Below are 58,460 nucleotides of genomic sequence, written 5' to 3'. Positions count from 1 at the left end.
GTACATCTGGTCATTCAAGGATATAAAAAGGAGTATGTGAATGGAGTTATGACAACATCGAGGAAATTGAGACCCTAGGCTTTCTCATCATCGGTTTTCTTTAGCCGAATTAAATAATATCGTGTTAGTTTATTCGTTGTCGTTAATTTTACATCTCATATGATCAATTGACTTGACTATTATTGAGATGTGATAATTTTGGTGCCTAGCAATAATATTAGATCAATTCCTCGTGAGAATGATACTTTACTCGTTATTCTATTACTTACACGACCCGTATACTTGTGGGTATAACAACTTGCCTCCCGAGCTCCCACGACTTAAAACTTGCGTTCAGATAGTACTTTAAGATGCCATTCATGCCCTCGCATCTCCGCGTAGTTCGGACCTTGCCCCAAAAATGCCCTCGAAGATTTGCTTCAGCCCACAATTGTCGTTTATTGCATGTCATTTCGATCCACTCATTACGAGCCAGCCCGTGTCAATCAACCATTTGGTGCCATAACATCTCGAACTTGTTCCCTCCTATCTCGCTAAACATGCATTCCCTAAAATCAGACAAAATGGCAGAGCTAGAGATTTTACTCATTGCAATTCTCTTCAAATGCCACAGACATAATCGATGCTTTGTCCCAGTTAATATGATACTGATGGCACCCTTCATAGCTTTATCTTCGTCCGCGACAATGGATATGGGATGCTTGTGATTCACCGCAACTAAGAAAGTCTCCAATAACCACGTATAAGCATTGAGAGTTTCTTCCTCTAGTAACGCAAAACCGAATGTGGTGTTATGGTTATGGTTGTTCACACTTACAATGACAAACAATGGCATGTTGTAAGCATTCACCTTATACGTCAAGTCCATCGTCCATCGCGATGACAACGTCGAAACAAGCATGGTCCACTTGACTGTCGGAGTACTCCCAAAATAGTCGAGCCAGCAGATGAACCATAATTTTTGTTTTGAAAAACAAACCGGAGCCATCATCCGTCTGAAGCAAAGCATACTCTATAAGTTTCACTTTTAACTTTTCACTTTTTATGTGGACTTAAAATCGTCAAATGCATCCTAGATGACTGCTAATTATCATTGTGGCAATTTTTCATTGATTGAAAATTAAAACATTATAAAATTTTCAAAAAGAAATTTTCAATTTTCAAATAATAAATCTACATTGCTATTTTCTAGTTGAAGTTAAAAAGTCCAAAATTATGGGACTCCTGCTACACTTATCCCCAACTTAAAATAAAATATGCAAATAATTCGCCAAACGCATGGTTACATGGCTCGTTAATATTTAAATTAAAATTTTTTTTGGGGCTTTGATTATTATGGGAAAATTGGTATAATTATATCATTTTAACTATACTATTAATAAAATATGAGTTCCTAATCGGGGCTCGGGCAATTGCTTGGGTGCCTACCTTCGGACTGCCCTAGTTTTATAGTGTGAAAGATTTAATCGTAAAGTAATAACTACAATTAAGAATTTAAAAGATTAGTGAGGCTCGGTCTATCTATCTAAATTATCTAGATTACTTTTTATGTTATATATATTTATATCGTAAGATTATATCACAAGATATATAAAATATATTATTTTAGTCAATAATGAATTTTTTTTATTTTTTACATACTAATCAAAATGACAAAATTTTATTGACTTATGATATTGTCACGTAATATACTCGTTACGTACAAGACTTTCTCTTTCTATATTATGAGGAGGTAGCTTCTCAGGTAATTTACAATCAAATTAATTTGAGAAAGTCATTATGGACCTATCGTTCATATATTTTATCATTACTATATATATATATATATTTACGCTATTATAAGGGGAGAAGAAACTTATCAAAACATAAAAGAGGAGTAAGGAAGTAATTGATGTAAATTTTTCCTTCGTCCTAACATGCCGATTCGCAAATGAATACAAAAGATTAACAATCACTGGATCATATCGGAATTAGGGATAACTTATAAATAATTAAATTAAATCTTAAGAAAAATTAGTAATTTAAATATTCTAGTAAACTACCAACTCTAACTCCTCGGGTAATTTTCTCCCTCTCTTTCTCTTCTCTTCCACTCTCTTCTCTCTATATCCAAACCTCAGGTATGTTATTCTCAATTGATTTTCATTTTTGGTCATTTTCTTCCTAACACATGATAATTTCGAAAGATTACATCATTTTTGACACATACGGCAAAATATATGAAACTTAAATTTGATCTTAAATAAATACAATGGCATCGTCCGCAGGGAAGTGCGGACTTATTTCCAGCATTTTTCAGAAAAAAAATTGCAATTGCACGCTAGAGCCCACAAAGTCCGGATGTATTGATTAGTATTTTTTTAAATTTTAATACTAATTCGGAGTGTCCAGATTTCGTCTTACTAATTTTTAGGGCTCCGTGAACTTTCGAAGAATCATATAGTGGGTAATCACGTCAAAAACACTCTGATAGCTCTAAAGGATTTCGAACCCGAAATCGAATGATCCGTAAACTCCTCTTAATTATTAAGTCAAATCTGTTGTAGTTGTATTGACTGGTACACATTGATTGGTACGCATTAGTCTCCACATGTGATTCACACTTTAATCACCGATTATCAATTTCTTCGAGGTCCCCATTTTCGTGGCTCTCATAAAAAGAAACTTTTTCAATATGAATTCAATATAAATAAATAAATAAATAAATAAATAATTATATCGATCCCGCTTTCTAATTCTTCCTTTCGTCATCTTCTGGTCGCTTTTCAACTGGTCTGGGCACGAGAGAGAGAGCAGTGAGCTGAGCTCAAGAAAAAATGGCGTATTTCACAGTGCCGTTCCCCAGCCGCCTGAGAAGCTTCTCCGTATCCGCCTCTTCCAACGGTAGTCTTCTCTGACTCTCTGTCTCTCTCTACGGTCTCATGTCAGGACATAATTTTTCTCCAGAATTAGAGCAGAATCAGAGCAATTTTTCTCTTTCTCTGATCTTTTTGATGTGGTTTGTGGGAAGGGTCGCCACCTCCGGTCGGCACGAGCCAGAGCCAAACACCGGGGCCCGTGATCTTGGAACTTCCGTTGGATAAGATACGGAGACCATTGATGCGCACCAGAGCCAACGATCCCAATAAAGTCAAGGAGCTCATGGACAGCATCGAAGAGATTGGCTTACAAGTCCCTGTAAGCTCCCATTCATTGCTTGTATGGTAGGTATTAGTGTACTCACAAAGAATCAGAGTGGGCTGAATTAATGGTTGTGATTGTTCGGGTTTGATGCCTGGTCCGAGGAAGAATCTTTCCCTTACTTTGATTATATTCATATCAGAATGAATATAAAGATTGTGGTACGATATTAACAAAAAGCCAATTTGACCAGGGAAATTATTGATTTGTCAGTTATAAATGTTGATTCCAAAGTTGCAGTATTTTCAGTTAGTAGATGGCATATTGTCTGCTGAAAATTAAGTGGCCGGATCGATCATGAACGAGTTTAGGATCCTCTGACTTTATATCAACCGTGATTGAGTAACTGATGGTTCCTTCTTCTTGGATAGTATAGGATAGGATATAAGTATTTGCTGACTAAAATCCCAACTGATTTGTGGTTACGTGCTGTTTAGATATTTCATCAGCAGTCAATTTTTACTTTTTACTTACTTCTGTGAAAAGTTTTAGGCATATATTTGTGTAGACTTAATTTGCATTTCATGTGTGTCCGTAGTCAATTGTCATGCTTTTCTCGGGACGGGCCATTGGAAAATTTAAGAAAGAAGGTGAAGAGTAATCTTTTGCCAATGTATCCATCTTTCTGTAGCTCCAGAATTTAGGGAATTCTAGTGTTCAACTCCACCTCATTCTTTCTTTTGTTTTCCTATTGATCAGAACATCCCCTTCTCGTGGTCTCATTTTTTAGTTAGAAAACTCTACAATCCATTCATCTTATTTGTTCGGTTTTTATGCTTCTGAAGAACCATTGACTCCAGTAGATCTGATCGTTTTGTCTCTATGAGATGAAGTTTCTAGTTGGATCATGCAACTTTAGTGGGCATCATGCCAAGAGCCATTTAATTGAGGTCAACTGAGAATTTGAAAACAGGATTCCTGATCAAAAGACAACTTTGGTTTTGCTATTTTAACAAGCTACATTTGACCGTGTAACCGTTTCCATTATTCACCTCTGGAGCTGCGGTTGGGATTGACATTATGGGATTGAGACGATTTTTTTTTATTTGCATTAGTTATCCATGTCCTTTTGTTCATCGCATTATTTCTGAGTTAGATTCATGTCCTTATTTCAAAAGTCGAACAGTGCATTTTATTTGAGAAGAGTGCTGAATTGTTCTTGGTAAATCTTTTATGCTTTCTTACGGGTGGGACATTTTGAGAATAAGGACTGCTTATTGGTCCAAATTTGCCCAATCCAATGAAATGGTTCATTGAAAGTGCATGCCTGTTATATTCGCTCTTCCATTACCATTTGTGTCTTTGATTGCAAATGGAAAGTCGCTGTAGGAGGTCCTTTTTGGCTTTGTTAGATGATATTAAAATGACTGATGAGATCCCTATTTGTAGTGTCATTAGATCCAAGGGGAAGATTTGTCATGAAGGTATACATGTATTTGTGCTACAAGGGTCTGCTTGTTGTGAAGTGAATAATCTATGGCTAGCGTGGCAATGTAATTAGTATTTAGAACTCCATCTCGTAGGGAGGCGCACAACCAAATTGAATAAATGGGAAGCATGTATGGCAGGGCTTGCATCCTTGATCCCATGTTTCGATACCATGTAAGACCTGAATACACATCTCTGCTAATGGATGTGGAATTTAAAATTGCAGATGCAAGTGTTGTAGTGTATGTAAAATTTTAACTGATTTATTTGTTGGATGTTGCAACTAGCTTGCCTTTGTCGAAGTTAATTATTGTCTGGTACAATTTGGGATTCAAGGATTCCTGCGTTAACATTCGCTTTGTGATGATCATGGCAGATTGATGTGCTTGAGGTAGATGGAGCTTATTACGGTGCGTGCCTACCTCAGCTTCTTTCTCACATTTTATCTCAGTTTGCTGTCAATGTATAAAAGATATCTTTAGAATACCTTTAAAGGAAAGAATAAATATATATTATCACACATCTTGTGTCTTTACAGGTTTTTCAGGTTGCCATCGGTACGAAGCTCATCGGCGACTCGGTCTCCCAACCATACGCTGTAAAGTTCGTCGTGGAACGAAGGAAACACTCAGGTTTTGTTTTGTTTTGCTTCTTCTGATATAAATCTTAAGTTTCTCGTGGAGGATGCTGAATGTTCTTGATGAATATATCATTTTCTTTCCTCTTACTTAACAGGCACCATCTCCGTTGAGCTTAAGGGGACACGAGATCGGCTGATTTATCCACTTTGATGAACCGGATAATCTTGTACCTGTATTATAATGATCCTCATACAGGACTTGAACTGCATATGTATATGTGTCTGTACGCCATTTGTATTAGCTGCTATGTCTATAGATATGGGAGACGCGGGTCTTGTTGGTCATATTGTGAGGCTGTCTGATCAGGAGAAAGATTTGATCAGGATAAAGATGGGGGCAAATAATACAGAGAAGAGAATAGTTCGGATTCATGAGGTCCCTAAGAAAGGAAGACGTGCGAGTCATCCGTGAGAACAGAGCAGACTGAGCTCAGCGAAGCCTTTCCAGTCACGGCTTGCGGTCAGCCTCGATCTCGACCATGAAAGGCTATGAGAGGCAATGCTGACTGGCTGAGGCGGAGGATCTGTTAGTGATGGCTAGCACTCTGAAAGGAATAAACGAATTCCAAAGATCTTGGCAGATCCAAAGGTGGTTTTTCTGTATGTTCGTGACGACGTTTCTACATACGATTCGCCCAACGACAAATAGCTGCTAAGAAGTCTAAACCAAAAGCACGATATGTGCACTGGCAATACCTTCGTAATTTCCAAATGCCTGGATTCCTGAACGGGCATGAAGAAATTGACGAACCCTCGGGCTTGTAAAAAGTCATCCTTTCGTCTATTATTACAAAAAATAGACCCCGTAACGGAGGGTCGTTCCTCTCCCTGAGTCGATAGGGAAAGCGGAATGGGCTGTGACTATTGCAACTCGAGTCGTCGGGTCGATTCCTTATGGGATAAATGTTTTCCTAATAATATATTTTCCCAGTCCACAATCACAATACTCGAATGCTTGGGTCATGGAAAGGAGCAACTGGGACCACGTGGGACGGGCCTGGATGTAGGTCTCGGGTTTTACCCGAGAGAGAAAAATATCCCCTTCGTTCCTCTTCTTCTTACACCTCCTGGGGCCTGAACGCTAGGTTTCCGACGGCCTCGCCATTGAGGAGAGCTGTCGGTGATCATTTTGAGAGGAAGAAGAGGAAGCCGTGATTGTGCAACCACCTATTCATCTGAGTCGCCGATTTGGCCTTGCCCATTTGAGCGAACCAGTCGGCAAGGCGCGTCGCATAGTGGTTGACTCAGAGAGGTCCCCTTCCTCATGTCGCACCACAGTAAAATCCTTCCGTGCGACGTTCCGTGACTCAGAGAGGGTTGTGAGCGTCTTCCCAGCTTCGGCAGACGTTGTGGCACTGACTACTGGGTTGCGGCCAATCTTTGGGAGTAGGAACATCAGGCCGGTAAGAGCAAATTTATGTCGTGTTGCGCATTTGCTATAGGCCGGATTAGGGTGGGGTTTGCCGAGCGGATTGATTTCTCTGGGGTAGGATATTGGGCCTCGACATTGTCATTAATTTATAGAAATGTACAATTATCTATATTTATGGTTGCAAATTGTATAATATGAATGCACAATTTCGATCGTCTATGTATGAAAAGTTATGATCTTGTGCTATTATCTCGGAGAATGAATACGAGGAGGAAAGCTATAAAAATGGGGAAAAAGAAATTGCAACAAAAGCAAATGTCCGTCTTCCCAAGACTTAGAAATGTATAGAGAATGGTTTTAATTCTGAGTTGTATTTGGTGGGTGCAGCGTTTGAAATGGCGAAGGGTCTCATATGGGCCACGGTGGAGGATATGGCAAGGAACAGGGGACGGGTTCTGTCCCTTTATCGGCAGATTCTTCGGAGCCTGAACTCGCCAGACTTGCCCCTCAGTTTTGCTGCAAGGCTATCGAAGAAGAGCGCGGTTAAAGCAATGTTCATGCTTGGTGCGGAAGAGAGATCTCGCCATAACATTGAGGACCTTATTGATGCTGGTGAGTACTCCCTCTCTCTATTGAGAAAAGGAGAAATCCCCAAGTATATTCAATAGGTACGCAGAAAGTAGTCAGTTCTATCTCTGTTTGCCCTGTAATTCAGTGCTTCACCTATAAGCTGCATCTCTGTATATGGTGTCGAGCTGGCGTTAAGCCTGACAGACTTGCTCGAGTGAATTTCCTTTGTAAAAGGGCAAAGAAGAGTCCGATTAGTAATGAGGAGTATCTTTGAAAATATTGTCCCAAATGAGGAATGCCCGTCGCATGAATTTATTTAACTACTTTCTTATTTGAGTTCTGGAATTCGTAGGTTATAGAATTATTTTCATTGAACGTTATGCTGATGCGTACCCATGCTACTTCTCTTATCTGTTGTGGGATTTGGCTCTTAAGTTTTTTCCCCTACTTACACTGGATATCCTCAGAAAACTTCAGCAGTTTTGCTGTTAATTAGGTCCAAATTGCAGCTTAACGTACCTTAAAATGCCATTGTTCAATAAAACTTTTTGACATAGGAGTTTACATGAGTTGTTTGGTTTGAAAACTCGCATGCTATTGAGTCAGTAATGATCCCTTGTTCTATATCTTCTAATTTACCCGGGAGTTTTCCATCTCTTATATATATTAATACAATTTTTTTATGAGTTATATAAATACAACTATTAAAAATTATGCAAAGATGATGACCTCTGTAAGCAATTTCGACAGATATCTCTGTTCTATTTGGTTTGGAATTGTCTGATGGCTCCAAAGTTTGATGAAGTAACGATGCAAAAGAAAAACTTGATGTTCATAAAAATTGATTTAATTATGTCTGTGAACATAAGTTAACTGAATAAAGAGAATGAACATGGTGTAGGCACGTTGTGCGTCTAGTGGCTTCCAATAAAATTGTCCAAGTTAATGTAGAATTTTCCATAAACTTTAGAATACTCTTGATAAAATAATTGCTAGATTATCACTTTACTGGAAGAAATTTAGATGATAACGATCATCATCATCATTTTTGCAGCTTTGAGGTAAAAAAATTATCAAAATTGCAAAAGGTGTCATAGATGGAAGAGAACTTGGGAAGGCATTCCTGCTTAAAAAACCAAACATGGAATGATACTACTGTTATTCGCACCATGTCATAAACATACTTTTTAACTTAGGCTGTGTCTTAGTGATTTAATCAGAAATCTGCCAAAGAAAGAGGTCAATGGGAGGTGAGAATTGGGGCCTGGAGGAAGACTGAAAGCATCTATGAAGTCAAAAATATACTTTTTCACTGAGTTGATTGGAACCGACTTAGTGGATTTAAGCGATTATTGACTTAATTATAGTACTGAAAAACTCTTAATGTGCTGCCTCGCACTCTTCTTTTCTTCCTCTATTCTTCTTCCTTATCTCAATGATTCCTAACCATCTCTTGAACATTTTAAAGCGTTTCAAGGTTCATCAAGCTGATGTCCTTGTTTGTAAAGATAATCAGAGAATCTTGACCACTGAAGACCATGTTGCTAAAAAGAAAGTTTAAAAGGGACAAGAAAGTAGATCATAATGTTTAATTTCGCTGCCCAATTTCCCTAGATTTCAGACTGTGGAAGTTGGTTGGAGAGCACAGTACGATGAAAGTTGTAAGCTGTGTTTGGGGGAGAGTTGTTGTCTATCATTGGCCTCCATGGTAGAATCAGCCAGGGGTCCAGAGAGGCAATGGTTTACCCCGTGGCGGATGTCAGCGGTTGGAGTCCACTTATCAGGGGTAAAAGGCTATAATATAAGATATTGCATAAGCTCTTTCCAGCCTTCTTGAAATCGATTCAATTATTGTCATGGATTCTTTATCATCTTGCTCTAGGCTTCCGTGCAGCTGTTGTTTATTTTGGCAGTTCAGGGCGCCATATCTTTTCTTTCTTCTTGCACTTCTTTTCCTCTGCACGAACGACTTGAGCTTGTTGACAGTTCTTAGGAGCTCCTTGATGTACTCAATAGTATCTTCCACGAAGTAAGCCTGTTAGGCTTCACATACAAACTCAGAATCACTGATTTATTTTTGCAGATTCTGAGAACAAAACATTATGAGCAAAAGAGTACACACATAAAACTTATATTAGTCGATCTGAAGGAAAAAGTTGTCAAAGAGGAGGTACTGAACGTCATAGTATACCTCTCTAATGTTTGGAATGATACTCGGCCAAGTCTTGAACATTTTTTCCATACGGCTCCTCATTACATCCATGGAAGCAGTTGCTTCTATACTAAACGTATAGACCCTTCAATACTTTAATAGCCGCGAAAGGGAGGGGGTTGAGAGAGAGAGAGATGAAAGAGAATGAAAGGAAGAGAGATTGGTTTCACCATATATACGTGGTTGCAGTTGCTTGAATATGATGAGGGGGACTATAAAGTAGTTAGAGAGAGAGAGAGAGAGAGCGAGAGAGAGAGAGAGAGAGAGAGAGAGAGAGAGAGAGAGAGAGAGGGAGAGAGAATATGAGGGTTTGAGCGCTAAAGCACTGAATTGGGTTGGTGCAGCCGGGGTTTCCCGGGTTTCCATCAGCCTAATCCTTCCTTAGGCCCGTCCAAGAAGGTCATCAATGCGACCTAATGCATCATGGGAAGTACTTCCCAGCCCCACCCCGACCCACCCCCCAAGTTTAACGGAAGGAATTGTTAAGTTAGCTGAAAATCTTAGGTGCGAAGGGGGAAAGAATCAAGGCAAGTGAGGGGCGAAACAGTGGCAAGACAAATAACAAAGAGAGGTTTGAGCACCAGTTAGGCGAAATCAGATTGATTCATTAATTATGTTATTGGTCACTTGTTACCATTTTCAGCACTTGATTTGCTAGTTTACTGGACGCACTTGGGTAGCTCCGGTTAATAGTTAATTCCTCTGGATGTAGCAATATGTGTTGGGTAGTGACACAATGATGTGGGCCTCGGTACGTTATGAGTTCCATCTTTACTAGATTGATAAGCTGGTCCGCTCAATGGATATGTATGGTAGGGATTTAAGTTGATGGATAGGGCTTGGCGTGGATTTTAGTAACATTGCTAAACATATGGGAAGGCCGCGGAGTACTGCAAGTAGGTTCCCGAACTGTGAATTTGTTCTCTCTCTGGACCTTTCTACTGAACCTGCTTGTCCAGCCAGTTCAAGAACGGCCTAATGTCCTGCAAATGTACTAGTCTCAGGATAGATTACAGAAGTGAGAAAAAGTCGAATTCCATAATACAATGCTGTAGGTGAAATAGTAGGACAGCCCTTGTATTATGAGAAATTTTTGAAGCCCATGCATCTGATGGCTCTATCAGATACCGAGATTGAGGAACAACGACTGAAGAGTAAAGAGCCGTCTTTTGTTGCAACTAAGAGGAAAAGTCGGAAAATTCGCTCTCTTTTCACAGGAGAGGCTATCTGGCTTAGAGATTGTGACTCCAACCTGTGATAATTGAGGTGTGACTCCGACCCGTGACTGTTGGGTTGGAGGAAAAATAGAAATCAAGCGTTCCGTGATGTAAGAAAGAACGGCCTGATCAAAATGAGTAGTTCTAATTCAGAATCATTCAGGTCAATAAAATTAGGTCTCATTAACTTCATAACATTTGGCTCTCCTTCAGCCTTATTCAAGTTTCTATACTAAGAGTATATGGATTATAAATCTTCTTTCCTAAAGAAACAGTAACCATTTTCTTCCCCTCTCCCTCGGGGCTCGAACTCTTTAATAACTGCCAGTGGGGCAGGACATCGCATATTGGCCATCCACAGCCTCGATGAGCTTGCTTGCTATTGCGCTCGCGAAAACCGGAGATCCTTCGTAGATCTGCAGAAACAATAAAATCCATTTCATGGGTAGTTTACGGGTCCACACAAAGTCGGTAACAAGCAGAAGGAAAGGACTCAAAACCTTGGAGTTGAACAGGAAACTATAGTGCTCTCCAATGTGTCCGCCAGCAACATGTTGGAGGTCCAGGTGAAGCTCGTCAAGCACCCTCGAGACATAAAGCAAGCAGTTGATCTTCTTCCTCTGCACGAGCTTGATGGTGACCTCATCGTCAATTATTCGGACATCAACCTCAGTCACCTTGGACTTCCTTTGGAGCCACGAGCTCCTCAGGGCACTACTGTAGGATTGGTCGGGCTCACTGATAGGCTTATCGGTGATGCAGCTCTCCATGTCGCCGTCCTCCATTCTGTGCCTCTTTCTCCTGCTTCCCATCCCACATCTCTTCTTCTCGACGAGTAGCTTGAGCTCATCGACAGTCCTTAAGAGCTCCTTGATGTACTCTATGGCTTCGCCAACTACTGATGCCCTATCAGTCTTTGTCCCGCAACATTGGGAAATCACAAAACAGAAAAAAATTAGTTCATTCTTTACATATTATTTCCGATATTCGATTCAATTTCCATTATCTTGTATCAGAAGTTTTCATAACCTTGGCAGGACCATGTCTTAATACGCCATTATGCATATATCTTAACAAAGTGCATGGAATTTTTTAAATTTAGTGCTTTGAATGAAGTTCATACCTTGATAGGATTAGGAATCAAACTCATCAAGATGGCGAACTTGTCGTTCATCTGGGACCTTTTCTCCTTGTCAGTGGTGAAGTGCTTTGTGGCTTTCCTCTCCCTCCCATTCCCCAGACAAACGTTGATATCCTGACTGAACTTCAGCATCCCGTTCTCCGTCTCCTGATGATGATTTTGATGGTACAGGAGCCCTCCGTCATCATCGCCTCCATCCCCGAACAATGAGCTCGTGCCCCGGTAGCACCCGTGAGGCAGGGAGTGGAACAGGTCTCGCATCAGAGGTGGCGGTGGATGTGGGGCCAAGTGCAGCAGCGGATCATACACCCCCATTGGAATAGGTTCAATCAGGGATGGGATCGGCTGGTTCTGAAGCAGAGCGGCAGATGATCGGGGCGGCAGGTTGTGGAATAGGTCCAGGAGGTCCAGGGTTGGAGCGATCATCGGGATTTGCCCATCAGGTAACATGATAGGAGGGCCGTTATCGAAGTTCTGAGCCGCGTAGCTCCAGTTGTTGTCGATCGGAGCCTGATGATTGCCAAGAGCCAGGGCCTGATTGTCGAGGTGGTTGGTAGCAGCACCATCATGGATCATGCCCTGCATCAAGTGGGTGTCATTCTCATTGTTTTCATAGCAGTTCTCCATGTTCGAATGAACATCTTCATGGAGGCCCATCGTCTGCTCAAAGGTGGAGCTTTCATGGGGGTCCTGCAGGGCCTGGGGAAAGCCAAGGCAGTCCGCAACTTCTCCAATGGAGTAGGGATCATTTGGATCAAAGCAATCAGGATCAGTCTCTACATACATTTTCCTTCCCCGTCCGGTCCTTTTCTACCTGAGATATGAATTTACCGAACAAGTCACTACCACCAAAAAGAACCAATGAATCTTCATGTCAGCTGTGAAAAGGACATCGTTCGGGTTACTCGAAATGGAAAAAGCAGAAGACAAAACCGATCAGGTAAAGGGTCCACATAAAACCGATCGGATTTGAATGGTTCAATATTAAAAGAGATGATTACCTTTGCAAGAGGTTTGAGGAACAGCACAAGTTGGAGAATACCAGAGAGTGGTTATGGCCTATGGGGGGTATGGAGTTGGAGAGATGAAGGGGAAAAGGGGTAATATTTCCCTGCAAGGAAGAAGAGAAGGGAAAGTTTGGGGGGATTTTGGTTATGCTTTATACTCTTTTTTGTCTATTGAATTTCCTTGGAAATTCTATCGTCTATTACACGGACAGTTCATGAGAGTTCTATGTCCGCTGGATCAATTTGGGGTCCACTCCAAGTTGTTGATCCGGCGATAATCGACGCCTCATGAACCGTTCATGGCATGGACAGAGGGAATTGATAATTTCTTTTGGGCAAACGGCAGCAAAAAGTGCTGGGTGAGTTTGTTACTCTTCGGACCCACCGCACAGTCACAATCCCCTTGTGCTGCCTGGAGGAGATTAGCCAGCTTCAGCATACTGGCTTCGCATGACTCCCGAAATGGATTGCTCGTATCGTACATCGGTGATTTGGTAAGTGGAGAACCGGTTAAACCTGGAACTACTCATATATAATTCTAAATATAGTCTTCGCTTTTCATTCAACATGTAATTTCGTATCTGATCAGAGTTTAGATCATCGAGTCGTGCTGGACTATGTTACTGCTGCCCCTGTCACTCTTTGTTTCCTCCATCACCACGATTTCTCATGTATGGTGACAGGCTTAATTGAGGGGATCGAGCAAACACCGTTGTATACTTGAAAGGCACATTCGTATCGTGCCATTAGATGACTCATCAGATTTTAGATCGAGTCCCATGGAATGCCCATCTTCACATGCTCTCATTAATTTCCCTTGGAGAAGTGGACTTTTAATCTGGAATTAGGCTCTCCATAAGTGAGTCTCAAAAAATATTGCGGAATTAATCATTGAACAATAGATAAACTTTATAAGTAGATAATTGGAATGAGAGCGACATCATGATATATATAAGATTGTAAAAAAGAGGGAACTTGAGATGAGTTAAGACGGATGTAGTTGAACAAACCATCTTTTGAGCAGGTCTTTATATGCAGGTTTTCGATCAGTTTATACACAAGCAGAGCAGATTGATCAGATTAAGCAAATACATTCAAACAATTTTCAAGTGATATATTTGTAATATCAGTCGCAACAGGATCAAAAAAATGAATTTTTGCCCCTTCATTTATCGTATCCATCAAGCATCCAATCGAGATATACCGAAAGAAGGACACGAACTGTACCTGCTCATATCGTATTTTGGCAGGAGGGCAAAGGGGTAATTAGGAGGAGGACTCCGAAGGGGTCACGCAGTATGAGTTATCCTCCAAAGAATGGTAGTTTAGGTCGAAAACTTAGGTTGTGTTTGGTATTAGAGTTGAGATGAGTTGAATTTTGGTTTGAATTGGTTTATAATGATTGTGTTATTGAATTATAAGAAAAAATGTAAAAAAGTAATGAATAGTTGAGAGAAAGTAATAATTGTGTTATTGAATTGTGGAAAAAGTAACGAATAGTTAAGAGAATTTAGTATTAAAAATTGAATTTAACGGTTAAAAAAAAAGAAATAATTGTATTATTAAATTGAAAATAAGTGTGAATTTAGTTAAAAAAAATTAATAAAACCAAACCGGGCTTACCTTTTAAACCCCTTAAGGTAGTTACGCTCAAACTCGATGTGGGGCCCACACTGGCAGTGTTCTTTTCCATGCAAACTGTCAGCCCGAACTAACTGGAGCAACCGTTTGGCTCTTCACCAACTAATTAAATCACCCCCTAATCATCACATTCGATTGATGTTATCCCCCGCCCGGCACATATGCAGTCGTCTTCAATATCGTCCCGAGTCCCGCACGAAAAAGAGCCTCCTTTATTCACCGCTGTGAAAGTCCTGTTTATTGCAATGTCTAGGTTGGTGCGTGAATTGCGATCATTACAAATACTACGACGTACTGGATCAGGAAACGAAATCAACGATGTGGAATACATCCGTTGTCGTGACGATGCTTCTCATATAATTAAGACGAAGCAAATTGCTCGTGGAGAGTACCTAAACCCTTTCTTAAGCTCCAAGAAAGTCCCATAAGATCCCCTGGATGGTGATTGCTCCCAAAGGATGGGTCTACCGAGTTATCGTGCAGAACCCCATGGTCATTTATCTTCATGTGCTCTCGGTTAATTCAAGATATTATCAGTAGATTCATAGTTGTTGTTAGATATGGTATATCCGACGTACTCATGTTTATTACGATGCGTGATCAGCGAGTAATAAAAGCTTCTGTTGGGCAAAAAGCTCTCTGCTTTTCACGGAAGAAGCTGGTGGTAAAATAGGAAACTTGTCACTACTTTTATATGGGCAACTTTTGCAGCCACGAAAATGACTGCAACTTACGCCGGCCCGATTATGAATTATAAAAGATCCCCATTTTCATACAGTTTGCAAGGCCTAAAATTCTCATTGTGGCGGTATCGGATGGTTTAGACCGACATTGCTGCTGGATCTAGCAATAGTTTGCAACTTTTACTGGGCTAATAGTGTAAGAACTGCATAAGGCTGCAGAAGTTTCGTACATGAATATACAGTAAGAGCCATCAACCAAAACAACGGAAATTGTTCGACCAAAGATTAGTCAGCTCGTAGTATGATGTTGGCAAAGGTTCCTAAAACAGCAATCAGAAAACATTGAATTGAATACTTGTTCTTCAACCGGTGACCACCGATGATAAGCAAGAATTCTTCATTCCTTCTACTAGTCTGTAGCTTTCTAACCCAAATGAGACCTGTGCCACCCCTATGTTTGAGTCCAATCCAAGCTGCTATTGGTCGGGTGGAGCCACAGCATAGTGTCCATCCACGGCATCGATGAGCTTGCCGGCAATAGTGCTCGCGAAAACAGACCCTTCACAGATCTGCAAAACCACAAACGAAGGCTCAGACTTTGCTCTCGATAATTCCCATACTAGCGCATTCATAAGTAACTTCACAAAATCAGCAGGAAAAAAAAAAAAAAAAAAGCATGTCTGCAGACCTTAGAGTTGAACAAGAAGCTGTAGTGGTCACCGATTTGGCCACCGGCGACGTGCTGGAGGTCCAACTGAAGCTCATCAAGTACCCTCGAGACATGAAGCAAGCAGTTGATCTTCCTCCGCAGCACGAGTTTGACCGTGACTTCGTCATCGACAATTCGAACATCGACCTCTGTGGCTTTTGATTTCCTCCGGAGCATAGAGCTCCTCAGGCCAGTGCTATAGGACATGTTGGGGTCACCCGGAAGCTTGTTGGTGATACAGCTGTTCACATCCCCCTGGTCCTGATCCATTCTTTGTCTCTTGCCGTCCTTCCTCTCCCTTCCGCATCTCCTCCTGTCCAAAAGTAGTTTGAGCTCATCGACGGTCCTCTTGAGCTCCTTGATGTACTCAATGCTATCTCCCACCACTGATGCTCTGTCAGTCTACATGAAAAACACCCAACCAGAAATAGCGAAGCAATTTTTGTCAACAAAAGTGTTGCTGCCAATCAACCATTTCTAGTCCGTTCCGCCTCTTTCGAAAATTCAGTTGCTTAAGCTATCTTGAAGCTGATTCTGAAATGACATTCTCTCATCACTCGACCCGAGTTTGATTTTGTCCTTCAGATTCAAAAATTTGGTTCCCGTTTCCCTCATGCCCAGCAACTAATCAATCAATACAGCTCCGAGAAATATCAGCACCTAATTACGAAAACGAGGAACGGCTACTGAATTCGGTGAATAAGTGTGGAGATTTATACCTTGGTGGAGTTGGGAATCATCATCCTCAGATCATTGAACCTCTCTTTCATATGGCTCCGCCTCTCCCTCTCATTGGCGGGCTGTTGCTTCGTTCCATTCCTTCCCCCTCTGAGCTCTGAAGCTCCCCCGTTCTGTACCTGAACCAACCCTTCTTCTCTCCCTTCACCGGCGATATCGTGTTCTCCTCCATCACCAAACAACACTTCACCACTCAACGGCAGGGACTGGAACAACTCCCTCACCAGTGCAAGAGGAGGAGCACAATGCAGGCCCAACGGCGAATTCAAATCGAACGTCGGGTCATGAACCGTTCGCGTGCTGGGAAACAGGAGAGGGGCTGACTGGGGCTGCAGGGTGAAGTGGTTGAAGATGGCCGGAGTGGGAGGGAACGAGGTGTTGGGCAGAGCCCCGAAGCCTTGGACCTCATTGTCAATAGTATCGAAGACCCGAGGCATCTTGTAGGCAGCAGCAGCAGTGATAGAGCCCCAATTCAAAGACGAGAGGTGGTCGCAGGGGTTGTTAGTCATTTCCTGCAACAAATGGGTGCCGATATTAGGGAGATGCTCGTCTTCGTCTTCGTCTTCTTGTTGGGTTTCAACGGGGAGTCTCAAGACGGGTTCCCTCTGCTTTTCTTCAGAGCTGCTTCCATGGGCAAAGTCGATAGCAGAGTCCACCATGGGCGAGGGATGATTGCTGTCAGGACCAAAGCACGGAGTCTCCTCGTACATCTTCATATCCCCTTCTCCCCTGTCTCCTGTAATTACTGAGTCAAAACCAAAACCGGGCAGCTTAAAGCATCTCTTAAGAGAAGAAACAAGCGAGTTGACTCAGGTGAGAAATTTTACCAACGAAGACAAAAAAAAAAAAAAAAAAAAAAACAGAGAGAAGATTAAAGCAGAAAATGAGATTTCCCCCCCGAAAGCATCCATGAATGTCTCCGACAGAGTGATACAGAAAAACTGAGAGGGGAAGAAGGATTTACATACATACAGAGGTTGATGCCCAGAAATGTACTCTAGGAAGGAATCGTGAAGATCAGAAATGGAGCTTGAAAATGGCGAGAGAGAGATATATAATTCGGAGTGGAGGAAACGAAAAAGCTGGGGAGATTTCTTCTTCTTGTTCTTCTTCCTGTGTCCGTACTCAGTGTCTGTCTGCCCAAGAAAAGAAGAACGAAGGAAGAAGATGGGAGAGGAGGGAGTGAGCGTCTGGGGAGGCGCCCTTTAGCTTTGGAAAATGGGGAGTTTGTTACTAAGATTCCTCTGTCCGGGCCCACTCGGTAATCTCCTTTTTTGCTTGAAAGGGTAATTTCTTTCTATCACGAGGAGGAACACGGTTTATTGATGGGATCGAATTCGAGATTTTATTTTTTTATTTTTGCTTTCGAACTAGAGTGGCTTGAAAGAGTTCGACAAGCCTAAGCCTAAATTTTAATACAAGACTTTCATGTTTTTGAGAGAATAAGACTTTAAAGTTGAAAATTTTGAGTATATGAAAAATTTACTCATAAAATGCTGTCCGAGTTTATATATAACTCTTCAAGAAAAACATTAACATAATACATATACTTTTTTACTCCACCTGAAAAAAGAATTCAAATTAAGACAATAAAAGGTGGAACCACAAAATACGAGTGTAGTTCAATGTAATTTTATTAATGGAATGTTTTGGAACAGTAAAAAGAGTATAATGATGTACATTCTTTGTTGCCGACAGTAATCGTGAAGCAAGAGTTGAAACAATAAAAAAGACTTGTTTTTGTTTTAAATATAAATCAATGTCATGAGCAAAATAGAATTAAAAATCAATTATTGACACGAGAAAAAATTGACTGATATGAAGAAAATTGGGAAAAAAATTGTAGGCAAAGGAAAATTCGGAAGTCAGGGTTGCTAGATTACTGATCGATAAATCGAAATTGTTGACGAAGAAAACATGAAGATTATGAGCAAGTGAGTATATATATCATAATTAATAAAACGAGGAATAATGAAATTATTTCGATTAAATTAGGGAATGTTTGAGGCCTTCATTTGACTTATTAGTGAGTACAATGTATGGTAACAAACATGGGATCTAATGCACATCCCTCAATGGCCTTGCCCTTGAATCGACACTTATTTCGAGTCAGCGACTCATACTACTCCACTAGTGCCCTTCCTTATTTTGGGAGTACTAATTTCCCCTAACACCTTTCTGCCTAAATAATAAAGCTGCCAAAATATGTCTACAACTAAGGGGAAGAAAGTCTGATGATCACGTTCTGGTTCTTTATGTTGGAATTTCTTTTATTTATTTATTTATTTGCTCTCTTTTTTTTTTTATCCTCTTTAGATTTATGTAACATTTTTGTGGCAGGGGAGCTAGACAAACAAAAAGAAAAATAAAACTGTCTATAAGTATACGAAAGAGGACCATCGTTATGAGAATAATCAAGGGGCATTTCTTCTAATAAGAAAAGGGGAATTTTTTTTTTAACAGAAAAATGCCTCTTTTTGATTAAAAAAATGGGGCGTTTTGTCTCATGAGAGGCACCGTAGAGCATTTATCTGAGGTAAATGCTTAGTGCATTGTTTGGACACATGTTATATTGGTAAATATGACATTAGAATATTATGGTGTTTGACATGTTTAATCAATATTTGATGGTATTATGAATTTATAAATTTTGACTTCACAAAAAATACTAACACTACCACAAGTCTCCATTATCTCACATTCCGTCGCTCTAGCGTATATTGTTTGCACTGCAACTAGGTTGTTTATGAGTTGGGATAATTTGGTGAATCCACTTGGTAGAGTCGAGGATTTTAGGATCATTTCGGAGAACCAACTCAGTCAGGTTTTTTGGCCAGTCGGTTCTTGGGTAATTTGAATTAAATTCCAAACCAAGACCAAACATGCTAGGCAAAAATACAGAGCTATATTGTATGACCTCGACCAATTAAGGCAGAGATGGGCAAAATCAAGGACAGATGTAACCAGTGTTATCAGAACCGGACCGGATGATGAACCGGAAGGGGTACGGGGTTATGGGTTTATGGGTCCAACCGGGGGTTCGATGGGTCGGACCGCTCGTTTATTTAAAATAAAATAAATATTCATATTATTAAAAAAATTGTGATAATTAAAATAAAAGTATGATGATTTTAAAGAAATATAACAATAGTATAAGAAAGTATCTATATTTAATATTTCTTACTTCAAAATAAATATTTTATTTTAATAAGTACTTAAAAGTAGAGTTAAAAGAACAAAAAAGTGGTGGTGGCTTGGTTGGTAGTATGCTAATATGAAAAGCAAGAGGTCATGAGTTCAAATCCTTACACAACCAACCAATTTTTACATTAAATAGAAAACCCATAAAAACCCATAGAACCGGCCGGTTTAATGAAATTTTGCTTAAAACCGGCCGGTTCAATGGGTCCGGCGGTTCAAAGCTGCCATTTCGGTTTTTAGGCGAACCGGACCGGAATGGATGTAACAATGAAAAAAAGAAAAATAGAATTGGACAATGGAAGGGTAAGAAAGATGACGGAAAAGAATAAGACACTAGAAGGTTGAACAACAAAACATGAGTGTGAAAATTCTTGATCGCAGAAGAGTTCATTTTATTGGAATATTTCTAGGTAATATTATTGATTGGACTGTTTTGTGGAAAAAAAAGAATATAATGATTTGTTTTCTTTGTAACCTACGGTACTCGAAAAACAAAAATTAAAACAATTAAAATTAAAAACGCTCGTTTTCTTTTAAAAAATCAATGTCATGAGCAAAATGAGAATAAAAAAGATTTTTGAATTGATATGAAGAAAATTGGGAAAAATTGAAAGCTAAGGAAAATTCAGAACTCGGGGCTGCGAGATTACTTACAGTTACCAATTAATTGAAATTGTTGGCGAAGAAAACATAGATATTATGATCAAGTGAGTAGGCAGGATATGTAGTAACTAGTTATTTGCCCGTGCTATTGACGGATTGTTTGCTAGAGTAGTTATTTTTAGAGGAATTTATAAAAATTTGACATCGTGCATTCTTAAATTGAAACAATTAAAATATTAGTGCCTACAATACCAAATTGAGGAAAATTCAAAGTGAACTAAAATACCAAATATGGATGATCAAATCATCTATTATCATATATTCTTTTTGCAAATTCGTAATTTTTTTAAAATTAAATATATTTATCTTTTACTATTTTAAAAGTAGTCAATATTTGAATATACTTATTGCATATCAATAGATTTTTCTTTTAGTTATTAATTACATAGAAAAGTTTTTCTATACATATGTAATTTTTAGAAATTGATTTTTTTAAAATCAATTCTTTAAAAATTATTTTTTTCTCAAATGAATAATGTGATTGCATATTAAAATTATTAAGCATTTAATAATTTACATACATTTACTAATTTAATCCTAATAGTACACGCATCTACATTTGTGCCACCATTTGTTATATTGTATTCAATTATATATATATTAATAAAAATATTTAATTTTCTTTTTTAAAAATATGAATTGCTAATACAAATTTTAATACGAATCCATATATAAAACAATAAAAAAATCAATACGGATTTGTAGACTTATTAATATGTTCTCGGGAATATTATGGCATATAGCACAGGTTTCAAAACTTTTACATGCTGCAGCACAAATGGAATTAATTTCATAAGATAGCACAAAAATTTAAATATTTTACGCTACCTAAGACGCTGTTACATATCCGTAAATAATGAAACGTTATGCTGATATGGCGTTTTTTTTGCAAGAAGCATGAACGCGTGGAGGCCATGTGGACAGGTGTGGCTCCCACTGTCTCCTTCCCCCTTCCCCCTCCTTCCCTGTCGTCCCCTCTCCCTCAGTGTGACGGACTTCTTTCATTTCTTACTTTTCCCCATCTCTCTCTGTTATTTGAAAGCAGGAACCATGTCTAGAGGGAAACCCTATCAATGATCAAGGACAAATATTGCCTAACTTTCCATTTGGAGAAAGCTTTGGCGTGCTGAAGGGACTCGTTTGCTTGCGAAAAAAGGCAACAATTGATTGCCCTTACTGCGGAACTGTGCGATCATTCATTGGTAGCCTGGAGTTCCTTTTGCATGTTCGTGGTCTCGATTCCTTTTTCATGTTCTTTTATTGCATTGGAGTTGAGGAATGGCATAAAAAAAACTTTTTTTAGTTGCAGTTGGGACATACTTGGAGATAGGCATTTGATCGCGAAAGGGTTTGGTTTCTTCTCGCGAAAAACAGTGGTATGTTTTGGTCTGAATATGCTTTTGCATGTTTATTTACTGATCGGATATGGCTTATGGCTTAAAAGTGATTGCTTTGACTGCAGGAGGTGGTCCTTAGTATGTCGTTCCCTTCATTCTCAACAAGTGACAACGCAATAGAATAGAATATAAGATTACAAATCATATCTTTGTCAATTACCTTGGCTTAAAATGGGAAAAGAAGAAGAAGAAGAAGATAACTTTCCGCTCTTGTTACCTTTGATGAGGCAAAAAATCATAACTCTTTCCATTATTTTGACTTGAAAAATATGTCTTTGGCTCTTATCCAACCTTATCCTTTGATGAACTAAAAAATCATTACTTTCTCCGCTAATATGGACCCAAGATGTGTTTAGGATCTTATTCCAACTATGTCCTTTGATGAGTAGTTTATTACCTTATCTTTTGTTTCCAATTAGTTACATTTATTAACTAAGGGAAATGCCTTGTTTTTTTGTACTTGTAGGATGGGAAGTGAGTTTCGTCTGGTGCTACACCATGAAGGCTACATGGAGTTCAAACCTCAAGCTAGGCACATTAGTGGCATATAAAAGAATGAAAGGTGTACTTAAGGATTTTGGTTGCAAACAACCAAAACGAATGTGGATCATGTGATGGTCTAACTGACTTGAATACTAATATTGAAGTGATGAAAATGGTCGAATTTGGTTTGAAGTTTGAAATGATTAATATGTGTGTGTGTGTGTTGAAGCTGAGTATGAACTGATGATGAGGGAGCAAGGAATGATTTTCAGGGACTAGGAGATGATATTGGTGATGAGATTGAGGGATCAGAGGATGATATTGGTGATGAGATTGATAGACGAGAAGATGATATTGATGATGACAAAAAGGGTGAAACTTCTGTATGTAGTGATTCTTATATAGATGATTGTGAGGGTTTTGTTAGTGAAGAAGATGACTTGCTGCAAGGAGGAAGAAGTGACATTGAGGAACCAAGTTGCCCATAGAAGACCCAATGTGCAAGCTTATGCTGAAACTAGCAGGCAGTATAATGATTTAGCGAGTGGTCTTGATACTCCTAACAACTCTGAATATTAGAGAAAGGCATAGAGGAGAAGAAAGCGAGAGCATAAGAAGTACAAACCATTCAATGTCAATTGTGATATTGCTAATATTGTACTTGATGGAGATATGATATTTGAAAGTCCAAAGCAGTTCAAGGAGGTTATGGGGAGTTATTTCATTTCCCTTGGCTTTCAAATACCATGGAAGAAGACTGGTGACAAAAAGGTTGAGGTTGCATGCTAGGATGACGACTGCCCTTAGAGAATTTATGTTAGTTGGACCTATAAGAGGGAATGATTTGCTGTGAAGAGATGTATCAATCAGTACACATGTCCTAGGACTACAAAGAACAAAGAAGCAACTTACGAATGGTTGGCAAATCACTTTTTAGAATATGAATTGGGGGTACTACAACGATTATGAAAGAGGCAAATGTGAAGTTTAGATAAAAGTATCGAAGAGTACTTGTTATAGAGCAAGATTGATTGCATGTTAAGATGATTTAGGAGCCTTGGAAGAGCATTATAACATGGAACCCACATATATTTCCGAGTTAAAGGACAACAAAGACAATACATTTGAGTTGATGCTTGGCAGGAATGATCTTGATTCTGCACCTAGATTTAAAATGTTGTTCATGTGGATTGAAATATTGAGGAAGGGGTTTAGAAAGGGACTTAGATCGGTCATAGGGTTGGATGCATGTTTTCTGAAGACTGAATTAGGTGGGCAATTGTTAAGTGTTGTTGAGAGGGACGGCAAAATCAAATGCTCCCAATAGCATAGGCATTAGTGGTGGGGAGAATGAGCAATTCTTAGAAGTGGTTTTTTCAGCTCCGAAAGAATGACCTGGGGATAAGAGATGGGCATGGCTGGACTTTGATCATTGACCAGCAGAAGGTACCATTATTCTGCTTCTTCCATGTGATTTGAGTTCAGTTGTCATTCACTTATTTTGATCAAAGTTTTTAATAATCTTTTTTCTTTGTTATGTAGGGTCTTGGGAAGGCTGAAAGGACACTTCTTCAGATTCTGAGCATAGATTTTGTGCAAGAATCTCTATGCTATTTGAAGAAAACTCATTCATGTATGGCTCTAAAACAACTTTCTTTTGGAGGGCAATCATGAGCACCACTAAGGCAGACTATCAGAGGGTAATGCAGTAGATGGAAATTAGTTCGATGCAAGTAGCTAAAACTTTCAGCGATATTGGTGTTTAGAGGTTTTGTAGGGCACTTATGACTGATTGAAATGCATGTGAGAGTGTGAATAATAACTTGTGTGAGTGTTTTGTTAACTATATATTAGAAGCAAGGTCTATCCCTTGATTGATATATTAGAGCATATTAGAACTTCATTGATACAAAGGATGGCTGGAAAGAGAGTTATTTGTGGATTCAACTGATGAGATATGTCCAAGGGTGAAGAAGAAATTAGAGGAGGCCAAGCTGCTGAGTAGGAGATGTATCTCAGGTCATGGTAAAAATAGAAAATTTCAGGTTATTGATTTAGGAAATAAATTTTTTATTTATTAGATGCTTGGAGATGTACATGTAGAAGGTGCAATATCATAAATTGTACCTTGCCTACATGTTATCAGTGCTATGCACCGGAGGGATGAGCATCTTGAAGATTTTGTCAATGGATTCTTGAAGAAAGGAATGTACCTTAAGGTATATGGGCAATTTCTTGAACCACTGAATGGGAAAAAACAATGGATTGTGATTGATCCTAGACGCGTTTTACCTCCAAAAGTTAGGAAGATGCCTGGCAAACCGAAGAAGTGCAGGAAGAAGGACCCTAGAGGAAAGGGAAATGCAAAGAAAGATAAAGGGAGGAAACCAACCTCATCATCAACAAGTCATGTAAGTTTATAGGAATCACTAACGTAATGTTTGACTTCCAATCGATATTTAATGGCTTTTTATATATCATGGACAAGTTAAAAAGAGGAACAAGGGACCTTCCCTAAATGTGGATCCCTCTCCTTCTGTGCCTACTGATACCTCACCTACTTGAGGTAATCACAAAAATTGTCTGTGATTGGGCAGCTCTCACCATCCCAACCTTTTATGCCTCAAGTAACCTCACATACTTCTCTTATCAGACATGTATCATCAACTGGGATGCCATCATCATCTGGGCTCGTAGGAGACCAAATGCACATTGGATCGGGTCCTATTTGAGGTCGGAGACCACCAAAATTACAAGAAAGTGCAACAATCGTTACAAACTCTTCATGAGCTTATAGTTAAAGAACTTGCTGAAGTTTCCAAAGGTTATGGAGTGATAACAGGGGCAAGTGGAATGACATATGTCAATGTAAGCCTTATTTTTTCAAATTATATTGCACATTTAAACATTATCATGCATTTCTAGTATCTGACGATGAGCATATATGTGTTATAGGTGTGTGGCCAACTACTGAGAACTTATGTGGGTAGATACGAAGGGCATGTGACTACTATTAGCCAGCCAAAAACTATAGGAGACTAGTAAGTGCATCAACAAGGGAGCACCGGAACAAGAGCAAGTAAAGGCACTTCAAGGAAACCAGTTTTTTTTGCTGGATAAAGAAATCAGGTTGTTCGAGATGATATCACCACTAAAAAGAAGAAGAAGTAGATTTGGGGTCAGTGTAGTCTTTCGTGTGATTTTTTTGTGTGGAATGGTACCTTGCTTATGATTTGGTTGCCTTACATTTCGATTGGTTGAATAGCTTTTATGAATGGAGGTTGAACTTCGTAAAAGATTGAATGATTATCAGCGCACAGGTTTTTGTGACTATTTGGAATGCTATTTTGTGTTTATTTGGTATTTCACTTGTTGATTAGCGGTAATATGTTAATTAGTAGCATTGAACAAGCTTGGGAATGGTAAGTCAGTGAAGAATATATTCCCTTGTTTCGACATGAAATTTATATTTTGTCAACCTTTATTATTTTTGTTTTGTAATGCCATTACAAAAAGGTGAGCAAAGTAAATGTATTAATGAAACATATAATTGGAATTGGAGTGTAAAAATTTAAAAATAAAAAATAAAAAATCTCAACTGTGTTATGGGGTGTAAAAAGATGGGGATGGAAATATGGAGTGGCGTTTAATCAGAGGAGGCGGGACCGACGGGGAACGACGGTGGAAGGAGACCGTGGGACCCCACACGTGTCCGCATGGCTTCAACGGGTGCACGTTTCTTGCCTAAAAAGACTAAGTCACGTCAGCACTATGTTTCATATTTTATGGAAATGTAATGGGGTGCTCCATGGTGTAAAAAATTTGAAAATTTTGAATTTTTGTCCCATCAGGTGAAATTAATTCCATTTGTGTTAGAACGTGTAAAAGTTTTGAAAATTGTTCTAGATGCTGTAATTTTCCCTATGTTTTTTGAAACATTATACACGGATAACTCGAATTGAAAAAATTACAGTGTTGTATTAACAAAAATATTCTTTGTGATATTCATAAGTAAACGGATTTATTAAATCACTAATAGGAATTGGTAGAATTACATCAATTAAACGAATTGCTGATACGAATCTATAAATCCATTAAAAATGATTTTTTTCTTAGTCCTAAAAAATTGAAATCCGTTAAAACAGAGGTGTTAATGAAACAGAACAACCGACATTATCCACAAATAATATCCGCTAATCATTACATTTACGAAAATTTCCTTTTCATAATATCTAATTACACGTAATTATTTGCTTTCCCGTTCCGTAGTTTGAATGTCGATTTCTCCAAGGCTCTATCTACGCTATAAGTCCAAACTACCCAATTCTTCTTATGCTTTATTTCCTTCAAAGCGATGTAGAATCAGCGCGCGAATTGTGACATACTACGATGGTGTATAGCTATCCTCATGTATGGGCGTGAGCAGAATGGGAATTCAGGTTGAGATTTATCAACTGATTTCTAGAATGAGCATCCATTTGGTTTCGCAATTAGATTTTAAAATTTTAACTCTAACTTTAACTCTACTCACTACACAATAAAAATCGACTCTTCAAAGTAAAAAATATGAGCCTCATACATAAACCCACATACAACTCCATTATACTCAATTCAATTTTTAATACTAAATTCTCTCAACTATTCATTACTTTTTCACATTTTTTCTCATAATTCAACAATATAATCATTACAACCCAATTAAAATCAAAACTCAACTTAACTCAACTCTAAAACCAAACACATCATTATGTTCGTCAAAGAATTAATGTACGTGTCATTAATACTGGAAAATTGGTTTCCACCCAATAGATAAGGATTTCCCTAAATCTCTCAATTTGAGGGGGGCTCTCGAATTGATTGATTTATTGATTGAAAGCACCTCACTTTTACTGAAATATACTCATGATATTTTCAAGATGGTATTTTAAAATCACAATTCTAACTTAACTCTACCCACTACAAAACAAAATAACTCATACAAAGTCAAAGAGTGGACCCCATTTATACCACTTTTTTTCCACAACAAAACAACATAACACATACAAAGTCAAAGGTGGGTCCCATTTATACCACTCAAAATCAAAATCAAAATCTGATTTTAAAATCCTACTATGAAACCAAACGCAACCTTATTATCGCATTGTTATTCTTTGCCCTTTCTAATTACTACCAACTATTATCGTTCACTACCCTGCACATCGACTAGCCAATATAGACTGTCACATGCAATTTCAAAACTCTTTAATCACCCCGTGCATAGTCTCCATCATCATTCATCAACAATACACATGACACTACAATTGTATCTCAAAGATTTCTTTCATTTTCAAGAAGATACTTTTAAATTCACGATATAGATGGATAATTTAATCACTCAATGAAAGCCAGATTAGGCAGCATAGGACTCTCATACATAAATATATAAACAGATAAATAAAACTTGAATGTGGTAACTTTAAACAGCTCGACATAATGAATATATTTATGTAGTTGACACTCAGCTGCTCCTTATCTAAAGTAAAATTATTAGGAAGGCAACCAAATCAGAAGAATATAACCTCATCCTTACAATGACATACCCACGAGATAGACACCGATATAAAAGCGAGTACAATTGACAGACTCCAATCTTGGAAAGAGATGTGATTACCTGATCTAATCAAGCCTGCAAAAAGCTGGCATACTTGGCTCCCAGGAAAAGCCTCTGAATACACAGCAAGGCGTTCTTTGTCACCTCTGGATTCTCGTGGTTCAAGAGCTTCATGACCCGCTCTTTTGCCTTGAGATCTGTCGCTATGACACGCCCAGCTGGGTGACACTGGATGAACTGCGAGAGGTCGAAGCAAGCAACAGCCAGAGTCCTTGGTTCGGTTGACGAGTCCAGTATTGTGATGAGGACCCTCAGAATCTGCAGCAAGAAAAGCAATTTCAATTAGTGTGACATAATCAATCTTATCATTCTTATGCATTCAATAATACACCAAAGCAGACAGTGATATCGGATCTACGTCTGCTCCCCCATTGTCATTAACTCAAGTCTGTGTTTCAGCTAACTTAATCTATCTCCATGTGTTCCTACACTGTTGCTAGTGATTAATCAACCTGTGCAAGGGGCATCGGAGTGCATCAGACCTGGAAATCATTCTCCTCAAAGCTTGTGATATTCTCCCGCCAAAAGACAGCATCTTTGTGCACAGGAGACCAATCGAGGTGGCCAAGAAGGACTTCTTGCTTGTATTTGTCGAAGGAACTCAATTTCTTGATATTCACCCTCAGCCCTACTTCCAGATGATTTAGAGCTTCCAACAGATCCTACATGGCAGAAAAGTTATCCAGTCAGAGAGGAACAAAAAACCCCAAAATTCTCAGTTGTTCGACTCATTCAACTGATAGCTGATAATAAGAAGGAAAGATCTGTTAAATAGCCTAGAAAATCCCAGCTTATAATCGAGACTATATATGTGACTTAACATATTTGAGGGACTTCCATATTGCCCATATGGAGAAGATCTGCCTGCTTGAATTATTTCAAGGATAACACAAGTGCAAGAAAACTTCAAATCAAATGTTTCGTAAATATCTCATGGTTCTGTTAGTTATGCTGCCATCAAAAGGGCTAGTCAACCCTTTAGTATTCCCATTGAGTCTTCCCTTCTTGGTGCTCATCAATGCATTTCTCTTTCTACCAACCAAAAAGCACCTAATATAGTAATTGAAGAGGTTACAGGGAATGGAAACAGAACAGTGAAACCTTTTCTCTTATGGCAATGTATCATTATATAGCAATATTAAGCATGTCAAATTTGCCCAATGCATCTTGACGGACAAGCCATCAAAGCTACCTTTTAAGATGAGGTTATGATAGCAAAGGAGGTAAGAGTTCACTACTCCGCACAAAGTCATCACGAAAGGGTGTTCAAGGTTGTTCACTGAAAAAATAATGTTTCACCGAAAAGGAGGGGTTCACGGTTGAATCCAAAGACAGAACCAAATGATACTCAAGATGTATGGATAGAACTTCAGGGACCTTCCGTCATGTCACAACTTTATGCACTTAAATACTGAAGATAACATACATTCAATATGTGCATAAGGAAAGAACATGTAAATCTCTCACCTCATCACTCCATGCCTGGGCTTTCAAGCTTTCAACAACCTGAAGCAGCCCTAGATCAACCATTGGAGCAATAAATGCCTCTTTCTCCAGAAAGTTCTTAAATGTCAAGACGACAACCCTTACGACCTACCAAAAACATGATTGAACTGTCTTGGATTACCTTGCGGCATATGTACAGTCTTTAAATGGAAAATTTATCATGGGACAAAAACACGTGAGCAAGACAAGCCAAGAACAGTATAAAGGAAGAAAGACAAAACTTTCTTAAAATTATTTTAATTCTTTTCTTTTTTCACTAACGTATCATTCATACATAAAAATACTCAGCTCTAATAACTGCTAATACTTCCATAAATCAAAAACTAATCAGGTAGAATGAGACTACAAGAAATCATTGATCGAATGAGAAACTGCAAGAAATCAGGCATACCTTCTCTTTTGTGGAACTCTTAACAACATCAATCAATTGAAGGAGAATGTGCGAAGTAGCCAAGTACTCAGTTGCGGGTTCAAAATAAGATAAAAGCCAGACACATAGACAAGTTTCATAGAGAAGCTGCAACAATGAGAACAGGAATTACTACATCATGGAATATCCAATATGAGCATATAAATTAAGGTATAACATTACTGGATCTCCCATATAAGAAACCTTGTTAACCTACTCTCTAATAACTACCATAGCACCTCACTTCAGTTTTCTTTCAATCTTTCACCTCCGACCAGCCATATTTACCTGGATAGATTGCTGTGTAGATGCTGGAGATATTAAAGGAATCAACAGCTTAATTCCATCTGCATGAACAAAGGACGACCTGACAACAGGTTCCTTAAGCAAAGTTGAGAGACAACTGATGGCAGTTGGAATAGCCCTACTAGGGTGAGAAGGCTTTTTAAGCTGCAAAGGAATCCAGAGCGCATAATGATACAACTAGCAAAACTTAAAGACTTTCAAAACTGAAATACAAGTAAAAGAAGAATTAGACCGACCAATTACTGAGTTACAAAAGATGGCACACAAACAGGAGAATTGGCATGATTATGTATATTTGTTTCAAGGGTTCTTGAGGACCATCAATCCCACTGAATACCAAAGGGGGAAAGAGTTAAATAGTATTAATTGTCCTTAGCATTTAGGTAGTTCACAAATACCACATCAGGTCCTTAAGCACATGTCTGGCCAAGTAGCAGTTTTATACTGAGCAAGCATGTTTACATTCTTCTTTGTTTTATGAGTCGTAGCAATTTTACTTTTATGAATTCAGTTTTGTGACTTTAAACAGAACAAGAAGCTGAAACTGTTGGGTCTCATGCATTACCTCATGTTTCACAGGTCAAAAGGTGGAATTCCAGGAAAACCTTCCTCCAGTCAATAAGAGAATCTAAAATAAAAGGAGTCTTCACAAACCTGTGCACAAAGCCATTCTACCAAACCCTTCAGCACATCATCAACGGTGGTGATCTTTTTCTTCGAAATTGATTCTCCACCATTCACTAGTCCACTCAGTGTTCTCGGCCTTGCACTATGACAGTACCGTAACTGATTAACTTACAAACCAACAGCAGGAGTATCACAAAAAAATTTATTTAGCTCATCCGGCAGCTGAAACGAAAATGATCTCCCGTCTTCAATTGTGACAATGTAAAACTGGCAAGTACCTTATTATTAGACCAAGTATCTTACAGCTCTTCTCCTGCATGAAAAAGTTACCCTTCCAGAGCAACCTGAACAGTACAAAACATCCTTGTCAAAATTTTCCAGATATTAAGAGGAGAATTTTATGACACTCTGTTAATTAGTACATTAGACAACTACAATATCCGAAAAGAAGCGACATAAGCACTATATGTCTCAGAACAGAAAACTCACATATATTATGCCACCATGAATGCTCTAAAATATAAAATACACATAAAGGACTACAATCTTCAAAAGATATATCCAGGTGGAAACCGAATGATGATAGGATGAATATATTCCTTCTCAACAAAACATTCAGATTAGGAAGAGGCCATAATTCTTTAACAGTCCTCTGCATGATGATTCCTAAGAAACTACTCGTGAGGAACCAAATATGTGATCCGATCATTGGAAACTCCAAAACGGCATCAAAATACTTAACTTAGGAACGGTTCATATATGTCCTCATTTGCAAGAGATTCATCATGGAACAATCTGACTCTATTTGGGTTCGCTGCAAGTGAACAACCAATTAGTCCTTCGGTAAGAATATAATGGCAGAGTTAAACAGTGGGAGCTCAAGCATTTACCAGCAAGCATATCATCAATCAAGGCTAAAACATACTCAATTGTTTCTTCCTTGAATATATCACGCAAAATGCAAACAAAAACCCGAATATAAGCTGGACCATCCTGCCACCAAAAATTGGACCATTTAAATATACCAAATACATGCATTCGCAGAGTAGATAGAATGCCAGAATAATTCTAAGCACTTCCTAGTGTGGAGAAATCAGTGCACGCAATGTACCAGAAATTTCACTTTTCAAGATTAGGCAAGCAGTAGAAATTTACATCTTCCAGCAACTGAGCACGGGAACTTTCTGGTCTTTTATCATAACGCCTCAACAGCTGAAGGCAAGTTCCAGAGATCAGCTTAGTTGACATGTATGTCTCCCATGGGATATCCCTCGTTAAAACCTGGAGAGCAAGGAAATGAGTACCAAAAGTCAACTCGCCAATTGAGACTCATCAAGACAAACATGACATGAAGTATTCGCATTCATCTGAAGTATAGATCACAATTCATATATCAGGAACGCCTCCAGAGATCCCAAGTGTAGACTCTAACATTTCTTTTCAACATTCAAACAATCAATACATGGCAAGCAAGCGCTTGAAGGAGCAACCTGTTCCGTTGTTAACACAGCAGTGTCCATTGTTTGATGAAACTCCTTGACAATTGGACACGAAAAGCGTCACTCTATATGCCCTGCACCAGCAACAAGAAAGATCTGATAAGCAACCGATAATATCCAGAGAGCAAAGAACTGCAGACAATCAAGCTGCCGATCCGAGATTGGGGAGTTCCTCATAAAGTAGGAAACCAAACCAACGATCCCTTCGAGGAAACTCGTCGGAAATATTGAAATCTCAATGGGAATTAACAAAAGAAACAAAAGAAGGGCCTAATTAGAATAGCAGCAGTTGCCCTGTCCCCGATACATACAGAAACAACCGCGCAAGAATTGATCTCCCGCTCGGATTGTCAGGCAACAATCGCGAATCAATGCAGTCGATAATTGGGCCAGAGATCATGCACAAATTATTAATCGGAAACCAACAATTGAGAAATCGTCACCTCTTTCAATTCAGCGGGACTTTGAAATGGCGACAGCAGGGGAAGGAGAAACTGTACTGAAAGTAAAAGATCACCGATATGGGGGAGAGAGAAGAGGCGGACGCAGGGGAGGCACGGGATGAGCAGCCACCGGTCGACTATGAGGAGGAGTGGCAGATGCATTCACTGGTTATTGACATTGAGATGAAAAATGGAGGAAGAGACCCAGCCTTAGGAAGAAAATGGAAATGAATTTAGAAAATAATTGAATTACATAACAAAATAAAAATCACGTGAATCAAACATCAGAATTCAAAAACAAAAAAAAAATTATATGAATTTATCTTTTTTTTCCCTTTATCAAAAATATATATATATATATATATATATATATTGAAAAGCAAGGTATGAGAGCTTCATTTGGAGAACCCCTTTACGAGAATTGATTCCAAACAAGGTATAACTCTTGGTTAAACGTTGTTGGTTGCTTGTATCATCCATTCGATAACTCACAATTTTACGGTTAATTGATGTTTCAATTCCAGTTCAATGAATATTGCTATATTTTATTTGTGTTTATATTCTACGTTTTTTTTATTATCCTTCCATATTATTTATAGGTATAATTATTGTTCTGGAAAATTAAACAATTTTGAGAGAACTCTTTGATTTGAATGATATTTTTTAAATTCGATGCACAAATCACTCTATATATACAAAGTAAAAAATTCATCATTTTCCAACACTTTTTTATTCATGATAATTTTTCAACACTCTAAATCTCCCACGTTTTCATTGCACCAATGCACATTATGGTATATATTCTTTTATAATGAGGGTTATATAGATTCTTCCTTACCAATCATCGTAACCCACAATGAATTGGGTTCATATTACAAAACCATTAATCATTTGGCTAGATTGCATATTAATTTGATAATATTTAGTTCTTTTCAAATTTTGTTATATTGATTATGTCTATTTGATAAATGTATTATTTTTAACAAATATAATTTCTTTATATCTATATCTATATCCATTTGTATATGTGTTAATTATTTAATTTTTGTAATAAGAAAATTGATAAAACCTTACCGTGCAATTCGAGGGTGATAACTAGTAAAGCTAATAATCATAATCAACTAGTGTTGTGACCCGTGCGTTGCACGTGTTTGTTCAACAAAATGATTCAAAATTTTTAATAATAAATTTACTTTTTTAATATATCGGACTAATTTTAAATAGCTTAGTGCGAGCTTGCACTATCTGTATATTTAATAGTTAAAATTATTCAGATTCATTGCTAATATGAAGTACAAGTATACAAATTTGATTTCAAGCGAAAAAAAAAGTATACAAATTTGATTTTGCAAATATTTTTTTAAATCCTTATTTTCAATAATTAATTTTTTTTTACTTTTTATATCATTCTCGTTTGTGGAATTAGAGTCATGTATTAATTTTTTTTTGAAAAAAGATAATGCGAATAGGTAAATAAGCGGTTTATTCAATACATGTTGAATATTGTTAATATAATATAATAAATATATATTATTTAGACATCATATAATATATAGATGTTATTTTGAAATGCTTATATGGCATATCTTAGCTGTCATTTTTTGTATCCACGTGCTGTTCCAGATAATTAAATAAAGAGTAAACTAACATTTTAGTCCCTAACGTTTGGACCGGCCATCAATTTCGTCCTCAACGTTTCATGGCCATCAAATACGCCCCGAACGTTAGCCTTATGTCCGCCAATTTGGCCCTTGCCGTCAACTCACCGTTAATTAAATACTAAAAATAAAAGAAAATACAATTTTTTTTTTGGAAAAATTCAAAACCAGATGGGGGCCAATCTAAATCGGATAATAGATGTTCAGCAGCTGCACATCGGAGATATACAATATTCGAGGAAGTGAGCTCGAGTTTCACGCCATAGCAGAATTTGTACCAAGCTTGGCCTTGCCGTTGGAATGCATCTGTTTTGGAACCCAACTTCACACGTGCCATTGCCAATTCTTGGAAACGAGCCAGCAGACAAAACAACAGCATGAGCTCACACAAGTCGAGAAAGAAGACTTTGGAGATCAACCCCGACAATGGCACGTAAGGATGAACATCGACGAGGATGCAGGGGAGGCAAATGCAGACATGCCACATCAGGGTTTCGAGCATGGGGAAGAAGTTGGGTGAAGAAGGAGACATCCGGACCCGAACCTGATCATTCAACCCGGCTCGTGAAACCTGAAAGCTCCCACCCCGAATCGCTGCTCCTCTCCTCCATGCAACTCAGCGCCGCCCCTGCCTGTATACCCATTGAGAAACGGCCGAGACAGATCAGATCTATATCTTAGCGGCGCCCCACCAACAAACGGCGCCGGGGTAATCCGGAATCAATCTTGCTAAATTCCTCCACCCATAATCAATTGGTTTGTTCGATTTTGGGGAATTTGGGAAATTAGGGTTCATCGTCTGAATTGGGGAAGGAAGGAAATTCGGAATCCAATTTTGTTTGTGTAATGCTGGGAGCTTGGAGGTTTCAGTAGAGGAAGTTGAAGTGAAGATGCTCGACAGAGGTTCCCAGTGGAGCTGTGCTCAAAGGGCTAGAGGAGAGACAGTGCCGCATCTCAAAATGGAGGAAGTCGTCGGAGTGGTAAGGAAGGAAGGCAGCATCGGGGTCTGAGCTCAGGGAGGCTTGCGGGTTCGTATCGTCCTTGCCACGAGCAGTGGAGGGAGGAGGAGCTGAGCTGGGGTGGTCTCGGTGGCCTGCTGATCGGAAAATGCTTTTGAGGGGTAGCGACAGCTTGAGGAGGGGAAGGATGAGGAGATGGAGGGGTCTGTCTGTTTGGCTCCTAGCACCGAAGACGATGAATTTGGTCCTCCTCTTGAGGTAGTGGCCAAGCCTCCTCCCTCCTTGGCGTTTTTTTCAGATTTACAAAAGAGAGTTGTACCTCTAATTTTTTATTAAAAAATATAATTTGCATTTAATTAGCACATTTAACGGTAAGTTGATGGAAAGGCCAGATTGATGGAGAGAAGGCCAACGTCCCGGGTGTATTTGATGGCCATAAAACGCTGAGGACGAAATTGATGGCCGGTCCAAACGTTAGGGACTAAAATGTTAGTTTACTCTTAAATAAAACTAGTCAATCCATTCGTGCCTTGCGCGAATTGTTATTTGTGATAGAGGTTAATTTAACCATATAACTTGATTAAATTTTAATATTTTTATAATTTATGTCTCCGTAACTTTCAAGTTTACACTGAATAAAAAATATATATATTAAATATAATGCAATGAACTAACTTTATAAAAATACTTAAATATCTAACTTATATATTTTCTATATAAAATAAAATAATCTAATCAATAAGTTTATTTTAATTAAAATTAAGGTAAGTAATTAGATTTGTAGTTCCTTAAAAACTTTTAAATTTTTTAAATCATAATTTTAAAAATCACCTTGACGTTTAGATTTATATGTTCTAAGTAATAATAAATCAATCATAAAATTTAATGCTCCGTTTGGTTTCGCAATTAGATTTTAAAATTTTAACTCTAACTTTAACTCTACTCACTACATAACAAAAATTAACTCAAGTAAAAAAGGTGGGTCACATACATAAACTCACATACAACTCCATTATACTCAATTCAATTTTTAATACTAAATTCTCTCAACTATTCATTACTTTTTTACACTTTTTCTCATAATTCAACAATACAATCATTACAACCCAATTAAAATTAAAACTCAACTCAACTCAACTCAACACTAAAACCAAACACATTGTAAAATTTTGAACTCAATGACACAGAATCTGAAGACGACTCTTGCACGTAGAATAGAGTTCGTTTTTGTAAATAGTCTGTTAACGTAATCTCAAAAGAAGAAAGGGAAATTTTAGAAAAGGTAGAAGAACTAGAAAAAAAGCTTTAATGGAGTTTGGAAAAATGCTCTTAGAAAAAGAAGATAAATCCAAAAAGGAAATAGTTACGTGCAGTCTCAAAAATATTTTTGAAACATTCAAACTAGAAAATATCTAGTTAATCTTCAAGATTTGCTAGAGAAATAAATGAAATTAAAAAATAAATTAGAGAATTGAAAAGAGAAAATTTTGAGATAAAGTACATACTTACTTTTGAAAATATGAAAGAAGATAAAAAAAAAACCAAGAAAATAAGACAAATACTAGCAAATCACAAGAGGAATTCCTTAGTAAGAATGTTATTTCTAGAAGGGAAAATGACGTGACACATCCTAAACTATTCAAGTTTCGTCATATCTATTCCAAAGAAAAAAAAATTGTCACGCATCCTGAACTTTTATTTTACTACCCCCTATCCTGTCGTGACTCCCTCTGTCAATACTTGACGGAAATGCTGACATGTCCCTGTTTAGTGTTTGATGGCGTAGAAGAGGACATACTTGCGGGGACCACATGCAGTCTTCACTTTTCGAACCCCCTCTCTTCCCGCGCCATTAATCTTCCCAATTCCTTCTCGTCATTTAACCAATTCAACACCGAAAACCCTAAATCCCCAAAATCTCTCCACCTCTCCGACATCACTCTCTGATTCCCTAAATTGGCTTAAGGCTTTCTTTCAATTCCGATCAGAGAAGAAGCTCAGATTATGTTGCATCGTTTAGTTGTTGCTAGTTTTTGATAAATATATGGATTCTCTTAATGTTAGTTTTTGATAACTTTTTGTTGTCATTGGTATATATATATACCTAAAGTAATTGTTGGTCATTTTGCTTCTACTACCGGTGAAGAATACATTATGGAATGTTGAATGCATACTAATTGTCAATTTGATGGATTGGCTCGTAAGTACTTTGGTTGTGCAATTTGATGAATACAAAGTTATAAATGTGTGTGGTGTGTTCGTCCATTGTGTTTCCCTCCTATTAATCATTTTCATTGATCATATGGCATATAGATAAGTCACTATTCACCAATTTCTCATCAATAAGAGCCATCATACATGGCACAACAAGTACATATATATGAGCCATAATTTACCAAACTCAAGTGCGTTGTCAACTCTTTTCAGTTTTGCCATTCATGGCAAGTACATTTGCTTTTTCAACTTTGCCAACCCCAAGCAACCGATACAACAAAACAAAGACTCTTCTTCTCATTGAACATATTCTCTCACTATCAGACTTTGCATTCTACAGCTGCAATCTTAACTCATTAATCTCATTCTCTAATGTTGATAGCTTTTTAGCAAGAGCCTCATTATCCTCTCTTACATGCTCTAACTCTGCATAGAAAGCTTCTTTTTCCTTAATCAATGATCTCATCACTTCCTTTGCGCACTTGGATACATTATGATCAATCCACTCAAAAGATTTATAATCATCAACCTACATTACAAATAACTTAGTTAGCACAACATACAAAAGAATCTCAAACATACAAACCAGATAAGCAGCAAAATAATATTACCTTCCGAAATTACAACATAAAAACCTTTTTCCTAGATTTTTATCAGTCTAGTATGTCAACAAAGTAGCTCAAACTCCATGATGGCAGTCTGTGTAATGACCAGTCATTGTGGACGATAACCTAGATGTTTCCCTCGTTCTAATTGAATCACTCCTAACCATTTCATTTTTGCCTTTGCCTATTTTAATGAATTATCTCCTAAGTTAATTATGCATATGAAAATCACCAAAGTTAACTAACTTTTCATCAATTAGAACAAATATTTACTGTTGAATAGAATGCCAATTGAATTAAAAAAATCGAGATTTTCCCACCTTCTTTCCAAAAACCTCTTTCCCAGGCCCTAATCAATAACAAAACAATGCAACCCAAGCCGAGCTTCTTCTCTTATCGGAATTAAAGGAAAGCCCTAAGCTAATTTAGGGAATCAGAAAGTGATGCCAGAGAGGTGGAGAGATTTTGGGGACTTAGGGTTTTCGGTGTTTGAATTAGTTAAATGAGGAGAGGGAATTGTGTAGATAATGGGCGGGAAGAGAGGGTGAGGAAATCTAATAGTGCATGTGGGCCTCGCATATATGTCCACATCTGCGCCATCAAACATTAAACGGGGACATGTTAGCATTTCCATCAAGTATTGATGGAGGGACTCACGGCGGGATAGATGGGGTAGTAAAATAAAAAGTTTAGGATGTGTGACAAAAAAAAATTCTTTGGGATGGATATGACAAAACTCAAATAGTTCAAGTAAACTCGAATATCATGTCATTTTCCCTTTCTAGAATGCCAACATAAAAATGGCATGTAATTGTTAAAGTTTGGTAAGGTATACAATTTTAAATTATTTCAAAATTCACGAATTTTTAATAATTAATTTCATTTTAATTTTAGTATTGATATTTATGCCATTAAAATCATGTCGTTCAAATGTTGGATTTGTACATAGAATTGAACTTGGTTCATACTCTGACTAGATTAATCGGAGTGAAGGAGTCGCTACTATCTATTCAGAGTCATTCGAATCCCAGGCCAATTAGTTGCCCAAAGACATAGATATCTAACCAACTCTACCACTTATATCTTTTAAGTGCAAGTCTACGAACCAAAAATGGGCTCGGGGGTTCAACACATGATATCCAAATCATGTGCCCTCTCGGTACCTTACTTTTCTAAGGTTTGCTGGTTTTAATTATTCGTCGGGTTGATTAAGTTCTCCCACATTCTCACATGATCCCAATTAAAATCAAATAATTTGGGATCACTTTGGACATGCATCAATATGAAATGCATTCATGGACCTGACTTGGGTTTTGAACATGCATGAATTATGGACTTGATGAACTATGGGCTTCCTATAAACCAAAACCTATATAGATATGCATAATGATCAAAATTGATTTGGGTTGGGCTTTTCCTTGGCCCAAGCTCGCTTATCTTACTACAATTAATTGAGCCCATTATTAATGATCTTATATGCATCTTTTTATTTGATTAGTTATACATGATCCAATTTAACTTGGGTTGTGGCTTATATGGGCCTAAGCCCACCTATCTTCCTATGATCCATTTAAGCTCATTACCGATAATCCTATATGCATCTTTTAATTGATTTTTCATGCATGATCCATTTATATGATTTTAATGGGATTGGGTCTTTATGTGAGCCTATAACCATTTATCCAATTAAAGCCTAACTATTTTTATATAATTTTCTTAATCTTAATCCTAACATGTCCGAGTAAATCTTCTTGTTTGATTTCCAAATTCTCTCGGTCCATGACTTTTTTTACACTCATTCTCATCGAACATATCCGATTTATTTACCAAAATGATATTGATTTGGATCCCTTACGGATAGGAGACCGGTACAGATCGACTTATGGAATCTAAAGCAGGCCTAGGGCCCATAATTAGATTCGATGAGCCTATCCGGTTCGTGACCGAAAGTCGTCAAATTAAAATAGAAATGAATCGACTCTAATCCGATCCAATAAGGGCCCACATCACACAACATAATTGAACCGGCACACTACAAATCCGTCGAACCACATCTAAGTAATCTAACATGAACCGGTTCATTTCTTTTTAAATTCCTTACGCTGAATTTAAGTGATTTTAACAATTTCGTGTGTGGGTCCGATTTAACAAACAACCAAACAACTCATATCCCATGTTTTTCTAGATCAGAAAGGTGAAAACACTTGATTTCATCCCAACCTCTTCCAAACACATCAAAATATGCCAAATCTCAAGAGCACCTCAAGAACAATCATGATTTTACCGAACTCAAACCAATCATGTAAACATTGGGATCAAACAACCTTATCCTAAACATGGTTTCTACCCCAAGTTCATGCATTCGATCAATGGTTAAAGAGAGGGACCAAAGCCTTTTTGCCATTTTCATGCTCGATTTGTGTGTTTCTAGCTCGATTCATCATCCATTAAGTCGAATATGTTTAGATTGAGGTTCATGTGAGTTCATTCTAGCTCAAGCAATCTGATTTTAGAGTCCAAATCAAGATTAATTCGGTTTTTGCACAATAAGAGGGACGGCCATACAAAGGAAATCCAAGGGCAACATCTTCAAATGATCATCCACACACCATAGACGACCTTAGCATGCATCTAAGGTTTAGAGTTATACCTCTCCTAACATTCTTAGGAGGAAAGTCCGGGAAGCACCAACAGGAGGAGGAGGTCTCGGCCTTCTTGGATGGGTAGGGCCGCAACTCTCCAAGGCGGATGGGCTACTTCAAGCTTGGTTTCACGCGAGCAAAATAAAAAATAAAGAAGAAAGGATGAAGAAGAGAGCGTTGATGGAGAACCGGTGGAACCACCTCCAGGGAACCTTCTGGTCACGGCTTGCAAGGGCGGCTAAGGTATTCTGAGGGGTGCACAATCACTTGGGATGGCTAGAGGGGGTAGAGAGAGGTGTGATAATGACAGTCATGTAGGTGTGAGATGGTTAGAACTGGCCAAGAAGGGACTTTGAGGGTTGCTGGTCGGAAAGAAGAGAGGAGGCAGGCTGGTTGTTCTTCCAATGGAAAGGGTTGAGTATAAAGAGCCTTCTTGGCTTTCAATCTGTATTTTTCATATACAGGATGTAATGACGTAGCTAGGATGTAGTTTGGGGAAGTTTTCATTTAGGTATTGTGCGCACCCGAATTTCGTCTCGTCGGGGCACGCATGCGCGCGCCTAAATGCAACGCGGCTTGGGAGTGTCCACCTTCCTGGGGACGTGCGACGGACGCACGTGAGAAAGAGTCGCCACTTGCCATTTTACGACCCGAAGGTCGAGGGCCGGCAAGTTACCCGGGTCTAGGGGTACGGGGTACACCTAAGATGCTAAGGCAATGGTCTGTACGGAACCGAAAATTCTGAATTCGGGGGTTCTATTACGTGTGGGCCTATATCCCACACGCCCTTTCGGTACTCTAGCTTGTCTAGGCTTGCCATTTTAATTTAATTACCGCTTAATTAAGTTCTGCTCATCTTATGCGTTTTGACACCGTAAATTCGAATAAATACTCTGACCGTCCACTCTCCGACCGGGATTTTACATGAATATATGTATAATATAAAACCTTACATTGTTCTCTCAAATAAATAAAAGGCAAGTTATAATGACTAAATCCCGGTCGGTTCGCGTTCGACCATGATTTCACTCATGTTCACCGTATAGTTTTGGAAAAGACCGAAAATTAAATTAAATGCGCACTCGGTGTATGGGGTATTGGACCCCGTGATCGACGGTTATGGGCGTTGGACCCAATGAATCGTATCCTAAAGGATCGGGCTCGACTCGCATAACTGTATTTTCACGTGAGTTATTGTCGAATTTACGTGAGTTAATCAATTATTATCCGGGATATCTTAGCATACAAATCCTACCCTAAAACAAGCAAATAGGATGATGGATAGGGTATGTAGCATTTGGCAATATTTTAACGGACCCGACAGACGTGATGTCCATAGTCAAGTCTCAAATGTGTGGATTGTTTTTAGATTATTCTGTATCGTGACAATATGGCTTTTACAGATTAAAAGTATTTTCACCTAAAACCCAAAAAACCTAACCCTCTAATTGACTATTGCCCATGTTTCATTTAAGCCGAGTTTGTGATTAATTTGTTTTCCCATGTTTTGACCAATTCTATGCACAAACCTACGCTAGGATCACGGCAGAACAAGAACCGGTAATCATGCCCTTGAATCGGTAAATATGTGTGTGCATGAAAATCAAGATTACGTTCTACGTATCTCGGTGCTTTTGAAATTGTGAATTTTGAAAAGGGCATGACTAATAATTCTTGAACTGTCGACATGATTACAAATTATTAATCAATTCGTGCGATCCATTTAAAGAAATCAAGTGATTTAATTTAGCCAAATTTAACGTTCCGATTATCCCGTATGTAGAATTTTAGGTCAATTAGAAATTTGCCGAATGCTTTAATCTACGGATTTCGAGCCGTCGAGATAGCCATTAGTTGACCGCCTGATAAACTCTAATTTCCGATATAGTCACATAATTACAAAAATGAAATATTTAAATGGGGCACATACATTGTCGGTGGGTGATCCAAGTAGAAAATGGACGGGTATTTTTAGAAAATGTCCAGGGGCTGAATTGAACGATTTTAAAAGAGCAGGGACTGATTTGAAATTCTGAAAAATTGGGGACTGATTTGAAAATTATAAACAAATTGGGGACTGATCTGAAAATTCTAAAAAATGGGGACTGTGTAAAAAATTTACTGAAAATGCCCTAGGACTTATTTGAAATGAATTTGAAAATCGGGGATGATCTGAAAACAAAAAAAATGGTCCCAGGACTGAACTGAAACAACTTGAAAAGTTCCTAGGGATGCTTGAAAAATTCTGGGAATTCCAGGGCTGATTAGAAAATAGTAAAATGACTGAGACTTTATTGAAAAGAATTTTTGAAATTCGGGGCAGATCTGAAAAGGGTGAAAATGGTCCCGGGACTAAACTGAAACAATTTGAAAAGTTCTTTGGGATTCTTGGAAAAATTCTGAAAAATCCAAGGACTGATTGGAAAATAATAAAATGACCAGGACTTGATTGAAAATAATTTTGAAATTCGGGGAAGATCTCAAAAAAATAAAATACGTCATCTGGACTAAAATGTGACAAGATAGAAAGTTCGTAAAATCGAGTTCGGGACAAATCCGATCACCCACGCATCCCAAGAACACTCATTTCACATTATATCCATCAAGCAAGCAATAATATTCATGAAAGGAATCCTAATCATGCCACTAAGTAAAGAATTTACCTAGTTCGGAAAGTTGAGGGACTTCTCTGTAAAAATAAAAAGAATCGCCGGATGAATCGGGCCGGATCGGATCGGGCCGGACCGCCCGAAGGAGAAAACCGCCCGGAAGAGCGCTGGGCCGGACTGGGGAAGTTGGGCCTGGCTGGGCTTGGGCTGGGCCTGCAAAAAACGAACTGGGCCGAGGCCCGTTAGTCGAAGGGCGGTCGGGGATCGGGGGCAGCGGCGGTGACGAGGCTGCCGGCGGCGGTTCGCGCCTCTGGACGCCGCGACGATGGCACGAAAGGGTGCGGGAGATAGCCCTGGGCGCCGCCGGTGTTTCGCCGTGGTCGATCGGGACCTCACCGGTGCTTAATCAGTCGGAATCGGGGGGAATTATCGCGGTTTCCGGCGAGAGTTTCCGAATTTTCCGATTTCAAAATTCTTCGAAACGAGAGCCAATTTTTCAATTTCGTTTGCTGGGTCGTGTTCCTCCCTTGCCGAATTGCATTTCTGTTCCATTTAATTGCAATTCCATCACCTTTCCGTTGAGATTTCAACCGATTTGGCGGAAATCGCGAAAAATCGCGATTTGGGGGGTTGCGGGCCGGCGGGGATCGCGGCCAGCCGGCGAGCGTTGCCCGGCCCCTACCGGGCCTGCCCGAATCTTTTTTTTTTTTTAACCGGCGGGTCCCGGGCAGCCAGTCAACGCTGCCTAGCCTGCCCGAGATTTAAATCTTTTTTTTTATGCATATATATATATATAATTTAATTTAAATTAAATTAATTTTTTAATTTTGTAATTATTATTTTTTTATATAAAGGTAATAAATTTAAAAATGACAATTTTGCCCCCCCCGAGAGCCGATGGACCGAAATTAAGTACTGACAGCTTGCTTCTCTTTGGTTGCGTGCTCGGATAAAGGATGCAGCCAAAGACTATGAGAAGACCTCGTTTGGTCCTGACGATCGTCTGGCCTGTTGCAAAATAGTACAAACCATAAATTAGTAAATGTACACGCATACTTGAAGGGCATTAAATGCGGACACGAAGCCCGGAAAACATTTCATGTCCGGAATGCAATAAATGAGGACATAAAGTCCGAAATCCAGTAGATACAGACACGAAGTCCGGGAAGAAGCAAATGAGGACACGAAGTCCTAAAAGCAGTAAATGAGGACACGAAGTCCGGAAAGCAGTAAATGTGGACACGAGGTCCGAAATGCAGATGCGGACACGAAGTCCGGGAAGAAGCAAATGAGGACACGAAGTCCGGGAAGAAGCAAATGAGGACACGAAGTCCGAAAAGTTGTAAATGCGGACACGAAGTCCGGAAAGCAGTATATGCGGACACGAAGTCCGGAAAGCCGCAAATGTGGACACGAGGTCCGAAATGTAGATGTGGACACGAAATCCGGAAAGTAGTAAATGAGGACACGAAATCCGAAAAGCAGTAAATGAGGACACGAAGTCCGGAATGCAGTAGACACGGACGCGAGGTCCGGAATGCAATGAATGTAGACACGAAGTCCAAAATGCAATAGATGCGGACGCGAAGTTTAAAATGCAGTGAATGCGGACACGAAGTCCGGAAAATAGTAAATGAGGACACGAAGTCCGGAATGCAATGAATGTGGACACGAAGTCCAAAATGCAGTAAAGATGCGGACGCGAAGTCCGAAAAGCGGTAAAGATGGACACGAAGTCCTAGACGCGAAGTCCGAAAAGCGGTAAAGATGGACACGAAGTCCTGGACGCGAAGTCCGAAAAGCGGTAAAGATGGACACGAAGTCCGGACGCGAAGTCCGAAAAGCGATAAAGATGGACACTAAGTCCTGGACGCGAAGTCCGAAAAGCAGTAAAGATGGACACGAAGTCCTGGACGCGAAGTTCGAAAAGCGGTAAAGATGAACACGAAGTCCTGGACGCGAAGTCCGAAAAGCGGTAAAGATGGACACGAAGTCCTGGACGCGAAGTCCGAAAAGTGGTAAAGATGGACACGAAGTCCGAAAAGCAGTAAAGATGGACACGAAGTCCTGGACGCGAAGTCCGAAAAGCAGTAAAGATGGACACGAAGTCCTGGACGCGAAGTCCGAAAAGCGGTAAAGATGGACACGAAGTCCTGGACGCGAAGTCCGAAAAGTAGTAGATGCGGACACGAAGTTCGGAATGCAGTAAATGTAGACAGGAAGTCTGGAAAACAGTAAATGAGGACACGAAGTCCGAAGAACAGTGAATGCGGACACGAAGTCCGGAATGCAGTAAATGCAGACACGAAGTCTGGAAAACAGTAAATGAGGACACGAAGTCCGAAGAACAGTGAATGCGGCCACAAAGTCCGAAATGCAGTAGATGCGGACACGAAGTCCGGAATGCAGTGAATGAGGACACGAAGTCCGAAGAACAGTGAATGCGGACACGAAATCCGAAATGCAGTAGATGCGGACACGAAGTCCGGAATGCAGTGAATGTAGACACGAAGTCTGGAAAGCAGTGAATGAGGACACGAAGTCCGAAGAACAGTGAATGCAGACACGAAGTCCGAAATGCAGTAAATGCGGACACGAAGTCCGGAATGCAGTGAATGAGGACACGAAGTCCGAAGAACAGTGAATGCGGACACGAAGTCCGAAGAACAGTGAATTCGGACACGAAGTCCGAAATGCAGTAGATGCGTACACGAAGTCCGGAATGCAGTGAATGCAGACACGTAGTCTGGAAAGCAGTAAATGAGGACACGAAGTCCGAAGAACAGTGAATACGGACTCGAAGTCCGAAATGCAGTAAATGCGGACACGAAGTCCGGAATGCAGTGAATGCAGACACGATGTCCGGAATGCAGTGAATGCAGACACGAAGTCCAGAAAGCAGTGAATGAGGACACGAAGTCCGAAGAACAGTGAATGCGGACACGAAGTCCGAAATGCAGTAGATGCGGACACGAAGTCCGGAATGCAGTGAATGCAGACACGAAGTCTGGAAAGCAATAAATAAGGACACGAAGTCTGAAGAACAGTGAATGCGGACACGAAGTCCGGAATGCAGTGAATGCAGACACGAAGTCTGGAAAGCAATGAATGAGGACACGAAGTCCGAAGAACAGTTAATGCGGACACGAAGTCCGAAATGCAGTAGATGCGGACACGAAGTCCGAAAAGCAGTAAATGAGGACACGAAGTCCGAAAAGCAGTAAATGCGGACACGAAGTCCAGAAATCAGTAACGGTGGGCATTTTGCGAAAATGCAGGGAATGTAAAAGCAACGACTAGTGTCAGGGAATGGCGCGGGGCGCCGAAGAGGGGCGCTTGACATTGGGTCATGGCTTTGTTGGGATGGTGCAGTGGTAGGCGTGGCTTGCATTTCCGTCAGGGTGGTTGTGCTTTGCTGGAGACCCGCTTTTTCCCCTTGGGCGGTTTTGTGTTTGATTCGCTGGAAGCCGACCCTGTTATTAGATCGATTGTTTGTTAATCTTGCTTGCAGCTGGTCTCGCCGCTGAAGCGATTGCTTGCTGGGAATGCCCCGGTCTCGCCACTAAGACTTTTGCTTGCGAGGCGGTTGCTCGTTGCTCTGCCGGATCGGCGTCTTGCGATGCGGGACTCGAACTCTGGGAGCGCCTACGTACCCTCTTGGACAGGGGATCAGAGTCTGCCGTAGTTCTTGCGTTTGTTGTACCCGTAATCCTGACATCATTAGTAAGTCATGGGATTACTAGTGATTTGTAAACACAGGTAAAATGATGTGTTTGCGACGCATGTTCTTTAGTTTCGGGTTGCTTGGGCGACCCGTATAGAGTTTTTTGCTTTGGCGATGCGAATGAGATCCCATTTTTGAAGGACTCAATGTGAGGCTTCCAAGGCTCCTGTTGGCCATGCACGAGCATATCGAGATATTCTCAATGATGCCCTAGCGGCTCTGTCGATTATTCGACGCGCCCGTCGGCTTAGGACCCTTCTCGTCAAGGTACCGTAGGGCGGCTGCACTTGTGACCCGCGTGGGGATTTTTTTGCCCAGATTTGATCAGACTCAATCTGACCATTTCCAGAATGCTATGACTAGACCTCAGAAAGGAATGTCTGGGATTTCGGCTCTGTGGTAGCCTATTGAAGGGTGGCTGTGACCCATTCTGGAGTTATGCAAAGACAAACAGAAAAGAGAAAGTTTGGGGGGAACGCGTTGCCCCAAGCTAAAAGGATACACGAGTTCACGCCTGTAGCAAGATGTACCACTTTTCTTTTGTTCTTCTGTTGTGTAGGCTGTATCAAACTGCTTGGATAGCATGCCCGGTTTGCCCACTGTGCTTGAGGAGGAATCCACGCTGGACGGTTGAGCTGTGTTGGAGGGCTGATCGATGATCATGTTGGAGTAGATAATCTGGCCACTTCCGTTGAGGATCCCTAGTCCGCACGATGTGTGGGAGACTAGGGGGTCAAATTTATCCATATCTCATTTTGCTCTCCTTTTGCTACGGTCACCCACCTCGGGGCCGCACCTCTCAACCTAAAGGGGATTAGCTCTCCTTTTATCACGACTGCCCGCCTCGGGATTTTCAGTCGTGCCACTCTCTTGCCCTAGCTTTTGCCTAGGTTGCCCCGATGGGTTTTCGACCTAGCGGGCTCGATTCTTTTGTCTCTCGAGCTTGCAAGGGCGAAGGATTCGAAGGATTCGACCTCCGAGTGTGTTGTGTTCTGTCTCCGTCGAGGAGTTGCGTCTGCTGCTCTCCTTTTTGTCGGGATTTGTTGACTTCTTCTTCGAATTGGCGGTAGTGGAGTTTTATATCTCGGCGGTGCCTTGTTTTGTTCATTGGCGGGTTTTTCCCGCGTCTTTTCTCTCTTTCTTCATTGGCGGATTTTTCCGCTTCTTTCCGCTCTGTTTTTCTCTTGTAGTTAGGGTTTGTTTTGTGCCCCATGTCTTTGTTTGAAACTCCATGATTTTGCATTGCTGAGGCCGCTTTGGTGTGCTTCGCCTCGTGGAGACTTGTTGTGTGTTACTAGCCCTATTTTGTGAGGACCGACTTTCTTGGAAGTTTGATTCTCGCGCACTCGGAAGTCGAAGTCCGTGTCATTCGCCCTTGCAAGCATTACATGTGAATTTCCCCTGTTGTCTAGGAAAAGAAAATGTCAAATTGCCCCATGTGGAATAGGGAACCGAGGTTGTCTCGGCGCGAATGTTGAACGGGGATGCCCCGATCTTCATTTGTTGAAGTGGCCTGTGGTAGGCGCCTGGTGTGATGTCTCCGATCATCTCTTGTTGTTCTTTACAGCGCGTGCCTCTTGGAGGGTGCATGTTGTTGAAGCCACTGGATGTTCGAGGAAGACGGTTGCATCAATGCTGAGTGATTCGCTCGATTGTCCTTGTTTTCGACTTCATAGGGGGGTACCTCATCGTCGAACACCTCCCTCGTCAAAGTATAAGGAAAGGGTCCGAGACAAGTTCTCAAGGAAGCGTGAACTCGTGCATCGCTCTTCGCCTGTGGTCAATGTGCCCCTGTGAAGGATGACAAAGAAGACAATGCATTAGGCGATTATGCGGGGAATATGTGGTAAGAAATATGAGGTGGTCCCATAGGAAAATCCCTTTTTGTCCCGCGCGCGACCCATGGGGTGCCACGTGTAGGTGACATTTGTTTATGGGAATCTAGTCATCACTACTCTGGAGTGGTTAGACCGTGACTAAAGTCACATGAGCATATTTTCCCTAGTTGCGAGTAAGCATGCGCAGTCGTCCTAGGGAAGGCTCGAGGAGTCGAGTCCCATGAGGACATGCGAGTCGAACATGTCCAATAGCACTAATAGGGCGTCGCAAAGACTGTACTAATGCTCCATTGAAGGATTTGTTCATATCAAGAGCCCATTTGTGGGAACGTATTTAACTTAAAGTAGAAGAGAGTTTAAAGAAGACTGCGCATGTTGCCCCCGTATTCAATCGGCGACCACAACAGAGGTGGATGAGATCCATTCTTTGATCGGAGGCCCGATCGTGCTGGTATCTCCTACGATCGGGAGTTGGGTCATGCTCTGCTTGTGGAGCTGTCACTTCCGGTCTTTGCAGTGAAAGGATTAGACTTGCTCCTCGGAGTATTGCTTGGGTGAATTTGAATCCAAGTCGATTTTGGATTTTAAATGAGCCTGAAAGCAGTAGATGCGAGGTGTCAAAACCTGAATATAATAAGTGCTGGGCCGGAGCCCAAAAGCAGTAAATGCTGGGCCGGGGCCCGAAAGCAGTAAATGCAGGACCGAGGCCCGATATAGGGCCGAAACCCGATGAGGGGCCGAAGCCCAAAAGTGGGGCCAAAGCCCGATGAGGGGCCGAAGCCCAAAAGTGGGGTCGAAGCCCGATACGGGGCCAAAACTCAAAAGCGGGCCCGAAGCTCGATGCAACAAAAGCGGGGCCGGAGCCCGATGCAGCAAAAGCGGGGCCGGAGCCCGATGCGGGGCCGAAGCCCGATGCAGTAAATGCGGGGTCGGAGCTCGATGCAGGGCCAAAGCTCGATGTGGGGGCGGAACCCAATGTAGTAAATGCGTGCTCGATAAGAAAGTGCAAGAGATGCGAAAGGAAAGGTCAATGCTGAGGAACAGTGCAGGGCACTGCAAAGCGGTGACTCTGATTTTTCTTGCAGTCTTGCTTTGTAGAGAAAGGATGGGGACTTCGTGTTGAAATCCCAAGGAGCTGGATGAGAGACATTTGTTGTATCAAGTGTGGTCGCTCAGTATTCAGGCTGTCTTCTTATTGAGAATTTCCTGCAATGGGAAAAGAAAACAATGAAAGAGCATAAACTGTTCAAGATTTCAATGCAAGAGTGTAGGGAAGCGAACTGGCCTGGTAGGCGTCGTGCGAGCACACCAAGAGACATGCATTGATGCGTTGAGCATGTGTGTATGAGTTGATGTGAACATGCTTGGACATGTGTGAGGCGCGCTTAGCTGCTAGTAGATGCGCAGGGTCTTGCGGAGAGATGTGCATCTGATCACGCGATGATACTCTCTGCGAAGAAGGTCTTCACTCACTTATATGGTGAGATGTTAGCTAGTATACAAAACAGTAAATGACTACGATGCATGCGATGCGTGAGTTTTCCAAAACTAATGCCGTCATTCGTATTAACTCCGAATGGTTCAAAGTGCAATACAAATTTTCAAAAGATAGTCCTAAATCGGTCTTCTAACGTGCCCGAGGTGCAAGCGACCGTCGCCATGGAAAGAACCGGTTCCAGGTGAGGGCCTGGTAGAGGTGTCTATCCTAGGATGTACGTGGACCTCCACGGGCCCTCTTCCTGGACCTTTCCAAAGCAGCGTTCGCTTGCGCCAACTCCTGATCACGCCTCTGCAGTTGGGCGCGGGCCTAGGCGAGCTCTCTTTGTAGTTGGCGTTGATCAACAAGCTGCTCGTCCTTCTCTGCGACTTCTCGACGAAGACGATCTCTTTCGGCTCTGAGATGAGTGAGCTCAGCTTGGATGGACATATTCGGAGTGGGAGTTGCACCGGGTGACCCGCCATCTCCGACTCGCGGAGAGTTGACGAGATTCTCGTGTGCTGCTGGACCCCATCGATAGAAGCGAAGGATGTATTCTTCTGTAGCCTGGAAATCCCGCTCATCAAGGGTCGGATGCTCGGGGAAGTATGGACGCTCGGTAATCACAGTTCGCCACGCATCCAGGATTTGTTTGACATTACTTTGGCGATTTAAGGGTGTCTGATCCTCCCGCTAGGTATGTTCAAATCTAGTTCGCGCCGTATCCTCGGGGACCGTCTGTAAGCCACTGAGCTGCCTCACTACTCGCGCTGGAAAATAAGTGGTGGACCCCGCATGACTCATGAGTGGGACTCCATAAAAATCAGGACATCTAAGGGCCATGGGTCCGGGTGGCATCCACGCGGCGCGCCATTTAAAGCCCTTTGGTGCTATTTCGCGAAAAATTTTGATCCACTCGGAGACCTTGCGTTCCTCCACACGCAACAGAGGTAGTAACCGCGAAATGATAGACTCCGGACGTGTGAAAACATAACCGGGCGAACAAGGCCAAAGGGGTTTGCATGGCTTTGGAGCCAAATTTACAAAAGGATTGGGGACCCTCTCAACCTTCGATCGGTCTTTCTTGTAACGCGATTGAGGGACCTTATGGTCTCGGCCAACAAGGCCACCTCGTACTCGCGGCCTCCAACCACTTGGAGGACAACGCTAGCTAAGGCTGCGTCAATGTGACCGGCCGAGCGAGGGAATAATAGAGTCCCAAAAATTAAGAATAAGATCGCATGACAAAATTTTTTTTGTAAAAGATCCTCTTGAACCTCGTGCGCTCGTATTTCAATAAAACGGAGGAGTTTCGCGGTGACTATCTTTGTGCCACCGAAATATACAAGTTCGGCTTGTAGCTGAGACCTATGCACCCCGAGTAGACGCGATACCAAAACAAGTCGGGTGGTGTGGAAGTTAGGTTCCACAATGCTGCGGGTGGCTGCAATTCTTCCGACGAGAGTGCGATATTCTTCGATGGTAGGTGTAAGCTCGGTACCTTGGATGTTGAAGATGGCGTGGACTGGGTCCCAAAACGTCACTGCTGCTCCCAAGAAGTTCCAATCCACTCGGCACATGGCTAGCATTGGTATATCTCCAACAAAGGTCCTGATGTAATCGCGGTCGACTTGACGTAGATGAGCCCAGACGTGACTGATTTCCTCGAGTGGTGGCGTGACCCTGTCGAGGTGTGGAAAGGAGACCGAGCGCGCCATCTCTTACCAAGATGAAAAGAAAACCGATTTAGGACTAGTTAATACAAATGACGCCTAATTTTGAAATTAGATGATGCATGGGTACAGAAAATAAATGCCCACGGCTTAATGTATACAACGTTCATCTCTCTCAAAAACAGAAAAGGACTCAAATGGCGCGCAGGCCGACTCGATGGACTGTTACTGAAGTCGGGTTGGAAGATGGCATGGAGCTCCTGCAGTATGCATGGTTTTGGCACAACAAGGACCGTGCTACCTAAGGATGGGGGCCCCCAACTCAAGGGTGTCAATTCCTTGAAATCAAGCGGGATTCTTTTCAAGGCCTAAGCGACAGTCGAACTGCGCGCCGTACCCCTACTTCGAACCCCTATCTAACCTATGCTCCTATTTCCGGTCGTGGGACGCGACCCATAGGTACCTAGAGTTGTCATGATATGCAATGCAAGTGTATAAATGAAAGTGCGTAAAGTAGATAAGCAGGAAATTACAGAAAGCGGTAAATAAATAAGCAAATAAAGCAAACGAGAACAAGCCCGAACCCTCTAAGTGTCCCCAGTGAAGTCGCCAAGCTGTGCGCACCCGAATTTCGTCTCGTCGGGGCACGCATGCGCGCGCCTAAATGCAACGCGGCTTGGGAGTGTCCACCTTCCCAGGGACGTGCGACGGACGCACGTGAGAAGGAGTCGCCACTTGCCATTTTACGACCCGAAGGTCGAGGGCCGGCAAGTTACCCGGGTCTAGGGGTACGGGGTACACCTAAGATGCTAAGGCAATGGTCTGTACGGAACCGAAAATTCTGAATTCGGGGGTTCTATTACGTGTGGGCCTATATCCCACACGCCCTTTCGGTACTCTAGCTTGTTTAGGCTTGCCATTTTAATTTAATTACCGCTTAATTAAGTTCCGCTCTTCTTATGCGTTTTGACACCGTAAATTCGAATAAACACTCTGACCGTCCACTCTCCGACCGGGATTTTACATGAATATATGTATAATATAAAACCTTACATTGTTCTCTCAAATAAATAAAAAGCAAGTTATAATGACTAAATCTCGATCGGTTCGCGTTCGACCATGATTTCACTCATGTTCACCGTATAGTTTTGGAAAAGACCGAAAATTAAATTAAATGCGCACTCGATGTATGGGGTATTAGACCCCGTGATCGACGGTTATGAGCGTTGGACCCAGTGAATCGTATCCTAAAGGATCAGGCTCTTCCGCATAACAAATAAGTGTAAAAATGTAACAAGTAAGCACAAATAAACAAACAATGAAATTTTGTTATTGTCGAATTTACGTGAGTTAATCAATTATTATCCGGGGTATCTTGGCATACAAATCCTACCCTAAAACAAGCAAATAGGATGATGGATAGGGTATGTAGCATTTGGCATTATTTTAACGGACCCGAAAGACGTGATGTCCATAGTCAAGTCTCGAATGTGTGGGTTGTTTTTAGATTATTCTGTATCGTGACAATATGGCTTTTACAGATTAAAAGTATTTTCACCTAAAACCCAAAAACCTAACCCTCTAATTGACTATTGTCCATGTTTGATTTAAGCCGAGTTTGTGATTAATTTGTTTTCCCATGTTTTGACCAATTCTATGCACAAACCTACGCTAGGATCATGGCAGAACAAGAACCGGTAATCATGCCCTTGAATCGGTAAATGTGTTTGCATGAAAATCAAGATTACGTTGTACGTATCTCGGTGCTTTTGAAATTGTGAATTTTGAAAAGGGCATGACTAACAATTCTTGAACTGTCGACGCGATTACAAATTATTAATCAATTCGTGCGATCCATTTAAAGAAATCAAGTGATTTAATTTAGCCAAATTTAACGTCCGGATTATCCCGTATGTAAAATTTTAGGTCAATTAGAAATTTGCCAAATGCTTTAATCTACGGATTCTGAGCTGTCGAGATAGCCATTAGTTGACCGCCTAATAAATTCTAATTTCCGACATAGTCACATAATTACAAAAATGAAATATTTAAATGGGGCACATACATTGTCGGTGGGCGATCCAAGTAGAAAAGGGCCGGATATTTTTAGAAAATGTCAAGGGGGCTGAATTGAACGATTTTAAAAGAGCAGAGACTGATTTGAAAATTCTGAAAAAATTGGGGACTGATTTGAAAATTATAAAAAAATTGGTGACTGATCTGAAAATTCTAAAAAATGGGGATTGTGTAAATAATTTACTGAAAAATGCCCTAGGACTTATTTGAAATGAATTTGAAAATCGGGACTGATCTGAAAACAAAAAAAATGGTCCCAGGACTGAACTGAAACAACTTGAAAAGTTCCTAGGGATGCTTGAAAAATTCTGGGAATTCCAGGGCTAATTAGAAAATAGTAAAATGACTGAGACTTTATTGAAAAGAATTTTTGAAATTCGGGGCAGATCTGAAAAGGGTGAAAAATGGTCCCGGGACTAAACTGAAACAATTGGAAAAGTTATTTGGGATTCTTGGAAAATTCTGAAAAATCCAAGGACTGATTGGAAAATAATAAAATGACCAGGATTTGATTGAAAATAATTTTGAAATTCGGAGAAGATCTCAAAAAAATAAAATACGTCATCTGGACTGAAATGTGACAAGATAGAAAGTTCGTAAAATCGAGTTCGGGACATATCCGATCGCCCACGCAACCCAAGAACACTCATTTCACATTATATCCATCAAGCAAGCAATAATATTCAGGAAAGGAACCCTAATCATGCCACTAAGTCGAGAATTTACCTAGTTCGGAAAGTTGAGGGACTTCTCTATAAAAATAAAAAGAATCGCCGGGTGAATCGGGCCGGATCGGATCGGGCCGGACCGCCCGAAGGAGAAAACCGCTTGGAAGAGCGCTGGGCCGGACTGGGGAAGTTGGGCCTGGCTGGGCTTGGGCTGGGCCTGTAAAAAACGAACTGGGCCGAGGCCCGTTAGCCGAAGGGCGGTCGGGGATCGGGGGCAGCGGCGGTGACGAGGCCGCCGACGGCGGTTCGCGCCTCTGGACGCCGCGACGATGGCACGAGAGGCTGCGGAAGATAGCACTGGGCGCCGCCGGTGCTTCGCCGTGGTCGATCGGGACCTCACCGGCGCTTAATCAGTCGAAATCGGGGGGAATTATCGCGGTTTCCGGCGAGAGTTTCCGAATTTTCCGATTTCAAAATTCCCCGAAACGAGAGCCAATTTTTCGATTTCGTTTGCTGGGCCGTGTTACCCCCTTGCCGAATCGCATTTCTGTTCCATTTAATTGCAATTCCATCACCTTTCCGTTGAGATTTCGACCGATTTGGCGGAAATCGCGAAAAATCGCGATTTGGGGGGTCGCGGGCCGGCGGGGATCGCGGGCAGTCGGCGGCCCCTGCCCGGCCTGCCCGAATCTTTTTTTTTTTTAAACCGGCGGGTCCTGGGCAGCCGGTCGACACTGCCCGGCCTGCCCGAGATTTAAATCTTTTTTTAATGTATATATATATATAATTTAATTTAAATTAATTTAAATTTTTAAATTTTTAATTATTATTTTTTTATATAAAGGTAATAAATTTAAAAATGACAATTTTGCCCCCCCCCGGGAGCCGATGGACCGAAATTAAGTGCTGACAGGTATGATGATATAAGGATCATTAAGGATGCAAAAGGTCTTGATCCAAGGGTGGTTGTCACTATTTTCATATTAGGGTTGAGAGTTTCGGCAAATATTAAAGAAAAGACTAATTCTTCCCTTCCCAATATAACATTTTTATATGGAAATTATCATATGTTAAGCACATTCATTTCAAATTTCAAGTCGTTTCGAAATCGGGAAGCATGTTGAAAAATTCGTCCCTCGATACGGCTTGTTTCTGGACTGGTCTAAATTAATCGACAATTCTGGGCTAAATTATCTTCATGATAACCCTGTATTTTTTCATGGGCTAGTAATTCAAGAAGTTTGGAGTTGTAGAAGTTTTCCTTGCATGTAAATAAGAATCGAGTGATTTTAGAAGAATTATTTCCTCTGACTGCTTAGGCCCATCTACTGTTCATGGCTGCGCGCAATATTCACTTTAAATTCTTGTTCTCCCAGCTCGAGTGGAGTCTGAGGCGGGATACCCACCAAAACGATCCTGACTCGGTTACAGACACCATTGTTTCAGGAATTGTGCCACTTAGATTCGAATCAAACTCGAAATGTATGATTATATCTCACACTGGGCTGTGTCAAATCCACCTCTCTAACATCCCGTATTCCGAGAATTTTATTTCCCAGTTCTGATAAGCTATTGGGGTGATTTTTGTGTCCAAACGTCATCAACTTGATGAATTTTGAGAGAAAAATAGTTTGGGTACGAATTGCCCTCACTAAGTTAGTCAATTTCACTAATTTCCACAGCATAGAGAAGCAGTGATTTGGATCTTCACTTGCTTAATTGAAAAATTCGAGAAGTCATATCTTGGGATTTGGGATGAGTTACAAGCACCACAAAATTCCAGAGTGGATCTCTCGAAGTGCCCTATCTACCATAAAAATTTCAAGTCGATTCGAATCCCAATGAGTGAATCACCTGATTAGCCACGTTAAGGTTGACCTTTGGTCAACAATTGACCAATGTTGACTAATTTTGACTTTGACTGATTTGGCTTCTCCAATCGACACTTTGATTGCTGTTGACCAGACCCAATTCGATGGTTGAAACAGTGCATGCTACTAGTCGTGCATCGGTCAATTGTGAATAATAGTCGGGTCTTTCAGTTGTCAAGTTTCAATTTGACCAAGTTTGATCATTGACCCTCCTTTGACCTTCATTGACCAAGTTTGACTGGCTCGATTTTTCTTTGTTTTTCCTCTGTTTCTGGTGCATTGCTCTGTTAAGCATTCCTGAGGCCTTTTTTTTTTTTTACTGATTTCCCTTATCGGGCCCGAGTTAACTGTTTTGATTAACTATGATCATTTTGCCCATAACCTCATTTCTGTTCATACGAACCCATCTTCATGCCACAGGCTAAAATGGGGTATTTACAGCTGCCTCTCTTTGAGTTAGTGCTCGTAGAGTGACGGCTCAATGACTGGAGAGAGAATACATTGGCCCGGGTCGCCGCTTCCTCAGTGCTCCTCCTCGTGGATCCTTAGCTCATGACTCCCTGGGGAAATGAGTGAAGTTGTGTTATTATTTCATCCAAATAAAGATGTGATGTCTAGAGAGACTCGCGGTCATTTCGAATTCATGGTGACCAAGAGTAAGTACAATAAAAAATGAAGAGAGTCATGTAGTATTTAGGGTCTATTTGAAAATGAAAAAGAGCTGCGCAGTGTTCGAGCTTGATTTGAAAGGGAATGAAGAGTACCACGCAATGTCCAAGTTCACCTCGAAAAGAGAGTCACGCAATGTCCAAACTCAATTCGACAAGGAGTGAAGAGAACCGCGCAGTGTTCGGGCTCGATTCGAAAAAAGGGTGAAGAGAACCATACAGTGCTCGAGTTTATTTCGAAAAAGAGCCATACAGTGTCCGGGCTCAATGATGACCAATGGTCTGGGTACAAGGGTCAGTACAATGAGCCACACAGTGTCCGTTTTTGGCTCAATGATGACCAATGATTTGTAAAGAGATCGAAGGTCAATACAATGAGCCCGCAATGTCCATCTTTGGCTCAATGATGACTGACGGTCAAGGATCAAGGATTACTACAATAAGCCACGCAATGTCAGTTTTTGGCTCAATGATGACCAATGATTTGCACAATGAGCCATGCAATGTCCAGACTCAATGTAAAAGAGATGATCAAATAGGGTCATTCAGTGTCTAGGCTCAATTCAAATGAAATAATTGTAGAGAGCCATGCAGTGTCTAGGCTCTATTCGAAAAAGATAATTGAAGGGAGCCATATAGTGTCCAAGCTCAATTTGAAAGAGATGATTGAAGAGGATCGTGCAGTGTCTCGGCTCAATTTGAAAAAGACAATTAAAGGGAGCCATGCAGTGTCCAGGCCCGATACGAAAAAGATAATTGAAGGAAGCCGTGTAGTGTCCAAGCTCAATTTGAAAGAAATGGTTGAAGAGAGCCATGCAATGTCCCAGCTCAATTCGAAAAAAATAATTGTAGAAAGCCATGCAGTGTTCTGGCTCAATTCGAAAGAGAACCATGCAGTGTACATGTTCACTTCAAAAGAGGGGTGAAAAAAATCATATAGTGTTCAAGTTCGATTCGAAAGAGATAAATGAAAAGAGTCATGTAGTGTTCAGACTCAATTTGAGGGTGAGGTCAAGAGAACCATGCACTATCCAGGTTCAATTCAAAAGAGAATGT

General features: G+C 40.5%; 5 protein-coding genes and 1 long non-coding RNA gene across 10 annotated transcripts; 3 read left to right on the top strand and 3 right to left on the bottom strand.

The window, feature by feature from the left end:
• The first annotated feature begins 2,722 nt into the window (after window positions 1-2,722).
• LOC116203842 (sulfiredoxin, chloroplastic/mitochondrial) lies at window positions 2,723-5,836 on the top strand. The gene is made up of 5 exons (XM_031535794.1): window positions 2,723-2,883; window positions 3,011-3,177; window positions 4,985-5,018; window positions 5,147-5,240; window positions 5,344-5,836. The coding sequence occupies exons 1-5, from the start codon at window positions 2,817-2,819 to the stop codon at window positions 5,357-5,359; spliced, it is 378 nt and encodes a 125-aa protein (XP_031391654.1). The 5' UTR covers window positions 2,723-2,816; the 3' UTR covers window positions 5,360-5,836.
• A 1,171-nt stretch (window positions 5,837-7,007) lies between these two features.
• LOC116203843 lies at window positions 7,008-7,546 on the top strand. The gene has a single exon (XM_031535795.1). It carries the CDS (start codon window positions 7,016-7,018, stop codon window positions 7,286-7,288), a length of 273 nt encoding a protein of 90 aa, XP_031391655.1. The 5' UTR covers window positions 7,008-7,015; the 3' UTR covers window positions 7,289-7,546.
• A 3,184-nt stretch (window positions 7,547-10,730) lies between these two features.
• On the bottom strand, window positions 10,731-13,064 carry LOC116203841 (transcription factor bHLH91-like). 2 transcript variants are annotated; one of them, XM_031535793.1, is made up of 4 exons: window positions 12,762-13,064; window positions 11,743-12,638; window positions 11,120-11,533; window positions 10,731-11,035 (listed from the first exon to the last, which is right to left on the bottom strand). In XM_031535793.1, the coding sequence occupies exons 2-4, from the start codon at window positions 12,544-12,546 to the stop codon at window positions 10,934-10,936; spliced, it is 1,320 nt and encodes a 439-aa protein (XP_031391653.1). In that variant the 5' UTR covers window positions 12,547-12,638; window positions 12,762-13,064; the 3' UTR covers window positions 10,731-10,933. The 2 variants fall into 2 exon arrangements, with proteins under 2 accessions (XP_031391653.1, XP_031391652.1); XM_031535792.1 differs by having other exon boundaries at window positions 11,743-12,574.
• A 2,186-nt stretch (window positions 13,065-15,250) lies between these two features.
• On the bottom strand, window positions 15,251-17,732 carry LOC116202561 (transcription factor bHLH10-like). 3 transcript variants are annotated; one of them, XM_031534152.1, is made up of 4 exons: window positions 17,507-17,732; window positions 16,520-17,283; window positions 15,780-16,202; window positions 15,251-15,660 (listed from the first exon to the last, which is right to left on the bottom strand). In XM_031534152.1, the coding sequence occupies exons 2-4, from the start codon at window positions 17,252-17,254 to the stop codon at window positions 15,568-15,570; spliced, it is 1,251 nt and encodes a 416-aa protein (XP_031390012.1). In that variant the 5' UTR covers window positions 17,255-17,283; window positions 17,507-17,732; the 3' UTR covers window positions 15,251-15,567. The 3 variants fall into 3 exon arrangements, with proteins under 3 accessions (XP_031390012.1, XP_031390013.1, XP_031390014.1); XM_031534153.1 differs by having other exon boundaries at window positions 16,520-17,274; XM_031534154.1 differs by having other exon boundaries at window positions 17,511-17,732.
• Window positions 17,733-21,403: 3,671 nt separating this feature from the next.
• On the top strand, window positions 21,404-25,645 carry LOC116203002. 2 transcript variants are annotated; one of them, XR_004156191.1, is made up of 6 exons: window positions 21,404-21,627; window positions 21,712-21,778; window positions 22,266-23,728; window positions 23,825-24,693; window positions 24,936-25,150; window positions 25,238-25,645. It is a non-coding gene; the product is annotated as an uncharacterized LOC116203002 (long non-coding RNA). The 2 variants fall into 2 exon arrangements; XR_004156192.1 differs by having other exon boundaries at window positions 23,825-24,848.
• A 2,026-nt stretch (window positions 25,646-27,671) lies between these two features.
• On the bottom strand, window positions 27,672-32,948 carry LOC116205411 (V-type proton ATPase subunit H-like). The gene is made up of 12 exons (XM_031538020.1): window positions 32,723-32,948; window positions 32,271-32,353; window positions 31,936-32,061; window positions 31,671-31,773; window positions 31,522-31,594; window positions 31,059-31,124; window positions 30,808-30,922; window positions 30,136-30,297; window positions 29,830-29,955; window positions 29,400-29,525; window positions 28,415-28,594; window positions 27,672-28,190 (listed from the first exon to the last, which is right to left on the bottom strand). Exons 2-12 carry the CDS (start codon window positions 32,298-32,300, stop codon window positions 27,942-27,944), a joined length of 1,356 nt encoding a protein of 451 aa, XP_031393880.1. The 5' UTR covers window positions 32,301-32,353; window positions 32,723-32,948; the 3' UTR covers window positions 27,672-27,941.
• Between the last annotated feature and the right edge of the window lie 25,512 nt (window positions 32,949-58,460).

Source organism: Punica granatum, chromosome 4, assembly GCF_007655135.1.
Source record: "Punica granatum isolate Tunisia-2019 chromosome 4, ASM765513v2, whole genome shotgun sequence".
Classification (NCBI taxonomy): domain Eukaryota; kingdom Viridiplantae; phylum Streptophyta; class Magnoliopsida; order Myrtales; family Lythraceae; genus Punica; species Punica granatum.
This window is presented reverse-complemented; position numbering and strand designations above follow the sequence as displayed.

What these genes read in the sequence shown, in the direction of transcription:
- LOC116203843 (XM_031535795.1), top strand. Translation starts at nt 7,016, where the DNA reads ATGGCGAAGGGTCTCATATGGGCCACGGTGGAGGATATGGCAAGGAAC.
- LOC116203842 (XM_031535794.1), top strand. Translation starts at nt 2,817, where the DNA reads ATGGCGTATTTCACAGTGCCGTTCCCCAGCCGCCTGAGAAGCTTCTCC. An exon ending in CGTATCCGCCTCTTCCAACG is followed by an intron (nt 2,884 to 3,010) that starts GTAGTCTTCTCT and finishes GTTTGTGGGAAG; the next exon opens with GGTCGCCACCTCCGGTCGGC. An exon ending in AGATTGGCTTACAAGTCCCT is followed by an intron (nt 3,178 to 4,984) that starts GTAAGCTCCCAT and finishes TGATCATGGCAG; the next exon opens with ATTGATGTGCTTGAGGTAGA.
- LOC116203841 (XM_031535793.1), bottom strand. Translation starts at nt 12,546, where the DNA reads ATGTATGTAGAGACTGATCCTGATTGCTTTGATCCAAATGATCCCTAC. An exon ending in TGATTCCTAATCCTATCAAG is followed by an intron (nt 11,534 to 11,742) that starts GTATGAACTTCA and finishes TGCGGGACAAAG; the next exon opens with ACTGATAGGGCATCAGTAGT. An exon ending in GTTTCCTGTTCAACTCCAAG is followed by an intron (nt 11,036 to 11,119) that starts GTTTTGAGTCCT and finishes TTGTTTCTGCAG; the next exon opens with ATCTACGAAGGATCTCCGGT.
- LOC116202561 (XM_031534152.1), bottom strand. Translation starts at nt 17,254, where the DNA reads ATGAAGATGTACGAGGAGACTCCGTGCTTTGGTCCTGACAGCAATCAT. An exon ending in TGATTCCCAACTCCACCAAG is followed by an intron (nt 16,203 to 16,519) that starts GTATAAATCTCC and finishes TTTTTCATGTAG; the next exon opens with ACTGACAGAGCATCAGTGGT. An exon ending in GCTTCTTGTTCAACTCTAAG is followed by an intron (nt 15,661 to 15,779) that starts GTCTGCAGACAT and finishes GTGGTTTTGCAG; the next exon opens with ATCTGTGAAGGGTCTGTTTT.
- LOC116205411 (XM_031538020.1), bottom strand. Translation starts at nt 32,300, where the DNA reads ATGGACACTGCTGTGTTAACAACGGAACAG. An exon ending in GATTGATGATATGCTTGCTG is followed by an intron (nt 31,595 to 31,670) that starts GTAAATGCTTGA and finishes GTTCACTTGCAG; the next exon opens with CGAACCCAAATAGAGTCAGA. An exon ending in ATATATGAACCGTTCCTAAG is followed by an intron (nt 31,125 to 31,521) that starts TTAAGTATTTTG and finishes TGTACTGTTCAG; the next exon opens with GTTGCTCTGGAAGGGTAACT.